This window comes from Centropristis striata, chromosome 15, assembly GCF_030273125.1.
Source record: "Centropristis striata isolate RG_2023a ecotype Rhode Island chromosome 15, C.striata_1.0, whole genome shotgun sequence".
Taxonomy (NCBI): Eukaryota; Metazoa; Chordata; class Actinopteri; order Perciformes; family Serranidae; genus Centropristis; species Centropristis striata.
This window is the reverse complement of record NC_081531.1, coordinates 12,723,508-12,795,596: the sequence shown is the minus strand read 5'-3', so window position 1 is coordinate 12,795,596 and position 72,089 is coordinate 12,723,508. Positions and strand designations below refer to the sequence as shown.

The window sequence follows — 72,089 nt, the reverse complement described above, 5'->3', positions numbered from 1 at the left end:
AGGTCCTTGTTTGTTGATTTGAATTTCCTCTGAGACTGTAACTGGAACATTAGTCAATCAGCTTCCGTGTCCAAAACATTAAAAAAAATCAATTAGCAACAAATATAGAGCCTATCCTTGTTTACACACAAACACAGATATGTAGATACACACACACACACACACACACACACACACACACGGCCCAAAAAAGAACAAATGTGCATGATGCCAAATGCACTAGATTTCAATAGAATAAAACATCAAAACAGCACGTAGTTCTAGTGGAGCTCATTAAAATAAACAAACGAAAATGCACGCACGCACGCACGCACTCACACACACGCACGCGCGCGCACACACACACACACACACACACACACACACACACACACACACAATGACAGATGGACCATGGCTTAATACAAAGACTTCCAACAATAAACTAAATGTCAGAAGCTCCTCTTCTGTGACAGGTGTATATGTGTGTTTGTGCGTCATCATTAATCTGCTAATTTTAAAATATCCTTCAATAACATTCAATCTCTACAGAATCATGTAGAGAATATAATTGGAACTGAATCCCTCAAACTGTTTAAGAACCTGTCATTAAATTACATTACACCTGCCTACTGGCTCAAGCTAAAACATTCACCTGCTTATCTCATGTGGTTGAGTTTCTTCTCACCACCTACATATACTCATAAGCTGATTAATCCTCAGAAATGATAACACATGTGTGCATGTGTATGTGTGAGAGAGAGAGAGCGTTATATACAGCGGGAGAGAGTTGAAAGATGAAAGCTGGTTTCCATCATTCAGCAGGATAGCAGGATACTAGCCCCCACCAGTAAATGGATTACCTTATCACAGACCTCTAGATGAGTGTGTGTGTGTGTGTGTGTGTGTGCACTTGTCACAGTTGTCACTTAGAGATATGACCAGAGAATTTTTTCTCACAGGTTGGTGGGTTAGTGCTCTTGTGCATCTATCCACATCCTTCACTTTCCTCTCTCACTAAATCATCCTATGTGCATCAAAACGATTAGAAATTATATATTTTGTTCTTTAAAAGTATAATATATAAAATTTCTGCATTGATATATCTAAAAATACTAGACGCATGTTCGACACTTTGTTGAGTTTTATACTTGCATTATCCCAGATGTTTCCAACAATGTTCAAACCTGGAGAAATCCATCTTTTTAATCAAGGACATGCTCTGTGTCCGTCAGCTGTCAATGACGTCTTATTCTCTTTAGCACATGCAGCATTGTTGTGATCGTCTTCCAGAAGTTGCCATAACTTGATAGTTTATCCAGTGTAAGCCACATTGTATGTAACTCTTTCTAGAACTTGGTCATCTTTTACTTTTAACTGGAAAAAGGATTTTAATGAGAGCTGCAGCCCCTCCACCGGCATGCCAAACAGCTTTAGAGAAACACAGATTTTCAACTTGAAGCTACATTATTCTGTGTTTTTTATTTCTGGTTTAAATCACAGGGTCCATTGTTTGAGATGAGGATACCGCTGAGGTTAAATCGGCTGCTTGTAAAAACCTCTTGAATGTCTAGATCTTAAGTTATCAGACAAACAAGCTGAAATCAAATCAAAATTAAATATAGCTGCTTCTCAGCTACCAGCCCCTCTGCAGGCATCCTGTGTCTGTCAAACAGGGTCAGAGAAAGGTGAAACCTGTTTTTATGTGTTTTAATCAATTGGTCCATTTGTTATGGAATGGAGGAGACTTGCAGATAATACAGCTCCTGGTAAAAGCCTCTTTCTTTAACCATGCCACCAGTGCTGTGATAACAGAATGAAAAAACAGATACAACCCAATAGCACTAAACACAAAGTACACTTGATGCTGATGGGAATGTCATTAGTTCCTAAGGTGTTTAGTCGTAAATAAAAGCCTTGGACTAATTGAAATGTTGACCTATTGAAAAGTTAAGAGATGATCAAAGTGATTATCCATCATATTGACTGTTGAAATTAACTGCCATCCATTCAATTGGTCTTTTCATCAAAACCAATAATGTAAACCTCATGGCAGCAATAGAGGAAAAGTCAGGGGATCACCAGAGTCGTTAGGATTCATCCCCTGGGGACCATGAATGTCTGTACATCATTTTACGGAAAATCATCCAATACTTTTTCCATAATCTCCAGAGATGGAAATCTCCGGTTCTGCTAATAGACTGCCTTAAAACCTAATAAAAATAATAACATGGACCTTATTCCCTGGAAATGTCTATTTGAGTTGACATCCACGTCCTATAATAGTGCCTTTCAGCGCCCTGGGAATGACCTGGATTATTTTCCATTTAAAGTTTTAATCTTAGAGCGAGTGATGCTGATGAACAAGAAGTCCTTCCTGGCCTGTCTATGTGTTTATTTAAAGTGACCTACTTGCAAATCATGAGCTCTGATATTTGCTTTTGACTTTATTGCACATGTTGTATCCAAATGCAATGTGGTGTGCTGTGGACTTCTAACTTTGGGCTGTTCCCCTATGATCAAATACTTTCCAGAAACGATCAAACATATCCTGATTTGTCTCACCTCACTACTCCGCTAACGTTAAAACAAATACTACAGATAATGTGTAACTACTGAGGCCCTGATCTCCCTGTGTGAGACATCTAATCAAAACACAGTCTCCAGAGTGTGAGCAAGTGTGGGGAGCCTATAAATAAACCAGAACCAAAACTGCCTGTCTGTCTTCAAACACAGGCCCGGGCTGGGATCGCGCAAGCGTGTCCAATCTAGAGTGCCGAGACGATGCAAACATCTTTTGAGGATGACATGTCAGTCAAACGAATAGGAAAACAATGAAGAGCGATGAGGCATGGAGCAGACCGACTGGTTGAGGTGTCATTCAGCACACAGAGGACACACACATATGCAAGACATTGTGTGTGTACACATGGAAACGTGTATTTTGCACAAATGTGTTGACACAAGTCGTTTGCATGATCACAGGCAAAGAAACGGACACAGAGATTTAAGTAGTTTTACCCTACACTTGCAGGAAATGGAGAAGGACACAGGACCGGGTAAAAAGATGTGTAGAAAGACAAGAGAGATTGACTGTGAAAGATTGTTGCCACAATGAGAGAGAGACAGTGAGGTACACAGTGACAGCAGGGATTCAATTACAGGGTATTGTTTTGACTCCCACTCCCTGGGACACAGGCAGACGTCAGTCTGACAGCAGGGCAGCAGCAGTCATGTGTCGTCCCATCCTGCGGATGTATGGATGCAGTACGTGTGTCCTATTTCACGATGGTTATCGTCCGTGGTCGAGGTGAGTCCGGCCCCAGGCTAGCCCAGCAGAAAACCGGGAAATAAATGACAGGCTCCATCTCCCAGCCAACACCTACATCAGTCATCCTTTCATTAGTACAGCTGAGAGCGCCGCAACGATAGAAAGGGACCAAGCAAAGGACAAAAAAGTGACAGGGGAGACCAAAAGAATAGACAGGAAGAAAGAATGTGATACAAATAGCAAGACAGAAGCAGATAGAGATGAAGACAGACAGACAAATATTTATGTAAAAGAGGGATGAGAAGGGGGGAGGGAAGATGAAGCCACCAACTAGCTACAGAGTTTCATTGACAATCTGAAGGGGGGAAAAGTTGACATTTCAAAGTAGACATCTGGTGGATCAATGTGTAAGAGGGAATGAGCAGACGAGGATCACAAGTGAAGAAGACAAGGAAAGAGGTGCAGAGGAGCCCAGGCGTAGTGCACAATCAAATGCAGGAAAAACAAATGACAACCATAGTGTATGCAGCTCCTCAGATCCTACAAATGACAGACAGGAAGATGGGAACACAGGGATATTAGTGTATTTAAAGCTCTGCTCATTTCCTCTGCCTCCTGATGATAATTACAGTACTTGTAAATCCATTAAATGGACCTTGGGGTGATCATTTTTTTATGTCCTTAAGTTGTTTCCTTTTCACTGCTTTCTCATCACACCTGGGTTTTATTTTAAAATTAAGATATATGACTAGTTGACTTACATTAAACACATTACCTGTGCTAAGACAAGTTCTAGTTTAGTGCCTTTGAGCAACTGATATCTGCACTTGCATGCATTCCTGCATGCATTTATCGTGTCTTGGCGAGACACATCTGCTCTTGTTGATATGCGATTAACGCAGATTCAGAATAAAACAGATTATAAACCCTGACGACATGAGATGCTGCTGTTGGATTTGTACTCATCTCCAATATGTTTCAGCTGACAACCATAAAAAGTCGACATGGTGAGAAAACTAATAAAATTTAATACATTTAAAATGAAAGAATATGTTTCCAGGGCTACACAGTGTTAGTAGTGGTTAGTGATACAGCAAGAGGGTCACAGGTTCGGATCCGGCTTGCAGCTCTTCTGTATGGAGTTTGCATGTTCTCCCCGCGTCAGCATGGGTTCTCACTGGGTCCGCACAGTTCAAAAGCATGCAGCTTAGGTTTAATTGGTGACTTAAATTGCCCATAGGAGTGAATGACAGCATATATAGTTGTCTTTCTCACTAGCCGTGTTTCCATTAAAGTCAAAACAAATTTTGAATAGAAATTTTGAAATGTCGCATTAAAGAAAATGTGAATTTAGACGTTTCCATCAACTGGTTTAGAGCGAATAAACAAAGCTGCATAAACACACTTCGCCAGAAGATGGCAGTGTAAGGTATTGCTGTAGGCTAATCTGTCGGTAAACGGTAGAAGAAGAAGAGATTGCGCAAGAGAGAAAAAATAACAAAAAAGAGGTTGCTTATCGGACAACTTGGGCCACCCACAAAAGAAAATGGAGAGAAGCCTTAAGGAATTAGATTCAATTGGGCAAATTATAATTTCATGTCAGCTTGTCTTGACTGGCTAAGCAGAAACAGCTGATCAGTCATGATAGTTAAATGTTCGGTACGTCGTTAGCTTATTCGGAAAAATCGTTTTTCCATCTCCCATTACCTACACAGTTGCTCATAAAGTTGGAACACATTTTTTTTCTTTCCATGAAATGATTGTGACAATGTGATTTATTTTTGACAGATAAAGTGTATGTCTTCTCAAAACAATCTTATTTTTTATTTTATTAAACAATCTCTTCCAAACATATCACAATGAAAATGAAACCACAAAAAAAAACTGTTATGCACATTTTTCGAGGGTTTTATGGAATTTTGATGTTTCCATCAAGTTTTTCTCATGCATATCTTTAAATTGCACATAGAAATTGGTTAATAGAAACATGACTTTATGTGGCAGCCCTGTGATAGTTTCTGTCCAGAGTGTACCTCGCACTCGCCCAATGTCAGCTGGGATCGGCTCCAGCCCCCCACGACCATAAGCTGTTAAGGAGAATGAATGAATGGATGAATATGTTTGAAGCTATTTAAAGGAAAGCCTCACAATTTTTTTAATCTCTGTCTCACAACAATAGTCAGATGCTCATTTTAAACTCTGAAACAGGCTTTGCTTTCTTTAATAATGGCTCCTTTTTATACCATTCATTAAAAGATCCCTGGTAATATGTCTCAAATGTAAGTGATGGGGACATTATCCGCAGTACATATTCTGTATAAAAAAATAGAGACTGGAGGCTCCTAGAGTTACAGTCCTTTTAGTACCAAATGTCCCGTTTGTGTTCATAGACAATATCCGGTGTCGCAATATTCCCCTGACTGTTGCCATTTATCTCTCCTAGTCTGTTCATTTACCTGCATACTAACTCTCTTGTTGTTTCAGACCCTGCCACATGTCTCCTGATCCGCAGTAACCTGTTACTGCCATTCCCCATCACCTGAATGCTCCACCCACCTGCTCACCTTTTCCCATTTCCCTCATTACCCTTGCATTACCGGTCTATTTCCACCTGTTCTTGTCTTACTTGTTTCCCACTGGTGTTCCAGCCAGTTCATCTGCCTGGTAAGTTCACCTTTTAATTGTATGCCTGTTTGAACCTGGTCTCACAGGAATATGTGAAATAGCCACGGATTCGCTTAACTCAAAATCCGTGGAATAGCCACGGAATAACTCAAATTTCCGTGAAACGGATTTCGCTACAATGCAAGTTAATGACGTTAATGTCATATCCCGTGGCTATTCCATGGATATTTTTTCCTATTGGTTTGTTCCAAGTCACGTGACTTTCAAGGTCCCGGAGGTCAGGAATTTGAGTTAAGCAAATCCGTGGCTATTTCACGGATTCCTGTTAGACCATGTTGGCCTGTTTGGTTTCCTGACCCCTGTCTGTTTTTTGACTACAGTTAGAGACCGACTTTTAGAGTTTACGTTGTACATTAGAGTTAATGGGCTGGTTGTGTCTCATACAGAAGCTAAAGGCTGCCTTGTGCCAGTATCAGAAGTTGAGGGCTGTGACAGAGTGTCCATATCTGTCGAGTTGGGAATGAGCCCGGGCTAAAACACCAGATGGGCACCAACATCAGTGACCGTATAGGGTGGCAAGCTGTCATTGTTTCTGATGCTAAACGATTGACAGATGACTAAACTGGTGACGGATAATGACAGCTACTGAAGCAAAATAACTATTCATTTAAAAAAGGCACCCATTCCCATTCCCTATTCTTGTTTTATATTCTTGCATATTTTTAAGAGCAAACTTAAGACTTATCTTTTTAATTTGGCTTTTACTTGAACCAATATTAAATATTTTTCTGCTCATGCTTACAACATGTTCTCTTTTATTTATTTATTTATTTGCTACTATTTATTAGTCTATTTTTATATTTATATATATTTTATCATGCTCTACTTTTTAATAATTTATTTATTGTTTTTATCTTTTTTTATCTAGCTTTTTTATTTTATTTTTTACTTTTTATTGTTATTATTATTTACTTTTGTCTTTTATTATATTTTATTTGATCTTATCTTACTTTATTTTTATTTACTTTATCGAATTCATTTCCAGTGGGCGGAGGGTGTTATGTTTTATGCTATGTTTTCGTATTTTCACATTTTTTATGTGAAGCACTTTGTGTTACATTACCGTTGTATGAAAAGTGCTATGCAAATAAAGTCTGATTGATTGATTGATTGATTGTTTTAAGCACCACTTTAACTAGGTGTTGCATTCATGTTTTTATTAAAATTGTGACTTTTTATACCCATAGCTAAAACCCACCAAAACTTGAAATGTACATATAAACACACATTGATATGTCTCACCTTACAAGACCACATTACCTGCTGCACTGTGCATGACAAATGTATCTGAATGGAGAGAATGTGGCACCGAAGGGTTTGCAGTCTATTTTCCACTGGAGACAACCATGCCAGAAATATGGATTTTGCCCCAGTACTGCAAGGCATTTTACACTAGCGCTTCCGTGAAATGCCCTATGCTGTAATTTATTACGAAGACACCACCTTTTCTCCCCACTTGCCATAGTAATGGCGAGCCGAGAGAGATATACACAGACAGTGTGCGAAGAATAAGAATAGAGGTGAAGAAAGGTCAAGGAATTAGATAAAGACGAGAGGAAAGGATGATAAAAAGAAAATTAATAAAGCTTAATCTTTTCTTACCACTATATAACATCTAACGTTTATATATTCATATTGGTGAGGTGACTCTTATCTTTTGGTGATGTCATTGAACTTTTAAAAGGATAAAGTCATTAATTTACAGCATTTACACTGAGAGAGGACAATTAGCATGATTGCTTAACCAGTTATTAAAATACATGTGAATCTGCTTGCTGATGATGTGCGAGCCCTGCTTGGATGTTGATAATAACAGCACAGCAAGGTCAGTCAAATGAGCACCTGCAAGGTGGGGAAGAAAATCAATAACTTCAACTAGTGCTGTTCAAAACAGCTGTCCTTGAGCATCTTTATCTGCTCTTTTCCTGCCAGAACATGATCACATCCCTGCAGCAGTTTAACCCTGATTAGCCCTTTAAAGAGAATCTAAGTTGTTATAGGTGCCCAGGCTAAAATTTGACTGCTGTGTAACAGGAAAAGCTAGATGGCAATGTATGATCTTTGTTTCCTGCAGTGTAAATCACAAAAGTGCCTCTATAGTGCGTTTTTTTCCTGTATAACTACAGCTGCTTATGCATTAATTTTTCAGTTGTTTTTGCAAACAAAATGCCACTCACCATGCATACAGTTAAAAAGCTATCCAGGATAGATGTAATGTGAGTATATCCCATAGGAACTGATTCAAAACATGAAGTCATTTAAGAGTTTGGAAGAGTGATTTTTCTGCATGCCAATTTGGTTTTTATTCAATAACAATTCCATTATCTTGATCCCATTGGGCTTCCGTGCAATGTTGAATACATACTAAGTGACTTACCTGAAATTCAAATCTTACACTTCAGGGATTATGGTTCATGTGGGGTCTTTTCTGTTTGTAACAGGATAGTAGGAATATAGAGCAGAAAATATGGGGTGAAAAAAAAGTTTGGTGACATGGCAAGTTAAGGGTACTATTCATTTTAGTAGCCAAGGTCAGAAAAATGACAAACTTTGGTACAGAAACCTGTTTGTGGATAATGGCATAATCCATCACCTTTGGTCTCTCTTTCTCTCTGATATACGGGAACATATCCTGGGAATAGTTTGGATGAAATAAGCATCCAGATGCGATCAGAATGTAAAGCTTATCACAGTTTCAGGGCCAGTTTCATCATGAGACAAATAGAGAAAATATATTGGGGATAGTCACAGAGAAATAGTGGTTGTTCAAAAGGTTTTCCAGCTCTACAGAGAACTATCACCAGTTTAATAACCTCATTATTCAGTGGAGGCTTTTTGCAGGTATGTCATATAGATCTTCACACACACACACACACACACACACACACACACACACACGCACACACACACACACACACACACACACACACACAGTGGAGTTTAAGTTTATGCAGTTGAACAATTTTGAAATATTGGAAAAGGGAAAAAATACAGATTTACAGAGAATTGAAAACATTAATTATAGCGACTACAAGTAAAATTTCATTTTGTGTTGATTTTGGCGAACACCACCGCCTTGTGTTGCAAAGATCTCGATCTGGCTAGTGTGTCAATGTGTTTTGGAAGTGAGTGAAATAAACTAAATTATTATTATTTTGTATACTTTTCTGTGTTTGTTAATTCATAGTGATGTAAAACCATATCTCTAAATGTATTTCATTCTTTTTTTGTTGTTTAATTTTTGAGAAGACAGGGACTGAGGAGAGAGAGGAGAGGGGGAGATATAGTAGAATGAGTGGATTGAAAGGAGACAAATGCAGAAAGGGAAGTAAAACTTATTAATCAAACGTGAGCAATTATATCAGGAACACAAAAGGTTCAGTGCTGCAATTGAAAGTCCTGCTCCTGCAGGGCAGAGATGGCAGCACCAGGAGCACAAACCTGCCAGTCTGTTTCATAAATCACCTCCTGGTGTGGCCTGGTCCTCAGGCTGGTTTGGCCCGCTCTTGTTCTTGCCATGATCCACATCTGGTCCCACCAAGCCCCCATTTGTAATGGAAAGGTTGGAGAGAAATGCACAGGTGCACCACCTCTGGCAAAAAGGCAGAATCAGCCTACAGGGAAAAAGATAAGTTTTATGTAACATCTGATAAAACATGGAGGAAACTTTAAATCAGACATAATTTAATCCTTATCTTGTTACATAAATTTACACACAATTGTTATTATTTTTTATGATCCACAAATGCTTTTTAATGGGGTAACAGACTCGAGCTGGTTGCACAACAAACAGGTTTGCCGTGGGTGATTGATAGTGACATCATCACTCCAATTACAGACTGCAGATGGGACAGATACCTGCAGCCTTCAGGTGGCTGTAAAGAGAGTCATCAAGGTAGATGAAAGGCTGTCAGTATAGACTGCTAGCTGTTGTGGATGACAGATGCTCAGAAGGAGTCACTCATTAATCTTTATTCTGTCTCTCTGGCATTAATGCCATAATCAGAATGAGACTATATATTTTTTTCTGTGTGATCATCAGTGGGATATCTAGACTTCTTTTGGGCCCCGGGTTTATAAAACAGCCCCAACAGCTTTCAACTCAGTCCTGTTTTGTCTTATTTTCCCCTCTCTCCTCCCTTCAATCATCTCTGTTTTCACCTTTGCATTTCCTTGCCATTATAGCCATTCTCCTTCCATCCACCAGGTGTCATCTGACTTTTCTACCTGCTCACCTGACTCACATCCTTTCTCCTGCCCTGCAATCACCTGACATTTCTGGCCTACTCTCTCACCTGTTTCCTCTTTCCCTTATCAGCCTTGCCGCATGTATACCAGCCCCCGTTTTGTTTCATGCCTTGCTTTCAACCTATGTACATCAATCTTGAAACCCTGTAATCACGGTCTGTTCCTGAACCAAACTGGAATCTGTACTGCCTGCACCTGTTCTTCGTGCGCCGGTTCCAGTTCATCCATGAACTTCTGTAACTTCTGTTTGGACTTTTCTATCCATGTCAGCAATCCAGCAAGTCCTCCAACCAATGCAACAACGTAGGTATGTAACTCAACCTGTGTGTTCACAATAAAATAAGTCTATACTGACTTTTACACCGCAAATGATTTGTTTCTGACCAAGATAAAGAAAACTTTAGACTTAGGAGTGTTAAGTTTTCTTGTTTTAAGATTTAATTTCTTATTTTAAGCATTCAACATGCTTATTTCTGGATCTAACAATCTTAATTTAAGAAATCTTGTCAATTTAAATTATTTGTCCATGCAACAGGGTTATTTCCCTCAGATTTAGTGAGTTTTTGACTTTTTAGACACACCTTTGTTGCAGTGTAGTTTGTGTGCACAGGTTTGATTGACCCATTCTTCTTTCCTCCCCACCTTTATTAATCTGTATATTAGATCACCTGAACTCCACTTTAGCATGTGTCATAATTACCATGGCCACATGAGGTTGTGGCTCACCTCAACCACTTATTTTTTACCTTCACATAGCAAATTTATGGACTCGTACTGTTTGAATAGCAGACTTTTGCCAAAATAGTAATAAAAATCCAATATTGTGTGCAGGGAACTGCAATACCTCTATGTATCCTTTGGGGAATAGATCTCATATTATTGACATGTTTTCCAAAATTGAGAATGACATTTTTGAGAAACAAATACAAAGATTTCCAGCACTAATAGCCATCTTAGAATGTAAAAAAAATCTTAACTTCACATAATGATGACATAATGTTAAAGCAGTATTTCACTTGAATGTGTATGTATAATACTAAATTCATCAGAACAATACATCCTGTTCTCTGCCAGATAAGTCAGAAGTTATACTTAAAACTGGTACTTTGTACTTTGTCTACAGTAGCTGTACATTTTCAGAGAAAGACTGTTGAAGAGACTATCAAGTGAAGTGCTCCCCTTGGTGCTGGTCATGGTTCTTAAGGAGTTTGCTATTTATTGAGGAGAAAACGGGCCAAATTATATAGAAATCAAGTAAGACTTCTGCTTCCTTTTGCCTTTACAACACAAGGCAAATGCTGTCCAGTCCAGCCCACATGCTCTGACAGTCTTCTGCTGTGCCTGTAATTGACAGAAACAATATACTCTGAATAAGACATTAATGCAAATAAAATAATCTAGTTAAGGTGATATTTGAAGGCTGCAATAATCAGAATATTGCCTCTGTCTGATTAGAGTGCTTGTCCACATAGTTTCAGAGACAGAAATCTCATCAATTAGAAAAGCCAACTGTCAAATTGTAGATTATGTTTATTTGTTTTATGAAAACAGATCTGATTTAAAGTTTTTAAAGACCTCAGGACAAATATTTCTTTCTTGGTCTGTCCTCCATCTCTTCCTGCCTTATATTCTAACTGTCTCTACCTTCATTTCTCCCACACTCCGCTGCTTCTCCCCCTCGCTACGTGTTCTGTCACTATGACTTTGTGTCATACTCTATCTGTGCTCGGTAATCATGTAGACAACCATGTGTAATTGAAGCTACTTGTGTGGGAGAGGGGTTGGTGCAATACTCAGCCTGGGCCTCAGTAAGAAAAGACCCAGAGTAGCACATAAATCGGATGTCTAAGTCAAAAGAAGGCAGCACGGTTGCGTGTTAGTGAGATGACAAAAAGAGGAGTGAGTAAGAAAGGGAGGAGAAAGAGATGCGAATGTGTGACAGGCACGTTGGGTTTAGAGAGACTAGAAGAGAGAAAGATCCTTGACTGAGGGGGGAGGAGAGCAGAAATGGAGGTCAGGGTGGAGGAGGAGGTGTGGAGAGGAGAAGAGCTGAGAGACAACATCATCCAGGATGGTGTTATATGACTGTGTTCAGCTCTGTTCTGTCAAAAGTCATCAGTGGACAGGAAAGATGATAAACACTTTAGCTGAGGCTATAGTGTGCACTATGAGTTAAAGAAAGGAGCAGGTGTCAGTTCCAACTTACATCCTCAGTTCCAAAACACAGGCACATTCAAGGTAACAGCCTGGGTATCATTAATGGTTGGTAGAAGCCAGTGTTTGGATGTTAATATTGGTGAGTTTTATAGATTTCATAGCAGTGGCCCGAACAGCAAACTGAAGCATGAAGCCAACGCAGTACCCCCTAAATCTGCAGGTTTGCCAGTTCTTTCACATTTCGACAGCCAAGGAACCGACTGTCAGACAGGAGAACTGGTCCCAGAGCGGCACCAACACTTTACTGGTCTTGAACGACGAATGTCATGAACTAGGGGCGGGATTATTGCCACCAACAAGATTTACCACTTACACTTGTTGAATTATTAAATACGCAGAGCTTCAGTAGGTTAAGATTAAGATTAATTACTTTATTCATCCCACAATGCATGCATTTAACCCATCCTTTTTTTTACACACAAGTGAACACACCATGCAAGGAGCAGTGGGTAGCACATTACTGCGCTGTGTAGGGGGGTTAGGTGCCTTGCTCGAGGGCACTTCAGTCCTTGACCTGTCAGTACTGGGATTCGACTCACTGGCGACTCTCCAGTTACAAGCCCGATTCCTAACCTCTAGGCCACAGACTGGCCATGGATGCAAAATCAAAGTGTGAATGGAGGAGACCACCGTCCATAACAATAAAGACGAGAAGCACAACTGTGTTGCACAAGTCGTGTTTCGATGTCAGTGTAGGCTAACAAAGCCAGAAGCAACATTTGTAGAGACGATGTAGTCCACCAGTCTTGTTATTATGCTTGAAGTTGGTACTATAGTTTCTGGGAGAGTGGAAATATATACAGTGAGGTAATGACATGGCTCTGTGGAAAAGCAAACTGGTTCTGGGAAGGTTCACAAGTTTAACCAGCACCAGCCGAGCACTAGAACTAGGTTTGCGTTGGTTGAAAAGGTACAATAGACCCCCATGTAAAATTGCCCAATAAATGCCCAGCAGAAAAAGAACATTTTAGTTTTGATCTGTATGTAGCTAATATCCCTTTTTGTGACAACAGCACAGGCAAATATTTATATAACTCACTCGTTTATAATTAAGTTAGGCATAAAGTTCGGCAAAATAAAGGGTGTGGCACAGGTGGTGTGTTTCAGACGCCAGGATTCCTTTAGCCCGCCTTAAATCCCCCAAGCTTCACTACTTTGTACATTTTTGGATTAGCCTGGAGTTAAGAGGACTCGGGCATTGCCAAGATGGTGATGGCTGGAGCCACACACATTGAGCTTAATTTTGGAGGCTACTATAGCTACTATATTAGGTGCACCTATTCAACTGCTCGTTGACACAAATCTAGTCAGCCAATCATGTGGCAGCAACTCAATGCATTTAAGGATGTAGACATGGTCAAAATGACCTGCTGAAGTTCAAACTGAGCATCAGAAAGGGGAAGAAAGGTGATTGAAGTGTCTCTGAGTATTTCACAAACTGCTGATCTACTGGGATTTTCACACAGAACCATCTCTGGGGTTTACAGAGAATGGTCCGAAAAAGAGAAGGTCTGAACGCACAACATGTCGAATCTTGAAGCAGATGGGCTACAGAAATAGAGAACCACACCGCCACTTTATTAGGTATACCTGGCTTGCTAATAAAGTCACCAGTAAGTGGTAGACTGAGATGTTGTAAGTTCAAGTCTGATGATTTGTTCCAAAATGGCAGGCCCCATTAGCATGTGTTACTCGTCTTTGTTTCGTATTTTTCCATTTCCAGCTATTGATGGAGCTTTGATAGGAAAAATCAACATCTTTGCACTACTGAAATACTGTACCAAGTAGCATTTACAGTATGATAGCAGTAGCATTGTTAAAATTTGAGCTATTATTTGTGATATGATTCATATTTAGTTCTTTATATTATGCTTTCAGCAGACAGGCTGTAGCTTTTTAACATTCCTTGCACTAGTTTCTTTTTGGTGCAACCTGCTTCACTTCAGCTGTTGGTTCCATTGTTGCAGGTCTCTCTGTATTATTTTATTCAGATGTTTTGTGTGTGTGTGTGTGTGTGTGTGTGTGTATTCGTGCGTGTGTGGTGACATCTCTTGTTTTAGGCTTATGTACAGGATTCAGAAGGAGATGGACAGGCTAAGTAGACAGAATGTGCAAGCAGACAACAGAGCCAACCAAGAGATGGTAAGCTGCTTTTTGTTTTGCAGAAAAAAATATTGGCTACAAGAACAGGGAAAAAGACACACACACACACACACACACACACACAGATACCAAAAGACTTAGTTAGACAGGGAGTATAAAAAGAGCAAACTGCTTGCATCACTGCTTTGTCGCTCTTCTAACCAGTGAAGCATCATGGTTCAGAGGCTTACAGCTCCAGCAGTGTTTCTCTCTCTCGGTTGCTTCTTCTCCAATGTGTCAAGGATTGAGAAAAGTCTCATGCGTATAGTTTTCTATCATTGGCATTCAGGAATCACAAAACAATTCATCTAATAAATATAAGTTTAGATAACAAATAAATCCTGCATGTTTCGATTCCGTGCACATCTGTATTTGTGTATTTTGGGTGGAGGATTATGAAGGTGAAGTAAGATTTCCAGAGGAGGATAAAAAAAACAGGCAGTGATAAGATTCAGCAGCTCCTGCTATAATAAATATGAAGTGATGCTTGTTGTTTTGTCATTTCTGTGGCGTAATCCCATTGTGCATGCTCATGTTATTATAAATGTGCAGTGATACCCCTCCAAAGGTCATCAGTGGATTATTTTGGATCCTGTAATAACAAATGGGAAGTAAATACAGCTGAAAGCATATACAGAATATATAATCTGCCTTAAACTAAGCAAATTTATCTTAAAAAATGCATACACAAAATAAAATAAAGGATACATTTACTCGCAATGCACAAGCTGCATTTTATTGATCTTTAATATTTTTTCTTAAAATGAAAAGGATAAACCAGAACTGTGTGAATTGATCTTTGCCAGCGAACGTGAAAAGCGATCTCCGAAGAGGGTCCTGCAGAGAGAGCCCTATCAGTTCTCCCTATGATGAATAATGGAAATCTATGACAGGTTCAAGTGTTACGTTAGACTGAATACACAGAGCACAGAGCCCCAGCCACAGGCTGTCATCTTCACAATGATTAGACCAATTATAATGCTGAATGAGAAAGGGGAAAAGAGAGATTGGGGGGGGAAAAACAGTGAAGGTAAAAAAGAAATGTGACACCTCAGGGAATTTATTTTCAAAAATTTTACAATAACAAACCTAATGAAGACTTGTTGTGGTAACTAATGTATAGCATCTGGATGTGCAAAAAGCATGAAGAGTTTATTTTCCAAGTTAATTTCATGACATTCAATCAAGCGGCAACCTCTGGGCCTAAACAGTGAGGCCATATAACGAAGCTCTATACACCTGCATTCCTTTCTAATGGCCAGCAGGGGGCAGCTCCACTGGTTCCAAAAATAAGTCCATTTTTATGAGACTCCATTGGAAAATTATCCTTTTCTGTTCTCAATCGTAACATTATTTCAGGCCCAGATCCGTTCTGTGTATGTACTGCTTGCAAAAAAAAAGGAGTTTATTTTGAAAAGCCACTATGCATGTAGCTAGCAGTAAGTTACACACTGTCCCTGACGCAATCAAAACTGCCACAAAAGGATGCCACATTGGTTTTTATTGCACATGTGGGCATTTAAGAATTGTTTTACTGTGGACCTGAAAGACAGTCTAAGTTACAGTGCTACAACCTGATTTTGTTGCAAATTAGTAAGAACTTATGAACGTTTATGTTCTGTACACACACACATTTAGTGAATACATTTTAAAACATTCTCTTTAAAATGATAGGACTCACATCAAAGTTAAAACATGAAGCTCCTAATGTGCTGATCAAACAAGCTAAATTAAATTCTGTGGGAGTAAATTAGTAAAAACATGAAGAATGAGGGCTCTGTGCAAGCCATTTCAACACATGGCTGTGGGTTTTCTCACCAGCTGCCATGATAGAAAGTTTAGTTGGAGTCAGACATAAAATCCATCACGACAAAAATACATTACATCAAGTTCTTGGAACTTATGGTATGTAGAAATATAGATATTTCCTCTGGCATTCAGTCTATGCCTTTGGTGATTGCTGGACATCCATTCTAATACGCAGCTTTCTGTGGGCTGCCATTGTGTTTATATTGGCTAAAGGATTGGCTGTTTACTTGATTTCACTCCAGAGTAAACTCCCTCTTCTCGAGTGACATCTGCCACTGACGTGTTTACTCTTTGCAGCCTAGCCAGACCCTCTCGAATCGAGGACCTCCTCTAAAAGCCAAGAGAAACCATTAGATGGAGAGCATTAGGCTGCCTCGATTTCCTTTGCCTCTTTGGTTGTTTTTGGAAACAAACCGGGGAAAAAAGAACACACCAACATTCAATTAAGACAAATTCTGAAAAAAAATCAGCCACACCTCTCCTTACTTGACCTTGCTGGGTCATTTCCTCCTCCTGCAAACATGTCAGGACCAGGTTGCTGTATGGATTTGAATTGTTAGCTGTATATCAGTCTAAAATGGCCAATCTGTTGGTTTTATTGTGTTCATAAATGGATGTGTAGTGCATCCTCAAGAGCATCCCAATTAGGTCTGTTATTTTCACAAATAGTCCAGTTTCTATTGATCTTAAAACTGTTTTTTAACTGCTATTAACCGTGATATTTATTTAGAATGTAGTACACTGGGTCTTGCAAGGAATGGCCTCTTCACTGATGCTTTAATCAAACAGTATTTCAAATATTTAAATAGATTTTTGGCTCTGTCTCAATGTGCTGCCTGATTAAATTTGAACTATCTAAGTAGTTTAAGGGTTATGTCACATTTACATTGCTTCTAAAAATGGTCTAAATTGCCCTACAGAAATAGTGTGACACTTTAATACCCAGGTTCAGCGATGATGGATTATGTGTTTGTCTCTGACATCCTTTGTTATGCTAATAAGACAGGTTGGCCCGACTCAAGTCTGCCTGATACATTGTGACACGACAACTGCACAGCAGTTTGGAATAGAGAGATAAAAATAATACCTGTCAATATGGAAAAAAATGGAAATCTGTCATTTGGAACAGGTCCCTGCTTTAACATGGTGGGGGTGTATCAGGCTGGACGTTCAGAGAGCTCAGCTCTATGGAACCCATTGGTACTGAGTGCACCTTTTTCTCTCTGTTCACAACTGATTTGTGCGTAGGGTCCTCGCCACTGAGCTTCTCCCCTTTTCAGGCTGTTCAAAATCAGTTTTGTTACATATGCATGAGTTTAGCTGCTATAGTTGCACATCAGCCACTACAATGGACCCACCATGCTAAACACTGCCACCCATTGGCAAACCACTGTAAGTGCAATGCAAATCTTTCAAAACCAAGATGGCCGACGACAGTCAGTGACCCTGAGCAGTTTATGAATATCTTGCCAATCTTTCTATAGTCAGAGACCCTTACAGATATAATCTGCAATTCATCATCTGTCCACTAAATCAGACAAATATTGCATCGACGAAACCAGTAAACTTCTTTTAAAAAAAACAAAAAAAAACTTTATTGACACGTTGCTGTGGATACACATTGTTCTGCTTCTCTTCTGATGACTGCTCGCCTTGTTAGTGACCTGTCAAAGGTAGCCATGCACCAAATCATACGATTTTCTTCTAAATGGGGCCATTATTTACACTATTATCATCATATTGTCTTGAAAAAGTTTTTTTAATAGCGATTGAGACCATAGTGTTGTCCTAAAAAAAAAATTCTCATTTTGTATTGAAATGAATGGACCCAAATGCTTTTGCAGCCGCCGTCAGCGCCCCCTGTTGTAATTTTCTGTAGAATACAGCTTAAGGCACTTCCTGGTTTGCCTCACTGCTCAGACCCAGAGGTTGCCGCCTGGGAATATCTTGCCAGTCTTTCTATAGTCAGACACCCTTGCAGATATCATCTGAAATTTATCATTTGTCCACTAAGTTGGGCAAATATTGCATCTTTGCCATATTTAAATTCATACTTTAACTGCATATTTGTTGTTCTTTACCAGTATTTTTTGGCTGTAAATCATTATCAATGATTTGTAGTACAAGAATGTAACTTGCTGTTTTTGTAATAAAAGCAATAATTTGAACAATGCAGTTTGGTGAGTGTTGCCCACGTGCCATTTCCAGCTTTCGAGTGGGGAAGGAAGCATGTTCCATGCACATACCAGCTACAGTTACCCAACTGTTCCTTTAGTTTGCTGTTAAAACATTCCCAAATGAGCCTTTGAGGTGTTTCAGTCATGCATGGCTCTAATGCACTGAGCAGGGCGCACTAAACTGCAATCTTTTGTGAGCGCCCCCCAGGGTTCATGAAAATAGCACCCTTAATCCTGCTAAACTCTTTATCTCAACTTCTGTTCTTAACTTGTTTTTTGAAAAAAAGGAAGCATTTGACTGCAGAGTTGTTTGTTAGCACCACTGTAGGCTACTTCTACAAAGCATCGTTGGAGTACCTGCTGATTTCTGCTCTGATCCCCTGCAGCTGCTCTCATTTTGTCTGGCATTGCAATTGGTAGAAACAGTCATGCATCATTTTTTGAGAGGTTTTTTTTTCTGAAGGTGAAATTGAAGTCGGCCTGAGTGGGAGGTCGCAGGTGGAGGCCTGTGCAGCATCCCAGCTGCTGCATGTGTTTTTAAGGTTTCATGAGAGCTGAACACCACCACCACCACCACCTCAACTACCATCATACAGCTAATTAAATGAGATTGAAAAGCAGTCCCAGTGAAATATTAAATATTAACTTGACTGTGACTTGCTACATCTATCATTTGATAGACACTGTAATTAAGATAATGAAGTTTAAATGCATTAGTAGTTCTATTTAAAACATTGCCGCTGTGAAAAAGATTTTTTTAAATGACAGTCTCATTCAGTGTTGAAGTTTCTGCTTTGTCATCATTTAAAGGCCCTTTGTAAACTTGGACAAGTTGTGCTGTATGAGTTAAAAATGACAGTTAACAAGTGGAACGGACCAATTACTTGGACACTAATACTCAAAGTAATTATGAGAATTGCAAAAGGGTAAGTAAGGTGATATTAATTGAACCATAAAGTCTGCGTAGGCTGGCTGCATGGGACTAGACTATGTTATGGGAGATAGTTTCTACTATTATGTTTTTGAAAATATGAACATGAACCCAACCAATTAATATTTAATCTACTGATCATTTTTTGTACCTAACCAAACCTTAACCATAAACCATAAATAGTTTATTTTTCAACAGTGATGTCCAGTGGTTTTGGGGTCCTCAGATTAAAAAAATGTTTGGATTTGATGGATTTTTCTAAAGTGCGTGGACTGTGCTCCCCTAAAATGCTGCCCATCAGGGGTGTGTTTTCATCACAAAACAATATTGGAACTATTGATTGCAACTATACAATATTTGGCGATATCACAAAGTCTGCCGCGAAAACAAACCCCCCGAAAAACGATTTTGCCATTTCATTTCTCAGCTCTTCCAGATATTAAAATAAAAAACAATTATGGAAGTAAATCTGTGTCCTCGGAGTGAGCGTAGATTTTCAGTTTGAGAGCATAATTTGTCTTTCTCATGCTCAGATTTGTTCTCCTCATGCTCACATTTTGCGCTCGCACTCAGATTTCTGCTGCTTTCTTTCAAAATGTGTGCGTGCACTTAAAAATCACATGGTTGTGCTCACATTTCTTCTTCTTGGACACAAACATTTTGCTCGCACTCAAATATGTCCTGTGCTCGCTCAGATCTAAAGTCTACGCGCTCAGATCTCAATTCTGCGCTCTCAAAACTTTTGTGCTCGCACCCAGAACATACACGTCCTCTCAGGTTGAGGTGTCTGCTCAGACTGAACGTGCTGAACGTACTAAAATTGCTGAGTTTACTTATGATCATAGGCCCTTCACAAGATTGGTTCTATCTGTGTGCTCAGTTTACTTTTCAAAACAAAACAGGGAGATTTTTAAAATAAAAGTGTAGAATAAAAACGGAGATATGCATTGATCGCAGCTGTATCGATCACCGATTAATAAATCGATACATCCCTACTACTCATTTGTCGTTTGTACAGCACATTATTACAACCCATATTTACATTTTTAGTTAGAAGCGCCCTCTAATGGAAATAGTTATTATAAAAGACACCAAGGCGGAAGTGATGTTGTGGAATATAAAATCAACAGGGCAAGAAAGGAAACAAAGTATAAAGAATATAAAGGTCCACTTGGGGATTGCAGGAGCAGTATTAGTGAATTACTTGTTGAATATCCCCTAATGCAACTCATATTTATAAATAAAGAGAAAAAAAAACTTGTCCTTCAGAATAAGTGACTTTAGTTCTGCTACCTCATTGTTTAACTCTTATTTAGCCTCATATGTCATTTTCTATGAACAGTGTATAAACTTGTGTCCTGTCCTTGAAGAACATATGGATAATCATATTCCATGTGGTTATAGCTGTCACAGAGGTAATAAAACTATATTGAGAAAGACAGTCGTGAATTAGATGAAGCACAGCTCTAATAAATTGTCTGAGCTGCTGGTTTTTTCTCTTTTTCTGTCTGTAACCTTTGGGGAGGAAGTGACATTAGTGTCTTCAGATATGATTTAAGACAAATATGGTCTTTCACATTCATCTGTTGCTTCATCGCTCCTCTCTTATCTCTCCTTGGTCCCCTCTCATAGGCCCATCCATCTCTTATTCCAGCCTTTCACTTTCTACCTCCTTCCATCTCTGTCTCCCCTCCTCCTCTTCCTCCCATATTCCTCCTCCCTCCTGCTTGAGTGCAGAGTCAGAAAGTGTAATCTGAGTTTGGTGCTGAAATTGCCCAAAAAAAGGAGGTGTAGAATAGTAACTGTTTCCACAAGCAAAACAAGTGATCATCACCTCCTCGCTGAAGTTTGCTGACCTGAGGGGACAGTCCATCATTAGCAGCTTCTTGTATGACACGCTGAGTAATTCCACCTTTCCCTAAAAATCTGGCTCCCATGAGCCATCAGGATAATGACTGCTGTGGAGAAATTTGAGCCATTGTTTCTGACTGATCTGTTCAGTTGTTGCCTGAGAATAAGTGCTGCTGATATGAGAGTCAGTCAATACTATTTACCCTCTGGAGGGAAAATATTGCAGACACAATAGGTGTCTTTTCAAAGTAAGAGTTTCACCTTCCTGTTTTTTTTTTAAATACTAGTGCAGTGCCAGTAGGAAGTATGTATTCATACATTACATGCCACACTACGTCTGCAACTCCATAAAACACTTTTCATAAGGTACGCACACTATCCAGCACATACACATTGAACATTAATATTTGCTGGAAACTATTTGAATATTATTGGAAAATCGAACCTTGTAGCGCACTTTAAAACTCTGAAAGATAGGTAGGCTAAATAGACTTAGAGATGAGATGAGTCAGGCGTGGAAATCCAGAGTGAATTGTGTTACTGACCAGGTGTAGGCCTATCACACAATGGGGCGGAGCTCCCCTAAAAGGCGTCCGATCGGAAACAGTGCAATGCCGCAACACGTCCTACGTAAATAATGATATTTTGAGAAATAAATTAAAAAATGTTCAAAATCAAGGATGCACACCTTTTGTGCCTTGCGCAAGCCACATACAAGATCTTAGGTCACTCTGACAAACGGTCAGCTAGATATGCCCTAGACACACACACACACACACACACACACACAGACGCTTCATGCTTTTATAGATAGATGGATAGATACAAGACAAAGTTGGGAGGGAGAGTACAACAGAGAGTTTATTAGAAAAATAAGTGACAACGATGCCTGCTCCCTCCAGGCTTCCACTTTCAAAGTGTAACACACACGGATCCTTTGGGTGCTCTTGGACCCTAGGGGGGAAATAATCAACACGTGCATGCTCTACTACTTTAATGAACAACCAGTGATGCCTGGGTATGGTAGGACGTGGTACAGTAGCTGCGGAGGGTTTGAGGCATAAACAACTGGGAGCACAAGCAGAAGTAGATTAAAAAGATTTAGAGCGGAGAACCCTGCACTAATCACGCTCATACTTGCTTCATGGATAGAGCATAAGATAGAGTTCGATTCTAATTTACTCATCCACAACAGTTAGCACATAGAGATTTCACCGAACCACCTGGGGGAATATATTTCCATTTGGGTTTGAATGTGTGGCTCAATGAGGCCTGCCCTGGTGCATTCTGAAGCGGTGCACTCCAAACTATTATTTCTCTGTTTCGATCTGTACCATCAGAGCACTGAAAATGGATTAGATGAAGATCTATAGCTAGCAGAGAGCATGCACTGTACCTGCAATGAAGCTCATATTGTATTTAGGGAGGATAATGGGGATGATAGAATATACATGAACTGTTAATGTGGAGACACAGAGAGACAGATTTATAGTGGCAATCATTTAAAATGAAAGCAGCGAGAATCCTGGCACATTAAACGATTCCTTCACCGCGTTGCACCCAAAACAATTTCTCGCTTGAGTGACCATACTTTGCTTGTTCTGCAATCTGATTAAGCCGACGCTCGGTCAGGGAAGAGACAAGAGAGGGTCTCTCTCTCTCTCTCTCTTTTTAAACCATCCGTTCACTCTCGACTAAATAACAGTCATCTGTAAGGATAATTGTAAGATTGATCTCGACATGCACGGGGCTAATGGCATCCATTTGTTAGATCAGTGTTTGTTCTATAAAATGGCCTCTTTAAAGATGCAGAAAAAGTTGCCACTGTCATCAGCAGTTTCAAAATGGAGATAATAACACTTGTAAACAGAATAAGTCAAATGCTGTATGTATGCATTTATGGATACATATTCACACAGAGGTCTAAGGCATGATGCCAGGATGTAACCAGACATTGACTCAGGAGAAAGTGATGCAGACTTCAGTACTGGCACTCACAAATGTGATTGAAATCTTAAATTAGTCTCTGAACTGGTGATAAAATGATGCATAAAGGGATGCTGACAGCATGGATCATATCACATTAGGCTTAATATGAGTCAGACAGGCCAGTTATAGAAATGACAAAGAGTCATAATAGAGATGTGAGTGATTCTTCTATATGATGAGACCATTGAATAAAAAAAATATCAAAGGCTTATGATTAGACTGTTCATTTGGAGTATAGATAACTAGCGCTGAATATGGAAAAAATAATATAACTTATGATTTATTTATTTATTTCCTATTGCGTTTCAGTATGCAAAAGTTTCTTGTGTTCTGTGATATTCACTTTACCAAAGCAATAGATTCTTCTGTAGTATGCGCAACACACCACTGGATACAGTCAACATACAAACTGCTCTTTAATATAGGCAGGCTTATTTGTTATGATGAAATGAGATGAATTGATGGATAAATAACATCATTACAACAACAAATAACAACATTTAATGTGGTTATTTAATTGTAAAAAACCTTCAAGCATAGTAGAATACAGGTGCATCTCAATAAATTAGAATATCATAGAAAAGTTTGTCAGTAATTCAATTCAAAAAGTGAAAATAACACATTATATAGATCCATTACACACAGAATGAAACATTTCTTGTCTTAATGTATTTAATGTATTCTAATTATAATGATTATGGCTTACATTTAATGAATACCTAAAATTCAATGTTTCAAAAAAACTTACAAATTACAATTACAAAAGACCAATTTAAAAAAGTATGTTGAATATGGAAATGTTGGCTTCTGAAAAGTATGTCCATCTATATGCACTCAATACTTGGTTGGGCCTAATTGACTTGAACTACTGGAAGACTTTTCCATGATATTGTAATGTATTGAGATGCACCTGTATTATAACTTGGAACTTCAAGCCTGGTAAACATGCAGTATAACCACCATGACCTGAACAAAAGGAACAAGACAGCACACTGACTATGACCCCAGTTAAAGATTTCAAGTGTTACTAAATGTACAGTAGTCACAGTAAAACACTTGGGCACACCTTTTCCTGTAGATTAATATAAACAAAATATCAAAACTATGATGAAACACATATTGAATTATGTAGTAAAACCATATGTTATGTCTGTAATGGTAAATGGTAAATGGACCTGCACTTATATAGCGCTTTTCTACTCGATTTGCGACCACTCAAAGCGATTTACACTACAGACTGCGCTCATTCACCCGTTCACACACACACATTCATACTGGTGGCAGAGGTTACCCTAAACGGTACCACCTGCCACCATTGGGAATTAATTCACACACCGATGAACGCAGCATCGGGAGCAATTTGGGGTTCAGTATCTTGCTCAAGGATACTTCGGCATGTAGTTTGCGACGGTCAGGGATCGAACCACCAACCCTTCGGTTGGGGGGCAACCCACTCTACCAACTGAGCCAAAAATGTGCCTGTCTTTAATATGAATCTCCAACTTTTGGCTGGTACTGCATAAATGTAATATTTAAAGCTTGCAGGTGGTATTTTATCTACTCTTCATGCATTCTCATCATAGACTGTAGGGCAGCTTGTGTGCACATGGCCATGTCTCAAGTTGGTTAGATTGTATTGCATATAAATTGCAGCTTTTCTAACTAAAAAATTGCATTCTATTGCATTGCGATGTCACTTTGAACGCCGTTGATCAGTCCTATAGTTAACCAATCTGACTCACTATTTGGTTCCTGTGGGACATTTTTGCAAAACTCTGGTTTTCCTGCAGTGCAAATGTCATGAATTGGTGAGAACAGTGAGTTACTCCTGATTCCACCAGGTGTTTAACATAAAGTCAGTGGTTAAATATTTAGGCACACTGTCAAAAGAAAAGACTTCATGAGGTTTGTTATCTTTGGTGGTTTTGTCCTATAATACTCTATTATTGACCTAAAATGTGGACAGGAGATGTCTTTATCCTTTGGCTTTATTAAATAAATGTAATTGGCTCACGCTTCGGTATATAAATAAGTAATTTTTTAAGGTAAATTAAAGGCTTCCAGTCTCAAGATTTTTATAAACCATGATTCTTCAAGATTCCTATAACGCATGGTAACCATCCCTATTAGTTAAATTATGTAGTGGGTAATTTAAAGTTAGATACTGAAATAAGGATACCTAATTTACCAAATAATTAAAGCCATTATACTCGACAAGAAAACAATTAGCACATGGTGATTGAGCTAAACCACTAATTGTATGACTCATCAGTTCAAGCTCTTACACTGTAGGATTAGGGGGAGTTTAACTGTATATTTTCAAGAATTTCCATAATTTGAAATGGCTCCTGTGTATTAAATTGCATTTTTTCAATCTCTTTCCAACTTGGCCACGATATTTTTATGCAAGTATTCTTTTTTCATCAGTACAAGGCTGTAATGAGTCATATTGAACATAAAATATTTTTGAGAGTATCTTATCCAGAAATGGGTATATTTACAAGATATTGTAAGTTCTACATACATTTTGGTTTGTTTCACCTCAGTTTAATCTCCAGACTGAAGTCACTTTCTGTTATTTTTCTGTCGGTGCTGTTTAAAGGACTTGCATTTGTGATATAAGTCTGTTTGTCTTTGAATCTTCTTAGATTCTAGACGAGGTCCCTGAGCATTGGCTGGCAGAGAAATCTTCTCAGGTGTGTGAAAATCTCATTTTATATGGCTTACCTGAGATCTATGCTGTAACAGATACTTCTGTAGATTAGACTTTCAAAGTGACTGAGTCAGACTCCACTGAGTCATGAAGTAAGACTCTATAAAACATGGAAGTTTTGTGCTCAAGTAAGAACTATACTCACCCTGCACAGACACATCCAGTAGGCACAGAAACACCAACCAGTTCTTCTTCCTAACTTGGTCAAGACCCCTCGACATCACTTTTTGGTAACGGGTAGTCCTATGCGTCAAACAATGATGCTCCACTATGGTTCTAAAGTTAACAACCATTGATCAGCCCATGAAATGTGACACACAGGAGAAGTTTTGTGGGAGATAATAACACGTGTAAGCCTCACGGCTTTCTCCCACAAAAGTTTTTTTAAACCAAAACCATGATCTTTATTCTAAAGTTAACCAGCGATTTGTTGCCTTCCTGATGTGCTTCAATGTTGCACATGGGAGAAGTTAGCCAGAAATCTTTTTCTGACGGAAATCTTGTTAGGTTTAGGCAACAAAACGACTTGGTTAAGTTTAAAAAAGATCCTTGTTTTGGTTAAAATAGTAACCTGACAATGCTGTCAAAAAAATGACAAAACTTTTTTAGAAGCTGACATTGTTGTTTTGTAGCTGAACCTCTCCATGTCGTGATGCACGTCACAGTCAGTAACTCTGCACACGGATTGGCTGAACCGCTGCTTGTATGGACACAAGGACATGACTCGCAGTCTGACGAGATGGATTTGCACAATATATATCATCCTGTGATTCTTGCATGATCTCCTTTTTGGCAGAAAGCCCTAAAAGTCTGTCTCCTGTCTGGCACCCTATGGATTCACTCTCATTAGGTTTAGGCACTAAAACAGGAAAAAGATCATGGTTTGAATTAAATACCTTATGCTACTGAACATAAGAACATAAAGACACTGGCAACTGACTTGTAAAGTGAGTTTTCATTAATATAACAGGCCATTTAATGTGACAGCTTTCTGGATTTACTAGTTGGTGGCGTAGGCCCCTTCTAACCCACATGTACTACAAGGCTGAAAACCAGTGATAACGGACATTCAATGATCTGATAACAACCTCATCAGGTGACACATGGTTTAGTTTAAAAATTCATGGTTTGGGTTTTAAAGTCCTATGTTTGAGGTTAATGAAATTGACAACTTACAGTAAGTAAAGTACTCAATATATAGACAAAACAAAGAAGCACTAAAAGCGAGATGATTTCTAACTAAGAAATCATAGATATCTTTTGAAAAAGGGAAAGGTTTTCAGTTTGACAGCAAGAAACATCAAATGTCATGTTTACTTTCTAACACTGATGCACTCGGCTCCAGTCCAATGACAGGCAGTCCTACAACTATCTAACAACTCCCACACACACACACACACACACACACACACAGCCTCACACTCTCTTTCTTTCCCTTACACGCACAAACACAGAGTGCTCCACACGGGCTCCAACTACCTTCTATTCTGGTGATCATAATTATTTGATGACTGAGCTTCTGGTTTCTCAACCACCCTTTTGTACACACGATCTAGCTTTGAATAATTTAGCACGGGGAGCTAGAAAGGTGGTCCCTTAAAACAGCAGGTGCATTCAAACTCAGGAGGCAGGGCAGTCGCAGAGAGCTTCAGCTAATCGAGTCATCCTCCTACTCCTCACACACAGCACTTCAGTCGGGCTTCTATCAAGCTCTATATCAGTCCATTCTTTCATCCGTCCGACAGTACATTCTTTTATCACACCAGGCACCCCGGTGTCCATCTGATGTCAATTCGCCCCAGGTAAGGAGCTTCTTGGATGGACTGACGGTCTCTCGGCGTCCTCTCCTCAATCAGCCACCATGGAGGAACTCCAGAGAAAACTGAATCAGCGCTATGAAGGCACCAAGCCCAGAAAGGTAAGTTTTTTTTATACAACCACTTTCTTTTGAATTAACTGGTTTCAAAGTACAATAATGTGCTGAGTAAAAGACATATTGAGGTCATTACCAAGCTTTCTGTTTAAATGATTTTTTTAATGTAGTTGCTGTAATATCAGTTGCATATTGCTTAAAATGATAGCACAGTTAAAGCTGAAGCAGGATCTTCGCTTGTATGTTGACATGATGCAAATATATATATATACATGCACCTTTCTCAACTCATAAATCTTCTTTTGCATGCTAGGAAGCTTTAAGCTTTGCAAATTACTCACTAAACAGTACTTAACATGCCTGTGCATCATTTCATCATGTAAAACCAAGGTTAGGTTCAAGCTGGCGTCGTCCTACAGCGGTCGGGTGCTGAAGCACGTGTACGAGGACGGTCAGGAGCTTGACAGTCCAGAGGAGAAATACCCACACAGCTTCGTCCACCGCAAGATCCCCCCCAGCCACCTGGAGGTGGAGCAGCTGTGTGGGTTTGAGGATGCTCATGTGGACCAACCCAGTGGGTTTTTATTATGTAACATACTATCACTGTGGTTTACTTCATATGCATCACTGTATAGAGGTTTGTTTGTGTGGGCTGTAAGCCTGTAAGGGAGACCACAAGACATGTGCATTACATTTGTAAGAGTGGTTACCATGAAACCATGTTGGCTTATTTCTGCCTTCAGAGTGATGATCGCCTGTACAGTGTTTTTTTTTTTTTTGATGCACAGTAAAACTGCCAGTATGCTTACAAACATCTCTATTACTAAATATTAGAGCAATCTTTGTAGTGATGATGTGAAACATCTCAGCTACACAATTATGGGCTCAATAGCCCACCTATATGTGCACTGATCATATTGTAATCCGCAATCAATGCCATGTTTTATAGGCAAAGAACAACGTGCTGTGTGGAAACTTGTTTCTCTCACCCAGTTGTATAAGAAAGATATTTTTATTAGTTGATAGAGTTAAAAATTTTGTACCCACTTTGGACATTATCACACTATTGAATAGGTGTTCATCAGCGGTTATCACACCTTACGTTGTAAGGACTCATTCCCAACCTTCATTTGCAATCGGTGTCACTCCTGATCCTGGACATTATGTCCTCCTTTACTCACAACGACCTTCTCAATCTAATAGGTGGAGGAGGCGCTTTCTTCCCCATACTTATGGGAATGATAACCGCTGATACAGCCTGATCTCACAAAATTCAGCTTTTTTTTTTTTTTTTTTTTTACAATCGTGCACCGTACATGTATACTGATGTGTGTGCTCTTTTAAGAATGTTCTGTTGTTTCACGAAGTTACGTAAAATGGAATTCGGTGTTAAGACGTAATGTGTGAAAAGTTGTGGTCATTTCACGTAATTTTGTGAGATCAGGTTGGCTGATATGGCCCACTAGAGTCCTTTTTTGGCAGTTAACATACAAGAAATTATAGCAGCAACCAACAGAGAAGGTCAATCAAATAATAATAAATACAACCAAATATGCAACCAAGAGCTGAAACGTTTTCAAAATACCTATAGCTAGCTAAAAACTTTTTTGATTTAACCATGTCAAATGAATATTTTAGCAACTCATGTCTTACGAGAGAGCACATGTCAACTGTTGGCAAGCTTTGTGTTGAAAAAAATTAAGTCGCAGCCACTTAGCTTAGATTAGCTTAGCTTCAAGACTGAAAACAAGGGGTCCGACCTGTAAAGAAGGTCGCAAAAGCCTTCCAGCAGCATTTCTAATGAGATTGCACCTAAGTAGAAGGATTTGGTGAGGCTATGCTAACACAGCTAGCCTGGGTTGTCAAAGTAAGTTAGGTAGAAACTGCTTGTTGTTTACCAAGACCATCAAAAATTCCATTAAGAACATGAAATGCATGCTGTTTGTGGATGAAACCTGAACTAGAGTCTCAAATCTCTTACAAATTCTCAATTTACCCTGACAACTTGTTTTGTTCTCTATACAGGTGTCTATCCTCCAACAGGGCTCATTGCCCAGAGAATTAACGTGTACAGAGGAATGGGAAGCTACAAGCCTGCTGCAGGCCAGACTGAGGAAGCAGAGGGTGATGCCAAAGTAAGCAATGCTGCTTATTCTGATTTAGCTAAATTCTGATATTAACACAACCCAGTCTGGCATTTTACAGTATGTTCCTGCAAATCATAGATATATTGAATCAAAGGGTTTTGAACCACAGTTAAATCTTTACATTTCTGAAATGCTTTTCATTTCCTCCTGTGGTGGTCATAAAGCTTTAGGGAGAAAAAAAACAAACATAGCCTAACAATGCACTTGGTCACAGTTTAAACATGCATTAAAGTTGTCAATTCAAACAAAAACTAATATTACGTTTAGACACCAATAGTTCCTATATAGATAGGTTTCCGGAAAAAAATCTGTGTTTGGTTTTAAAAACTTCTTTTATTTGTAATTACTGGTCACAGAACAAATCTGTAAGCTAATTATCGCCTTGCATTTGTATGCCTTTGCCAACTAGCCAAGTTGCAGTTTACATCTGTCCAGACTTAAGGCTAATACATACTCTGCAACAACAGAGAAATTTGTTCTTGCAGCCCTGGGAGGGATAAGAAATGTCTCTGTTCTTGACACATCATCTTGGCAGAACTTTGTTCCTGTGTGGTGTCCAAGAAGTATTGTTTGATTGGTCAGAAATTTGAATTAGAAATTTGAGACGTGTGCTGCAATGGGCCCTATGACGACTTCCCAGGGGTTCCGCAGTGAAGAGTTTCTCGTGAAGTATGAAATATCCGGGCCAGAAAGAACTTTTTTCTTGTTTTGCCACCTCGAGAAAAAAAAAAAAAATTCTGTTCTTATGGAGTATGTAAAGGGCTTTATATATGCAGCCTCACGGAAGCCAATGCTTCAAATATGGATGTTGTTGCAAGGAAGCTACAAATTCTAGAAACTGGATGCTTCACATACATTTTCAACCCAACAACAAGATTAGTGTCACCAATTCAGTATCTGACCAAATGTCTCCCTTCTGTTCCTGAGTTCTCATGTTGAATAATGGCCAGAAGTGTTTTTGCAGAACATTATTATGCCAAAATGAAGTTGATCTTTTGGATATAAAATGTCATCACTTCATCATTTTATCCTGTTAGACATGCAGCCCTGATTCCGAAGAAGTTGGGACGCTGTGAGAAACAGTATGCAATGATTTGCAAATCCTTTACCACATGCAGTTGAATACCTCCAAAACCAAATTAGACATTTGTGCTAAATTTAAAGACATTCCCTGAAAGTATTCCTGATATATTGTGTACGTAGGTACTTAATTTACAGCTAAACTGAAAACTTGGGAAAATTAACTTAAAATTGACTTTAGTTTTCACATGGTATCAGAACACCAGTCTCCTGGGTGAAAGTCTGCTGACCTCTAACCTCCTTCCATAGATATTGTAAATGTTTCCAAAATTGTGTCATATTGAAATATCTGCAGATGCAGAAACGTGCAATGCCAACATGTTTTTTCTGGTGACTGGCAAAATCAGTTTAGATGAAATTTCTCACTCATAGGCCTATTGTGAGTTTTGTCTGTCTGAATGTTCAATGCTGAGACCTTTCTTAATTAACTTAATTCATTCTCCAGTAAAGGTTACATGAGAAAATATTACGATTTTGCTAAATGTTGATTAAAATGTTCATCATGGCGAGTTACAACACCAGTTAACACCTTAAAAAGTATTAATTATTTTTCTTGCCACCCTTTGAAGGGTACGTTACTAATTTTGGAGCATCATAATTATGCAACGTCTCTTTGGATATACTTATATAACAGGAATTATATTAAGAAAGTATGGCAGATACTTGGAAGTATTTATTTGTTAAACCCACAGAGCATTGCAAGCCTACATGTGCTGAAAAGCAAACAGGCGTGCCAAAACAAACCCATACACAATTACCAGACAATGCAAAGTAATTTAATAATGTATTCATACATCTTTAGAACAGAACAAGCAATCAAGACTTAAAATAGAGAATGAGAAAAATCCTTTGGTGATTAAAGCGCCAACTGCATGCTGTTCCGTGAAAATTGTACAACAATTAAAGTGGAACAACAACCGCTACAAAATAGTTCATCTGAAAGGAAAAAGCCACTGTTAGTGAGCTGCTGTGGCAGTGGCTTCATTAGTGCAGCAGGCTGAGAGGGAGGTCAGCCACAACGCCTGCTGGCTTAGTGTCAGTTTCATTCTTTTATCCTCTAAACAAAGGCACGCTTGGCCCTGGTGACCAAGGCCAGTATTTATCACATTTATCAGCTGAAAACAGCAATTTGGATTTAGTTTATCCGTTTAGGGCATTATTGAAAGGATGGCACGGTGGTCCTAGAGGAGCACCCCGACTGTACAATGCCTAATGAGTTCCTTATATGACTTCAGTGCTTTCTCTGCCTGTTTTATGATAAGGGAGATTCACTGTGGTAGGGGACTCTTTATCTGATTTTCATTTCTGAATGCTTGGAAAAAAAATTCAATCAGATCATTTCAGAAAAAGAGCCAAAGTCAGAAATGTCAGAGATTAGCAAAGTAATCACGGAGTCATTGGCAATCAGCAATGCAGCCATGCTGATATGGATCCCAAAACAGAATACTGACTCTCTAATTTTCCCATATACTTATTTTTGATTTACCTTCCCCACAGACATCAAAGCACTTCCACAGCTTTGAAACTCTTCCAGTTAAATCATCAGTGCAAAAGATAAACAAACTTTATTAAACAAGGCACACGCCTAAAAGCTACGACTAATTCCATGGAAATTGTATGTTGGCAACAAAAAATTCTAATTCATTCTTAATTATGGTGAAATTTTGGATTGATTTACAAACTATGGTGCCATATTTCTAATTGTAATTGCATGCTTCTCACTGGCTTCTTCTCCATGGCAATGGCAGGTGTTATGATTCTTTAAGATGTCCATGATGCCAAAAATTATTGCTGCCATTGTATAAAACTATGGACTAATCACACTGTCCAGGAGACTTTTGTGTTTCTATGTTCAAATAACAAAAAGATTTTCATTAAAATTTTCTGTTTAATCACTATCACTGAATCTTGTAACACAAGCGTGAACACGTTGTCGGGCAAAATCACAAGTGGCGAACAGTTAGTGAGGTGATTGGCTCACCAGATAGGGTGGGCGGAGCCAACAATACAGACACTCTCTTTAACTAATTAATGTGTGAAGCAGCAGGAAAATTAAAAAAATTTAATTGTTTAAATCAATCATATAGCACTTTGGAGTCTCCAAGGATCATCACACAGAAACTGGCATGGAGTTTCAAGGGTTAATCAATAAACTGTCAATGGATTAATCACTAGAAATATAGCCATTTAATGGCAGCCCTAATGTAGTTGAGTAAAATGTAATAAATTAATGGATAAATAAACACTTTAAAGCATCAAAGGTTCCTATATTTTCCTAGTATGAAAGATCAAGGCCTTCTTTCCTGACTACACATAATCACACAGGAGAAAATCTGTGAAAAAAGAGGAAGTACTGTCATTTTCATTTCTCCACCATCAGAAGCCAGAACACAGCTGCAAAGCATGTTGTGTTTTTGCCAAAAAAAAGGGTGCAACTCTTGAGCTGAGAACCTCTTCTCACTCACACGTAAAGCCCAAAGCTAAATGTGTGCACACTCTCACAGTGGCAGGAATGTCAGAAATATCTAACACGAGCAGAGGCTAATTAAAATGCTTAATCTCAGGACGCACCAGCTGCTGTTCATTTTAACCGATGTAGGATTATCTGACACGTTCTGTTCCCACCAGTCCTCGGTGTTGGACTTTGGCAAGATAATCATCTACACCAGCAATCTGCGCATCATCAGAGCACCACCGAGGAAGAACGAAGCGATGCGGCACCACACAGTGCCTCCGATGGACTCGGAGGGATATCCAAAGGCCAGGGAGAGGGGGAGCAGGAGGAGGCCGAAAGCTTTTTGCACACAGGACGCAGAGAAGGAGGAGGAGGAGGAGGAGGAGAAACAGATCAGCGACACAGAGACCAAGGTAATGATCCTTGGCCAAATTATTCTCAGTGGTGTGGTAGGGTTTTTATCACCCTCGTATTCTCTGCCTCACCATCCTCTCCTCCCTCTATCTCTGCATATGTCTTCAGCCATCTTTTATTCACTTTATCTCTGCTTTCAAGAGCATAACAGCAGGATTGTCTGTGCACCAATATTGTTGTAATTTGAAACAGTTCACAGAGGGGTGCTTATTCTCGTCCCACAACCTCCTCTCTTTCCTTGTAACTGCCACCTTATATGTGCCCCTTTTCTTTTTCTTTCCCCGATGCCCCCCTCCCGCTGCAACAACCACCACCTCATTGTCCTGGTGTTATCTGTCAACTGTGAACACATAGTGATGAGTCCACACTTTTCCTCTGCCCTTGCAGCATTTGCCTGCCACTTGCCAGCCCTGCAAGGATACCCAGCTCGCTATTATCCCCTCCCTCCTCACCTCCTTGGCTGATTACTGTTCTTTTCCCCTCACTCCCTCCATTCTTTTCTCACCTCTCTCGTTATTTTCTCATTTTCTCCGCCACTAGGAGAAAAAAAAGTTCATTCTCAGCTCTTTTTTTTCATTATTTGGCAATCTCTCTCTTCTTTGTTACTTTCTTTTCTTCATCATCTTTACCTTTGTTGCCTAAATCCCCAGGTTGTTAATGTTTCACTGTCTTCGTTTCTTCATTTCTAACACATGCTCACATTTAGACGTACGCTGAACTGTTTACCCGATCCAGACTTAGATTTCACTCTTGCTACGACAGCTGATCATCACAGTAGCCTTATACCTTATGTAGGTTTTGTTTATTTGTGTGATTTTGTTTTCTTGTTTTAATTGATATAGCAATATATTATCAATCAATTATTAATACCATGGAGGCAGTGGTGGAATGGTACTTTACATTTACTCCAAATATTGTATTTAAGTATGATATTGAGGTACTTTGAGTATTTCCACATATGTAATGGTATACTTGTACTTCACTACATTTTGAGGAAAATATTGTAATTTTTACTCCACTACATTTAGCTGACAGCTTTAATGACTTTTCAGGTCGAGATTTAACGTGAAAAAATAGCATCAATTTAAATTATAGGTTTATAAATTAAACCTCATTACAGGATATTAAGTAGTTAAATGAGCTCTATTTAGACAACAGTAAAATGCTGCTTAAATGCATCAATAATAACAACCATATAATATATTTGGAATATATAAAACTATCTAAGTCCATTTTGTATAATGATTACTTTTACTTTTGATACTTTAAGTACATTTTGATGCTGATACTTTTGTACTTTTGCTTAAAAAGAATGCAGGACTTTTATTATAGTGGTGTAATTTCACAGTGTGGTATTAGTACTTTTACTTAAGTAATTGATCCAAATACTTTTTCCATCACTGCATGGAGGTCATGTTTTCAGTGCAGTGTGATGGCTTGGTTGTGTGTTTGTCTTTTGGCATAATTATTATAAAACTCTAACATTGTGAGATAGGGTAATTGTGGATCATGTGGTGTCACAATAATCAGGACAAATTTGTTTCCTGATCATATTTAATGGCTCACCTGATCTGTTTCCTTTACTCTTTGTTGTCACACAAATACTGGAAACAGCTGTTACCTTGGCAGAGATCTGCACTCTCCAAGTGCCGTTGTAGTTTTTATATTTTGTCTGCATTTATCGTTTATACCACAACGCCTGATAAGAGAACTCTCCCTCGATGTGAAATTAATGAAATGGTTTATCCATTCTCAATTTTTCTTACTTCAAGCCAATTTTCTATTTTACTTTTTGAGAGTAAAGTAGTTGATAGGATCATAGCAATACTTTTCTGTGTGATGCTTTTTAGATAAATAGAGAATCCTACTTAGCACTCTGGCATGCATAACAGTCTATCTCTGTGTTTTAGTTTACTTTGGGACTTTCCTAAAGAAACATCTCAACAACATCCTACATCCAACAAACTTTCACCAAAAACAATATTCTACTGATTACCAACATCCACTGGGTTGTAAAGCTTCACATCTTCTGTTAGTATCCATATTTATTAATATATATTTATTACTCTGAGTCAGCACATACCAAACTTTCTGTACAGTGCATCCATATTTTATATATTTATATTTTTCTTATTATTAGACTGCCTTATTCTATAATGTTGTATATATAATGTCTGTATTTTGAGCTGATACCCTTGAATATTTTTATATTTTATATTTATTCTCCTTATTTAAGTTTCTTTGTTGACCACAAGAGAGCCCTCCAAAAAAGTCCCATGTGTTTGGACTGTGGTCTGTTCAGAAGTGGCAAATAAAAACCTTGAACCTTGAACCATCCAGCGTGTCGTAGATAATCTACAGGCAGCTGCTCGGTATTGTAAATTTAGTTGTAATGACCAGCTGGCTGTATGAACAACTGGCTGGATGTACATTATCCCACAACACATCTACTTAAAAGGTGTTTTAATTATAAGTAATACTGGAAAAATCCTCCAGGTCGTTAAGGTTTTTTAGTGTATGCCAGCAGGCTGGCCAGTTAAACTAAATAGCGGTGTTAATGTTTGCTGCTTATGAACTGACTAAAGGTGTTAATCAGATGTAAAACAGCTGCATTGTAACAATTAGTAATATATTTTAATGTAAAATGGTGGTTTAAGGATTATTGATGCATTTGACACATTTAAACACACAACAATTGTGTCTCTCTCTATACATTCTCACTCCTCCCGACCTCTTCCTCCCTTTCTTACCCTTTACCTAACCTTATAGTTCCTCTCTTTCACCTCCTCTTCTCCTCTCTAATGTGTTTCTTCTGTCTCCAGGAGGCCGACAGCTGCCAGCATTGTGGCGGCTCGGGCTGCGCTCCCTGCTCTCTGTGTCACGGTAGCAAGCTGTCCATGCTGGCGAACCGCTTCAATGAGTCCATCAGTGATCTGCGTTGCCAAGCCTGCTACCCCCATGGTCTGGAGAAGTGCCAGTCCTGCTCCAGCAAATAGCACTGTTTGGCTGACACCCATGTCTGGCAGAGAAAGGGAGTGAGTGAGTGAATGAGAGTGTGTAGCTGTGAGTGAGTGCATGCCCGATGTGCAATGGGTCTGTCACAATTGTCTCAGCGGCAATATTGCTCTAATCCAAAGTGTTCTTGGTGGGGTGTTTCGAAGCACTACTAGGAAACATAAGCCATCATTGGAAAGGGGAATTATGAATTGTGCAGCGGGCACAAAATCATAAAATACAATTACTGTGTGCAGTGAACATGGCTTGCGATAACACAAACACATAATCACTTTTTTGTTGTCACATTATTTTGCATCTGCACCCTTCTTCCTGATAAAACCGGGTTCCACGACAGAGTTATCAGTTTAATTAAAATGATGCAAACATTTTGCTTTTATTTTTATCTACTGGGAAGGCTGCCCTGTTCCTATCTCCTGTCTCTATTCACCAGAGAGAATGAAACCTTTTATGTTCAAACATGCTGTGTTGTATGAGGGTATGTTTTCCATTTTTCCCACCCGAAAAACACAGGGTAAGAGATAAAGAACTTGAGATGGAAATGGAATAAGGTTCTAAGTCAGAATTATAGAGTCAAAGTAGACTGTGGCATGAAAGGTCACATCATGAATTATATTTGCACTACATACAACAATGGTGAAATGCACTTCTGCCTAAGTGGACATATGCTCATTTTCAGGTTCATACATATTTTGGATTTCTACAAAAACATTTTCAAAAAACACATTATTTTCTTCTCTGCTGGTTACAAAAAGAGGTCAATTTCTATGTAAGTCGATGGGAAAATTACCCTACTTTCAATTTTTAGTTTCAAGTCTTTTTCAATAGAGCATGATGATTATTTGGTAAATTATGGTCCCATTTTGAGTAAAATAGAACATAAACCAGGGTTTTTGGCTTTGGTTGATTAAAAATGTCTTGGTTAGTGTTTGGTGGTGGGATTAAAAAAACTGAAAGGAGATGGCTGTTCCCCTTGCTAACCAAGTTAGCTAGATAGCACTAGTGTCATTCCAGCACCCGAACTGTTCTGTCCATGCACTGCTTGAAAAAAATAAAAATTAAAAAAATAGGGCGTCAGCCAATATACCAACCTCAAGGCTTCATAACTGGAGTCCTTCAACTAATGATTCACTATTTTTTTTTTTTTGATCTATGGTTTTAGCACCTGTAACTCTCCACCACTCTGCTCTGATTAGCTTGAAAAAAAATGTTGCATCTGGTTAGCTTGGTAGGCACTTCAGATACCTAAATGTACTGTATGTTCACAGGCACTGAAAAAGTGAGTTTTCATAATATGTCCAAAGTATTCTCATCCCAACTTGATGATACGTGATACCAAAATACTTGATTCCAATGCTTTGTCACAGTCTTTAGTCTGACAACAGACACAAGGCACCGTTTTGGATTGGTTTTGGACATTTTAGGGATGGTGTTTCTGCTAGCTACAACAGACCATAGGCTGTATAAAATAGCATCAGACGCAGAGGATTGGGACAAAGTGTCAGTATCTGAGGAGTTGGGACTGAGACCGGGCTGAAATGCCCCTTTTTGGAAGGTGACAGGATGACACAGAAGCAGTGTTTAGCATTTTTTTAATTTAAGCTGCTATTATTGGTGAGAAAAGAAGTGGCAAACCTTTTAAAACCACATTTCAAATAAAAAAAATGTTTTGAGGAGTCACTGTAAGACAAGGTGAGGTACAGATGAGCTGAAAACGAGAATTGTTAAATAAATGATAATAGTATGCCAGCTCAGGAGGATGAATAAAAATGGCAATTATGATTTATTTATTTTTTAATTAATAAATCTCATTCTCAGGATACTGCCATTCAAAATAGTTTCAAAGCTTTATCCACACAGTTTTGGTATATGAATGAAATAAAACACCCAATTAATTTTCAATGCCTCTTTTTATTGTGTCCAACACTTTCTGTCTGGAAGTTGGGGCTTTATTAACTCTGTGATTCACTTTGTCCGTCTTTGTCTGTCTCCCTGTCAGCAGGAGTATGAAAAAAACTACTGGCTCTATTTTTGTGAAACTTGGTGTAGGGGTGTAGGCCGCGACAAAGCAGAACCCAGTGAATTTTGCAGTGAGTCCAAATCATGATGCAGATACAGAAATTAATTTTCACTTTGGTTAAAACTGTGGACAGTTGTGGTGCATTCCTGTGCTGTCAGAGTAATAGAAATTGGAGTTTCCCCATCATATTTCATTGCTTACTTGATACGTCTCTTTTGCTCTTGCTGGAAACGGCTATCCTTTTTGTGCTCTGAGCAATAAAATACACCCACTTTTCTTTGTAGCATCGATGCTGTTCCCACATTACGAATAAAAGCTCATGAACACACCAAAGTCAGAAGAATGACTTGGAAATGGGCCATGTGAATGCACCACTGGTCTTGGTGAAGGTCTGTGCTCTCAAAGTGCCCTTCTAGTTGATTTTGATTAGATTAATAGCACAGGATTATCATATCCTCAGCCACCCCTGGCTGATATTTTTTATGATTAAAATGTAGCAAATGGAGTGTATAAATATAGTAAAGGTCATGGGGATATCACCTTATGTTTTCTTGCAGTGTGCACGAGTAAATGATTCATTCTTTTGCCTCTTCACTGAGCCTCAGATCAGTCAGGACTGTCACAATCACGTCAAACATGTTTGATATGTATGGCTGTAATCTACACAAATCTAAATGTAGTCGGAGCAGCATCATAATTCTAACGGCAACGTCTGTGACTGTTATGTGTGAAAATCATTCCTTAAAAGCCTCGAGTTTTCACAGTGGGTTGGGAATGTTTGTTTGTGTGTTCCCAGCATGAAAACGAAATGAAACATAACAATAAAAACAAATGCAACACGCTGCATAATTCTTAGTCATTACATCTTAGTCATTACAACTGCAATCAAGCACGATGTTTTGTGTCGTGCCATTTTGGGATGATTTAACAGAAAAAAAAAGCCACAAAATTAAATAATATCGCCTGGATAGCTTTACAGTCTTCAGCTGAGTGATCACCTTCATGCAATTATGCATTTCGTCTGTGGCGACATCAGCATCTCCCAAGATTACAAGCCAACATAAATTATCACCGTAAGGTTTAAACATTAGACAGTGATGTTGACAACATCATCTTTTCATTTGACTTCCGTTTGCAGGTTGAAGAAAACAACACTATAACAAAGTTCTTCTTATATGCATCCCTGCTCCGTAATCAGATATAAACGGCACTGAGCCAGAGAATATTTTTGCAGGGGCTGCTGAAGTGGCATTTTTTACCACTATCCTTATGCTGCAAGGCAGAGATGATCAATCAAAATCAGTGTTAGCAGTTGAAAGCACTGACCACATCCCCTACGGTGTCAGCGGCCCATAGTCACACCAGAACTAGCACCCCAAGACCATTACAGCCCACTATCCCTGCCCTTATACCTATCTTTGTGCTGGCATTTCCATTATTTTGTCTTATTATGTTCGATAGCCTCACACTCAGTTACAGAGCAGACTGTGTGGCTTATCAGCAGCCTGGCCAAAAGCTCCATCAGCAATCAAATGCCTGCTATTTCTGGGATGAGAGGAAGAACCTGCATCTCCCTCTTTTTCATCTCTCTCTCCCTCTCTCTCTCTCTCTCGCTCTCTCGCCTGCTAGAGAAAAAAAAAACAGCCACCCATACTGTTTCAACTGAGCTTTTGCCATTTGAGCTCCCATTTTCACTAAGTATACCACAAGGGAGCCAAGTGAGGGAAAAGTGGGTCACAAAACCGTTCTTGGCCTCCTCTTTCCCACAGGATCTTTGGTGATAAGAGAGCAGGTAAAAATGCATCAGTACTTATACTATGTACATCGGGATTATTCAGTGGAGAATGAAGATCACACACTAAGTAATTCCTATTCTGATTCTATATTTAGGCCAGGAGTAGAGGTTCATTGTTTTATCAGCTTTATTAGAATAAACAGGCAAGGTTTCAACACATCAGGGAAATGGACAGAGTGCAAGGAGGCACATAACTGGTGACATAATACTTATGTCATGGTCAACTAACTGAAGTCTTTCCATAAGAGAAACTGTGGCAGTTGTCAGCCATAGTTCACAGATTTATCGCAGTGGGGTTATATGAGGTGCTTATTCTTAGTCAGTATATTATCTGCAGTAGCTGGCAGTCAGCACGTTGGAGAAGCAAGAAGGGACGACCGACACAGGAGCAAAACAATGTATTTGAACCAGTTAAAAAAAAATCATTATCAGTTCAAATGTGAACCATATTTTGAATATTATCACCACTTTACCCTGCTTCTCAATGAACCTGTTTTGCAGGCTTGCAGGTTTTGCACAACTGGAACTGAAGCTGTTCTCTGCTCTCGTCCAAACCATCAGACTCCAATGACATAAGCTATAATTTTCCCACAAAGAACACAGGAGTTGCTGGTCTACTGCTTCCGAGATCAAATTGTTTGTTTGTGTTGTTGTGTGACTTTGGTGAATCCAAACTAACCTTTTAACACCAAAGTCTAACAATAACACATACTAACTAACTGATCTGGGCAGATGTACACAGGCAGCTCCCATGTTCTGTGAGGTCAAATTACTGTTTAACCTCAATAGAGTCTCGTGGCTTTGATGAGAACATAAGGCACGTTTACATTAGGTACTTTTCCCTCTAGTGAGCCGCTATGGGAGTGGCTTGGAAGACAGGATCCGCTCAACTTCACCCGTTAGCCGCCGCCGCCTCAACCGTATCCAATCAGCGTCGACTAGTTAGCGGCTCAGAAAGTACCTACAAGAGGCAGGTACTTTCTGAGCCGCTAACTAGTTGACGCTGATTGGATACGGTTGAGGCGGCGGCTTTGAGCATATGTGATTCATTTACAGACTGGACACTGAGGGGTTAACATCTCCTGCTCTGACTGCAGCTGGGAGAAACTGCTGTGGGAGGACTGGGCCGCTTGTGAGTGCTGTGGGACGGCGCCACTTGTTAAGAAGAGTAGGAACGAGTCTCCAAAAGTCTCCAATAACACCAGAAAAAGTCACAGATTTGTCACTAGTCACTTTTTTGAAAAAGATTCGCTAAATGGGTCTGAATAGTCGCTAAGTATATCAACAAAGTCGCTAAGTTGGCACAGTTCTGAAACACTCAGCCACTTTCCAAAAAGTACTCAGAAAGTACTCAGTGGAAACACGCCTATTGATTCAGGCTTCAGTTCCCCCTGGTAAACTCGAACAGGGCTATCTGACAGCAGGGTAAACCAGTGAAAATACTCCCTATCATAGCATTCACAGCTTCCATGCTCGTACTTCTGTCTGCTTGCCTCCAAACTGATGGCGTGCCAACCTATTGTAGGTAATACACTGCCTATTGATAAATACATCAAATAACCACACTTGAATAAATAAAAACTATCCCTTTAAATGCACATATTACACAAGGAGATAGTATAAACCGGCAACATTGCACAAGATTTAAAAATCCTAAATTGACAAGATGACCAGCCACATCACAAATTTGCATAATATTTCAACAGATCAACATATCTACAATCTAATTAATGATGAAGAACCCAAAAGAGTAGAATTTTAATGAGGGAGATTTACAAGAAAGGCTTAATATCAAAATCCTCACTAATACCATCTGGAGGGCTTCTGCTTTAAGAAACTGTTTCATAATCCACACCTCTCTTTGGGGTCATGACCTCAGTGAACTTACAAAATGAAAATGGCTTCCTGACCAAACATTGCCTGTTCTGTCTAACAAAGTTTAGGAGTTAAAAAAACGATGTGTTGCTGCACTGGTGAACTCAGGAAGGGTTGGGGGGCAAGAGGGGCACCCAACTGGTGCTCTAATATTAGCAAAAATGTGGTGAAAATGCCCTCTTGGAAGCCCGTGTGGGAGATAAAACATGATAAAGTTTCCTCCAAGGTGCCCTGTTAGTGGACAAAACATGGTAAAATGCCCTCCAGGGTGCCCTTTCAGTGGTGTTGGTGCCACACCACATGCATTTATTATTTTCAACCTTGTCGTACAATTTTCTTGTATTTATCCTTTAATAAAACATCTGGAAAGGGTGCTCAGTAAAGCATATCAATAATCTTGACTTGACTGAATAGAAAGTTTTATTGTATGTCTAATAGTAACATAAAGCTTTTAGCCGATCTACAGTTTTACAGTTCTTCAAAGTAATACAGCAAATATTTTGCAGGCTTTTGTTTACGTGACTATAGCGGGTGGACACACACTGCCCACACATGTGTAGAGCCATTGTATCTGCTATTCATGTGATATATTGTGAAACATTACATAAAATTGTCATTTATTTGAGATCTCCATTATCAAATAATGGCCTGTTTAATCACAGCAGCAAGCAAACAATGGCTTATGAATAAAGAGGGAGAGACTTTCCCCCCGTGGCAGCACCATCATTTATGATGCTTTATAGATATATCTGAGATCTCTTATAGCCCATTTGTAATATACGATGCAGGAAGCAGACTGGGAGCGGACTGGGTACATTAATCATAAACTCTCATACAGGAATATTTTGCACAGTGTGGGAAAGTGAGCCACATTTAATCTGCGACCGCGTCTGTTTTACTCTCTCCCTCTCCATCACTTTGCTTTTGTTTCTCCGCACACGTTATTATAATGGATGAATCTCTCTGGTGTAACTCACCAGCAGCCCACCTTATTGAGCTTATAACTTGCCATTAATACACAGTTAATTCTGGGCTAAAGGCCTTTTACTCAGCCAAGTGAGTCAACAACAGCAACAAGATATAAATATAACAATTTGACTGGATTGCCAACAGTCCTCAGATGCATTATAACCTGTCTGTTCTTCTTAGGTTGGAGCAGCAGGGTGGTAGAGTGATTAGAGAGACTGTCGCTCAGCGGATGGATCAGGCCTTCAACACTGTGATCTTTGACCCTGATGAGGCATCCGCAATTAGCTGACATCTGACCTCTTCATGGGAACAGGAGGGATGATCAATGATTGACCCAAGTGTAATTAAGAATCCATGCAAAGGTTAAAGGTTATGATTAATACAGATATTTATTCAGTCAGGAGGTCAGTTACGTGATCATTTTTCTAGTGATCTTTAATTTAGTTTTTTGTTTGCTTCATTATCATTTTGTCTCACATTTCATACATTATCACAGTGTGTGAAGAAGCATTCTGACTGTAAGGTGGATTAAAGGATCAAGTTGAATACATGGAATTTATTTAGGTGGCACATGTAAAATGAAAATGTCCATACATTTCAATTCCTTGTATATAATCTGATGTAAACATGCTTTTGTGTTTTATATTTAAATTCCTCACTGTCCATCGGAAAATGTGTGTCATCATTCCAACTTTAGTGTGTTCATGAGCTTTAAGTTGTGATGTGGAAACAACATTGATGCTACAGAGAAGATGTGATGTATTTTATTGCCCAGACTGTTCATACAACATGTTGTTGACTTGAGGGGGGTAGTCATGTGAATTTTTCAAGCCATGAATGCATTTTTCTTATTATTCCTACACCACATGAAAGCAGCAAAAATCTTGCAATGTTAACAAAAGTGAAAAATAACTTGTATATGCTCTGATTCAAATCAACTTCAAATTCAATGGGTTCTTCCTGAGCTGATGCTACATTCATCCACCAAGTTCCATGAAAATTGTGACTATGTTTCCAGAACTGAAAAGATAACCTCTTTTGCCAATGGCACATTTCCGTTGCCCCCCAATTACATTTGAAAATATGCATTTTTACAGTTATACAAAGATAATGTTGATGATCACCCAAATGTCACTAGAACAGAGAAAGCACTTCCTTAATGTAAGAGGATACGTGAGTTCTGTCTTGATGTTCTCTTCCTCTGGTGTATTGGGTTTTCTACCTTGAGGTATATTTGTACTTGATGCATTATGGATGCTAGGGCCAGACCTTGTACTGGCACTTGAGATTACACTATCAAATATCAATGTGTTTGTATAACATTGAGACTTTGACAGCTTGTGTCCTGATGTAATGCAGCCAATGCCAAACACCTAGACAGTCACTCAAGGGCGCAAGTAACAAACAATTTTGTATCTACTTTGCATTAGAGCATGGGACCTAATAATATACAGATCATTTATTGTTCCTGAGACAGATTAAAAAACCTGAAACATTAAAACTGATTTAAAAAAATCTAAAACTAAAAATGTCAACACTGGTTCTAGTGGGACGGGGAGAGCAGAGAAGTTGAACCTGGAGCAGACTAAAGAGGACTTAGCGTTGCACGAGGCTCACAGAGTAACGTTCAGACAGGTGAGTGCAAACTCAGAGGAGGACTTGTGTCTGCTTGGTGATGTTTTATATTGCTGTAGGAAGTGTCTGGCTATTTAAATTCTGTAGCTTAAACCCTTGAAGTCCAGGAGATTTTGGTTCAAATTTGTCAATTTCCTATGCATTCGTTTCTGTCTCTGTGTAGCATCTTTCAGTCTGTCCTTACATCACATGCATGGCTCCTTTTTCTCGACACAAACTTGGCTGTCAGTCAGATTTTTCATTTTATTTTAATTAACAAAGTGCAAAGCAAATGTACCACTTTTTTTTTTTTTTTTACCATTTATACACACAAAAATAGCCGAAAGAATAATAAATAATAAAACTGCAAAAACAGTCTGTTTGCATATAAATTAAAAATAGTAATAGTTTTCATTGTAAAAAGAAATTTGACATTTTAAAAATGGTCTAGAAACATAAATGGCACACTGTGAAAGCTCCTATGATTGCACTTTCAACTGGCTTTCTCAGCTTGTCTACATATCATAAAGTTATTACTGTAAATAAAACGTGTATTTTCAATAAATAGATGGACCCCAGAGGGTTAATAATGCTTCTTGCAACGTCGTGGTGTCCATGTGTTATTTATTCTCGGTCATTGTTTAATTGTGTGAGTTTTGTCCTCTCCCGTCTGATAAATTGTGGGTCTACAGTGAATACAGCGGCTGTATAATTTTTAATCAGTTGTATTCACAAGCTACAAGGTGTCCTCTATAGAAAAGCACTATGGTCTGGACATAAGGGTTCTGTGTTATAGTGTAGAGTTTAGCCTTGGTCGATATATTAATGTATTTTGTTGGAATAAATGTGAACTTCTCTTCAAAAGGTCTTTCATATAACAGTCAAATTCATTTTTTTAATAACCCTCCCTCTAATGCCTTTCCCAAGCCCTATAGTTTTTTTTTCTTACATTTTACTTTTATCTAAATATATTTTCCCTGAGTAATTTTACCCATAGGCTATATGAGTAAAACTAACTAAAAAAAAAAACCCCCACCATACTTTTGCGTATAATAGCTTACTGTTCTGCTTATCGCAGTGTGCTGGGGCGAGTCAACAGGAGTCTATATGGAAACAGCCGGAATACTAAGAGTATTCTTTGTCTGTGAGACACTGAAACTGTGACAGATCTTTCAAATTACATCCCTGAATTCCACCTTCCAAGTTTGAAGAAACTTCTAATGAATCTATCCATTCCCACATTGCACACCTGCTCATGCTGAGAGAGGGAAAGCGAGAGAGCCAATATGTTAAAGAACAAATTAAAGTCTCCCCATTGCTTTTCAAGCACACTCACAGATAGCTCTTTTACTGCCTCAAATTCCCATCCTGGAGGTTTGACTGGCAAATGATGTGTTCATGTGCATCGGGGGAGGAAAAGATATCCAATACTTCCATGAGACGCAGGCAATGAATGTTATGTCTTTGGAGATGATTTATAAACTATTGGTTTATCACGGTGATGTCTAAAATAGTAAAATATTCTTCTTTACGAGCATGAGTTATGCATGCTGCAAAGCTATTGAGTAGTGTCTATTTGATTGATGGCAAAAAAGGCATAATATGTTTTACCTGAAAGCCTTCTGCCCCCTTTTTTAGAGGGGTAGGGGTGTGGGGTGGGGGGGTGTTAGGGGGGAGATAGCAGGTCAATAGTACATGCCATATTATATAGAGATGCAACTCATAAATCTGTAATAAAAAGAGGTAAGTTAATTAATTAAAATGAATTGTTAAAGTGTATAAGGAACATTATGATGGACACACTGTATATGAAGTATATGATTAGATTAGTTGGACAGATTTGATGCCAAATGTACACATTTTATCACTCAAATTGATAAAACCACATAAAGACCCAGAGGAACACCATTAAAAAATCCATGCTCCATTTGGCAACAAAAACTTTAGATATTTGTAGATTTTTGCAAGATTTGCATTTTTTCCACAATAGAATAGCCATTACTTTTGTCCAGGGAACAATACATTCTGTGGTTGCTCTAGGTCTTCACTAGAGCAGAATTTTTCTGCTGTGGTCTCCACCAAATAGTTTATTGTCAGACTGTAACACTAATTTGCCTGTCAGTAACAGTTAAAATCAAGTAAAATTGACTATATTTTACAGTAAAGTCTCAGAGTTTAAGCATATTTGGATGATCGGGATAGTACTGTGAATTTTAATTATTTTGGCCAGGACAATTTACCATTTCTCACCATGATCATTTTTTTTTTTAATGAAAACAAAAATAAATGCAATCACAATATTTTAGAGAGATGCAACAGTCACATAAAAAAACTAAACAGTCTAGTTTAAATATTGATCAGGCTGCCTGAAAAAAATGTTACATAACCATGTAAGGGTAATTTGGTAATCTGCATATGTTTTTTACTTAATCTCTCTCAAGTGGATTTTAAATACAACCACATGTTACATTATGCAGCTAACCCACTAAAAGGATTTTCTTTTTTTTTCTAAATGGAAAATTCAGTCCAGAAACTCCAAACTGTATCTACTGAAAGCATGAAGCAGATCCTCAAGGCTGCTGCCCAGAACATCAACATATTCTTCTATTAGCATTTGCATATGTTACCAGCTAATTTCACAGCTATTATGTGATATAAAATATTCTAGACGCTGCTTGTTTTGGTGGTGCGAGGGCAAAGAGAGGAAAAGAGCAACTCAAAAATGCAGCGTCCTAAATCCAAAGAGCGAGTTTAATTGTTTAAGTTCAAAAGTCAGAGAGCAAAGCAAACACAGGCCAAAATATTTTGCTACACACTGCAGCAAATGCTAAAATTACATCACACAAATCGATCTCCAAGCTAAAACACCTCCCAAGTGCATGGTGGAAATTAAAAACTTGCAATTCAAAGTTTACCCAGGAAGAATTCATTTCTCTCTCAGTATGTAAACAAAGCTTCTGGTGAAAAGAGTGTAATGGCATTGAAATGCACAGTGCTCCATTTTGTTCCTCTTTATTCCCTTCTGTTTATAAACTACCAAGTGTGGCTCACTCACAAATAATTGAGAAACTTAAAAATCAAATTTACCAATTATAACTCAGAGGTCTCCTGATGCATGCATTCCTCTGGACACCTGCTCTCATAATGACTTGTAGATTAAAATCTTGTAAAAAACCTCTGTGTTATCTCCGCCTTACAGAAAGAAAACATGGCATATTTGTTATTCTTGCAGAGAATCATATCAGAGAGGAAGGAGACCATTAATCCCATGAATGGTTACAGACTTTTATTGGTGCATTAGGCTCTGCTCCTAAAGGAGCTCCCCAGTGAATCTAAGCAGCAGTGTATGATTCAGCAGGGAGCACCCAAACCCACACAGGGCCATAAGGACCAGAAAACATTGAGATATGGGACATACAAAAGGCACAAGGTGAGAGATATAATCGCTAAGTGTAGCAATGACGACTGGAGGAGATGCAGTGTTGGAGGGAGAAATCATTCAGTCCAGTCAGTGTGCAGCAGGTAGCAGCAGAGCATTATCAGCAGAGCCGAGTGGCGGTCAGATAATAAAGCCTGGCGTCTTCAGTGAATGTGATTGGTGTTGGAGGTGTGCGTGACTACAGTGCGGAGCTACTGCGATGCTTCATTGGTAATCATCTTGGTAACTTCCTCACTGAGTGGATTTTTATGTTTGTTTTATTAACTCTCTGCTGATTATACGAGCTCCCACCACCATCTGTCTCACACAATGTAAATATGAAGGCTATTATTCCTTAGCTGATCTCACTGATGACTGATTTTTTTTATCTTTGTCTTTTACCGCCACTATATTTCTGCCAGTTTTTTTTTTAGTTGTACTTTCTCTGCTTTTTTCTCTCTGTCCATTACACATTTTCTTCTCTTCCTATGTTGTCATTTACAATGCACAGTTGTGTCTTAGATAGATTTTATAATAATAAACAAATGACAGTTATAATCAAACAAGAAAATGATTGATGAACTAACTGAAAAGAATGCAAACTAACCAACCCTGAACTATGTTGTTTTCCACTACAGTAAAACTATAGCACTTTTATATTGTTGTATAACATCTGGTTTGTTCACATATTTAATTCTTTATTTTTTTCTTCTAAAAATCTAAATTTGGCCCATATTGATTGTCTTTTTCAGGATGAAAACTAAAAATGTTTATGTGACATATCACCATAACTGCACAGCTTATTGAGGGATATTTTATTATGTCTTTTGGCATTTCTTCTCTTCGTGACTCTGCCCTACTCGCCCTTTACTTCCAAAACACAAAGCTAGAGCCTCAATGCCACAGCGGTATGGTGAGAGTGACTAAAGCTCCCTGCTGTTTCCTGCAGACAATCTATTTATATAATAATAATGTGCTCTACGTGCTCATATGCAGGAGCATTTTTCACTGAGGGAAAGTCAAGATTGCAGGAAAAGGTACAATGCACTTGAATGATATTTCCTGCTAGTATGAAAAATATAATACTAGCAGGTAATATCTATTTGAACCCCATGTTACATAGAAAGTCTGAGCATCAGACACAATAGGCTGGAAAACCTGTTCCCTCCTTTGTTATTCAAGCTACTTCATAGAAACAGCAGGCCGAGAGGGTCAGTATAATTAGGGCTCAGTTTTACAATCAATTTAATGAGCATGTGTGAAATTAGAGATGATGATCATGATAGGTCAGACAAAGACAGTGGTCAGCCCATTCATTTATATGTTCCTGTTCATTTCTTCTGTCCAAAACTATATCCCTCCCTATCCTTATTAACCCTGCCGTTTCCTATCAAATTGTGTGTTAATTTAGAAATCTGACGAAAACTGAGACCAAATATGACTGAAAGACAGGACTATGGAAGTAAATCTGTGTCATTGGAGTTTGAAATAAAAAAGATGTTGAATTTCTAGCACTGAATATTTATGCATTGAAATTATGTATCTGAATGTTTTTCAACATTTAAAATTAAACCGCAAAAAATTCAACCGCAAAAAAAAACCCTTTTTTTGTCCTGATCTTGAATCTGGAATCGATTGCTCCTCCTTGGGTCCCCGGATGTTGCAGTTGAATTTTTTGAGGTTGAATTTTTTGCGGTTTCATTTTTTGAGGTTTAATTTTTAACGTTGAAAAACATTCAGATACATAATTTCAATGCAATTTCCGTGCTAGAAATTCAGTGTCTTTTTTATTTAAAACTCAGATGACACAGATTTACTTCCATACAGGACCACAAACTGAGTCCATTGCAAATCCAGCTTCCCTGTGGACTCCTTGTGAAAATGTGTTTCTTCCTCCAACCTACATTCATACAACCCAAGACAATGTGAGAACAAATGCTGTCTGCCCGCCCACAGTAAACTCAAGATTACAACAGTGAAACAGGGAATAATGAGGAATAATGTAAGGTCCTAAATCACTTCGACTTGTGTCAATTTCCAATAAGGAAAATGGTAAAAATGTACCCCATAAAACACTTCCCTAATCACAGCCTCATTGTCTTACCGTGAGGCAGTCAGTTAACCAGGCTATCAGTTGCCACCGGCTGCCAGTGCCACACAGTAATCACCATAATCCCACCACACCAGCCATGGTGGCCAAGCTGCTCGAAAAGGTGCTCATCTTTGAAGAGCTGGAGTTCCAATCAGCAAAGGAGATGGGGTGAGGCATCAATTTACACCCCTTTGGGCTGCTCTCCAACCCATCTTGGATTGAGTCAGACTGATGGAAACGGAGAGAGAGAGAGAGAGAGAGATGCTGCGATGGTAGAGGCAGCTGCGGCAGTAGATTGCATTATGAGAGAAAGGCTGATTGATACAGAGGGATGGTTAATTTGGATGACAATGGCAGATATAAGAATAGTTTTTGAGAGCTGTGGGCACAAGTATGCAGTGTGAATGAGTGTGTGGGTCTGTGTGATTCAGGATGCGATCATTTCACAGCTATTGAAATGTTTTGTCCTGTGGTTTTTACATCAGCTCTCTTATTGCTCATAATAATGTTTTTATAACAATTTAGCAGTATGTATTTTTTTTATATGGAACCTAAGGGAGTGCAGGGGGAAATCAACATGCTTAACACAGTTTTATATTGTTTTGCTCCCCCGAGATTTCTCTGATGATATACTAACTTCCCCCATGCAAACAGATAGCCTTTTTGACAAGCTGGTGATATGATCCAACAGTTCCAGCAGCTGTTGGCAGGCATATTTAACCCCACCTGCAGTCTGTTTGTTGACAGTCTGGGGTGTTGTGTCTAAAACTAATCATCTTTGACTGTGAACAATGAGGCTAAGATAGAAAGTCCTCACAGTGCCCTACTAGGGCAGAGACAAACCGAAGAAGCAGACGAGAGCTCGATTTCACTTAAATTCCTTCCAGTCTTTAACTTTAGAAAACTTATCTCTGTGTGCCTGCCAGTTCTTTTGATCCCTTGGCCCGCTTCTTTCTCTGCTGGCTCCTTTAGTGCCACCTCTAAGTGATTTATTTGCTGCTAATTTGTTGGCTTGTTACAAGCACATGGAGGCGGCGAGTCCTCTGTCGCCTTCTGGTTTGGCCTCACATTCAGTAAAAGTGAAGGAGGGAGATAACTGACAGGAAGTGCAGCATTAAAGGCTGATGGTGACCAGCTGTGGAAATTAATTTTCCAATTGCACCTCCTGTGATATTTGGTGCTATTGTCACCATGTGCTGATGTCCCTGAGAACACTATCTTTTGGAAGGCACTAGATTTTGACCTTTCATTTCTTAAGGAAAAACACTCAAACTTTGATGCCAGATGTCTCACTGCAAGTACTCTTTTTGTGTGTGTTTGGTATAGCTACTTTTACTCTGCTCTGTATTTTTTTCTCTCCTGTCAATTGGTCCAATTGAGTTGAAGTGAGGAGAGTTTTCAAGCTGTTCTCGGTTGCCAACTTTATAGCCTGCAGACTGTTTTAGAGGACATCCTTGATGGAATAAAGTGAATTCGAAAGCAGAAGTGACAGTGACTTGTTTACACTGAAGAACCACTAGTTATCCCTGCGACTGCTGACTTCATTATCTGTCTAACAACTCCTTTGGGAGGTAATGGAGGAGGCTGTGAATCATGGTGTGTGTTGTAGGAGAGAGCTCTCCTGTACTCACGAGGACCAAAGCATCTTTCATGGACAGAAGGGAAGGGAAATTCCTCCAGAGTGAGGACACAAACTTCTTAAAGTGACTTTACATAATTACATTTTGTTCAGATGGACAAGTCTAGACTTTTCTTTGGAGTCTTTATCCCTTCATCCCATGTTGTGCATATATAAAACCTGGGTCAAAATGCTGACGCACTTCACATTTGGTTGGTGCATCAATAAAAACAAAATGTGACAAAGGGCAATGAAAAAAGACTTATGTCTACTGAAGCTTAAGCTGCACTCGAGAGACTAGGACTACTTGCAGACAAAAGCATCGGATCTGTGTGGAACAATAACGCAGTATAATAAAAACCCATTATCTCCATATTTCCATCATGTTTTTTTTCATTATTTTTTTTTACATATTTTTCACTACTTGATGTTAGACTGATGCTTGTTTAATTATCTCGTTGCACCCTCTCGCTCTTGGGAATTAGCCCTTCTTATCTGTTTAGTTGATGGGTTATTTCATCATCACACAGTCCCACACAGGCATTTTTGTCCTCTAAGTATCTTTTCAGTGTTGTTCAGGCTCTGAGGGCTTAAGCTGGGTTTGGACAAATACAGCCATCTTTTTCTGTGGATTTCAGGCGTGTGTGAGTTTCATCAAATGTAGCACACTTGGATGGATAAACTGGGCCTGTAAAGTGCATGAACTGTTTATTTTTCCCAGCATTCTTTAAAGTATTAAGACACCAGAATAACCATATTTCCTCATTAGCAGCTCTGTCAACTACGACGACAGTAACATCTCCTCAAGACCCCTAATACCCCTTTTCCACTAACCTGAACCTAGTTCTTTTACTGGGCTGGTGCCTGTCAGGGTGGGAATTTCACAACGGCCACGACGGCCATGGCCGTCGTTGCCCCACACTCTGGCCTTGATGCCCTGTGAAAAAATGTTCAATTTACGGCCAAGGTGGCCTTTGCGCCCCTGTCTAAGTTCCAGTAAACAATGCTAACCCGACCCACTCCCTGTCCTTCCAGACTTGTGCATCAACACATGGCTAATTTGAATATTCAAATGAGCCATGTGTTGATGTGCAGCACAGGTAAGCTAGCGGGACAAGCTGTTTTGATATGTTGTGACTGAAGTATGTGGTAGTATTTGACAGAACTTAACATTTACGTTTTTATAGAAAGTACTATTGATAGGTAATTACCATTGTATTTGCCTATTTAAAGTCGACTAGTTAAGTTACATTTTTGCGTCATGAAAACTAGCGATAGCTAGCTAGTTGGGATAGCGCTAACGTCTTCCCTACCTCAGGGACAAGGGGTCGACATTTAGCTGATGTAAATTTCACCTCAGCAGGTTCCTTTTTTATGGCAGGGAGGAGGCATTTCTCTTTCCTTACTCTTAGATGAACCCAGGCAGGAGATTCATTTTGCCATCTTTTCAAAATATATGCATTTGCCGTATTTTCAAAACAGGTTCATTTGTCATTTTCCAAAAAGGTCCTTTCTAATATATTTAATATATTGTGCATTAATGTTTCTTGGTGAAAGAGAATGTTAAGGTATTAATCTGAAAGGTAAACCCAGCGTAATTTAACCAAACAGCCTTTATGCCCTGTCATGTGGCCTTTGTGCCCTTAAAATATGTGTGAACAGGAAGGCCAAATGGCCTTGCCCCTAAAATGATGAAATTCCAAGCCTGGTGCCTGTGCTGGTTCGCAGTTGGTTCAACTTGCGAACCTTCTCAGAACCTGTTTGCTTTTCCACAGGCTCGAGAGCTACGTCATTATATGACTGTATATGTCTGCATACGTCTCTGCGACTATAATAACGACAGACTGCATCGTCTCTTTACAAATGTTGCTCCTGGCTTTGCGAGCCTACGTTGGCATCCTAACACGACATGTACAACACATTTGTTCTGCTTGTCTTGAATGCTTTGGAAGGCGATTATGTTCTAAACACTGAACATAAGCTGTTTATGTTAGTTTGTTGTAAGCTAACATTTACCGGCTAACGCTCACCCTTTAACGCTAGCCTGAAACTGCTAGACGATATCAATCACATTGCAGGTAAACAAATAAAATTAAGTAAATGATACACGTTTTAGGTAGTCTTGTTGGTCACGATAATCTAGCTCCTGACGTAAGTGGTTCATGGTTCAAGACAAGCAAAGAGTTGGTGGTGGTCTGGAACCAGTTTTCCTGGCTGAGAGCCAGAGTTACTGGTTCAAGATTGGGCACTGGCTCCGAACCGGCCCTGGGACTGCCTTGGTCGAAAAGGGCTATAAGATCCCAAGGCTGCCTTTACCTTCCTCCTGACTCACTTACAACAATATAGCTTTAGTTTTAAGCCTAAATAACTTTCCATTACAGAAAAATGTTTGGACACTGTGTACTCAATTTGTATTCAAGTTTTTTTTCAAAGACAATATATCTAATCCTCAAACTGTGAAACTTTAGTTTGTAAATGTATACACTCATTCTGATTTTTAAGCCTTTTTTATTTATGTTTTATGGAGTTTTACAACTTTTTTTTGGAATCTTTGATATATAATATAAAGTTAATGCACTTTCTGCTTTGTTGTATGCGCATCCTAACACTAACAGTGGTTAGGATGGTCAACTTTGGTTTAAGGTTCATTTGGAGTTTTAAGTGTGAAATTGTGCATTATAAAAATTATGCATAGCTCAAGGCTCTGTGTATGATGCGATTGGGGAAATGAAGTTGCCAAGTTAGTAATCTGGTTTTTATACTTCAAAGAGCAGAGACGGGGAGGGACATGGAGAGGGGGGAAGACAGACAGATGCAGGGAGAGAGAGATACGGCAGGGATGCAGTGTTGTCAGTGTTCGGAGGTTGGAAGTGGACTTCTCGTCTGGAGATGTGGACTCGCTTTGGGCGCTGTGCTGACTCCGTTTTCTCCTTTTTACAAGTTGACTCCAGCTAGCAGAGAACTTGTAAGGTGAAGTAACAGCAGGAGAAGCTTGAAAGAGTGGAGGAGTTAGTGCTGAGAACAGGACCGTTGTGGGATTAAACTAGAGAGCCAGCTGGTCACTGACTCTACAAAACTATAGCAATTTATTATTAATGCACATATTCAACTAGCTGGCTGAGGGAGATTTCTTCTGCCTTAAATTAGCTCCCGTGGAATGGCTGAGTAAGCATGTGGTATTGTGATGAAACGAGACTTCTGCATGTCAAGTTTTTGTATGTTTGTGTTCTGGAGAAAAAAAAGAGTGACACAAAGGGCATATATCAATGGCCCTGAGCTACAGCTTGTACAACACAAAGTTTCATAGGTGAGAGGATGTGGAGGCACTGGAACATTACCTTATACTGACCATTTAGAGTGTTCAGTTCTGAAACCAAGGCCGAAAATCGGCGACATAACATCCATGGATCTCTTCATGCAGTGTTTGTGCTTCAGGGACATGTACAGACATTTCTAGACACAAATGCAACCATTACCGGCTTTAAATGGTTAGGGCAGGTGGTCTGTGCATTCTACAAAGGGAAAATAACGTACATTTACCCTAACCCAGGGGTCGGCAACCTTTACTAACAAAAGAGCCATTGTTGGCCAAATAAGAGAAAAATTGTCAAAATTGAGCTGCAAACCTTATTATGAATGAAAATAAAGTAGCCAACTAAGTCTAAATTAGTCTAGAAACATGAAAAGGAGCATTTATAAATATGATTTTGGAGTTTGTAATCGAAAGTTAGCCTAGCTAGGGAAACTCAAAACTAGACTTGAAGTTGGCAAAATGTAAAGGTTAAGGTTTTAAGATTTTCGTAAGCTATGATGCACATTTTAGTTGACTTGTATGTTTAAAAATAATGCTTTATTGCCGCATATAAGCTTCACATTTTTACAATTGAAGATACTAATTGCTTTGGGCCCACACCAATGGTAAATGAACATAAAAATGTAGATATATATAGTTTTTTTTTCACAGCAACAGGGAGCCACTGTAGATGGCCTGGAGAGCCACACATGGCTCTGGAGCCGCAGGTTGCCTACCCCTGCCCTAACCCTGTCTAGAGCTGTTTTTTACCAAGTGTGAAGGTGCAGACAATCAAAGGGGGAAACAACCCAGATATTCACAAACATACCAGGAAAAGGAAAATAAAATGTTTATTTTTGCTCTGAGCTGGGGTTAATCATCTTCTGCCAAGCTCACTAAGAGCGGCCCCTTTAGCAACTTTAAAGGTAGAGAAGGAAATGAAAGCCCGGGATAGCGTGTAGGGGGCAGAAGCCCCTTTCAGACTGTGTTTCTACAAAAGTCCTGCTAAAGTTCCGTCATTTCGCCTTCGGACATTCAAACTGATTGGGACAAAGTGGGAGGAGACATTACTGGCGTGTAACAGAGCAGCAGCAGTACGTGTACAATAAGCAACGGCAGTAATGAGTGCATTCAAAACAATAATGGCGGAATAACTGCCCATTGTGCTGTTTCTCCCTAGAGAGCAAAGTTGTTCTGTATTTTGCATTTTCAAGTGAGAGGCGAAACATCACTTAGACGTAAATATCGCAGCTTGACACTGCAGTCTGTAAGGGGCTAGTGTTGGTTCCAACTTACTGGCTGAATGTGTTTCTCAAAGTGACTATTTGCTGTTAATAGTAAGATCGACAACTTTGTGCGGGGCAGAACTGACCTAACGGTCTTTCATCTGCACTTCTGACAGGGATGCGCTCTCTGTGCCACAGTGCTCGCCAACAGACCTGGATAAATGAATTCATTTGTAGCGAGGCTTGTAATCAGGGGTTTGACCTTGGAGCAGCGTGCATCACTGGACTCAGTGCATCTCTATCTGGGCTTGCTTGGGGCGATTTCAACAGTTAAGTTGTTGTTCCCTTTGGGGTACAGAAAAGTCCTGTATTAGATGGAGGCAGTGTGCCTTGTTGTGCACATGAATCTCTGCTGTCAGCAGTGAAACCAAGCTGTGGTTCTGTGCCTCTCTTTCTGAAATCTGCCTTTTATGTAAGATTGAAGCAGGGGGGTTTCCTAAAAATAGAACTTTTTGTCAGCAGTGATAAAAGCAAAGTCGTCCATTAGGGGACTGGAACACGACGCTCCTGCATCATGATTGGCATTTTACAACCAACCTCTGTTCTTCAGAAACCTACAAATGCAAGAATAGATGGAAGAATATGTTTAACATTCGACAGGCTTACACTATGGGTGATTTATTTTAAAGGTCTGGTCTGGAAGGTCATCAGAGTGCAGAGTCCAATAATAGTCAAGAGAAAACGAGAGATGTGAAGGGATTTATTTCCTGTGTGAGTGTGGGAGTTGAGCATGCTTGTCGGATGTGTATATACATGAGCGTATTGGGCAAATTTCCCAATTTCAAGTGAGGTAATCTATATTCCATCAGCAGTGAGGGCCCTTAGGTCCCTAGTTATCAGACTTTTATGGGCCCTGAGCAACAGAACGATACCAATATATAATGCCCCCCCCGTGCCCTGTTACTCAGAGGGAGAGACCGAAATCTCAGAAGAAATGTCTGTCTTTACTTTATGGCTGGATGTGAAATTTATATGTCTCAGCGGGTTGTATCTTTTCCAGTTTAATGACCTCATAAGAACGGAGGATTCCCGTCATAAGCTTTTGTCATGCATGGAGCCTGTTTGTCTTTGCTTAAATGACTGTTTCTCCTTATTTAAACAAGACAGACACAGATTGATTTTCCTTTTAACCTTCGTATGATGAATAAAGATTGGTACTGTTCTCTTTGACACATGCAATCAATTGTGCTACTGATTTTTCTGTGGGGAAGCTGAATAGATATACAGCACAAATGATTTCCAGATCTGGTGGTGGGAGGAAGCTGTAGATGGCTAGATGCGATGTTCATTCCATTCATAAACCCTTTTCCTATTTGGGACCAAATCAAATTGTAAAAGTAGCTCGATAAATAAAACGGTCCTCTTGAATTCAATGCATTTGAATGAATGAATGAATGAATGCTTTATTTCGGTTACAAAAAACAACAAAAAAGACAACAAAATAAAATCATGTTTTTACAAAAGAATCCATCAGACAGCAACCGAAAAAGGAACAGGCTGAAGCCCCAAGGCTTATTTTTGCCTCTCCTGTACCATCTACATGTATATATTATATACATTACATTAACTGAGTAATTCACATTGTTACAAAACACATGATAGCTTAGACTGAAAAATCAAATTCAATCAAATTTCATTGTAACCCTTGATAATTTTAGATTTTAAAGTCTTCTTGAAAACTAACATAGATTTACACATCTTTATTTCATCATTTAGTCCATTCCATAATTTTACACCCAAAACTGACACACATCTATATTTGAGATTAGTTCTGACTTTCTGAGTTTCAAACATTAATAACCCCCTTAAGTTATAAATCCCCTGCCTTAATTTAAACATTTTTTGAATACAAACAGGAATTGACATGTTTACCACTCGAAACATAATTTCTAATGTTTTTGAATATACAATGTCCTGAAATTTTAACGTGTGTGATCTTATAAAAAGCTGATTTGTAGAATCACGGTATCCAACTTCATTTATTATCCTGATAGCTCTTTTCTGCAGTTTAATTATTGGATCTAGGTTTGTTTTATATGCATTTCCCCAAATTTCAACACAGTATGTCATTTCCCTGTTTCTCTGCATCCTTCCACTCTATATCCTTTAATTTGCACCCTTATTTCCAGCAATGAACATGTGGGCCAGTTTCTGCAGAGATGCAAGAGACTCTAATTTGCCAGTAGGCCTTGGTTGAACAGATTTCTATTTCTATTTCCTGTCTCTTCTCTTTTATGCAGGCCTCCACATGAAGCAAGTGACAGTGCAGAGGATCGGGACACCGCTGCATCCCGGGAACACAGGTGATTAACGAGTGTTTGTGGAATCGTGCTGAGAATATAGTTAGGGTGTGTTCATGTGTGTGACTATTTGCAGAGGAAGTGTCTATACCCGTGATGTGTGCACATGCTTAAGTGCTTATGGATGTGTTGAAAACACGGCTGTTGGCTGTAATAGAATGCATAAGTCTGAATTAATGGCAGCTGTTTGTAGTAGTCAGTGGATGGTATGGTGCTTAGATGGAGGAGGAGATTAAGGCAACGGCATACTGGCTCCTCTTCAAGGTTCTCTTACAGTGGCTGTATCTTAATTAGATCCTGAATGAAATCATTAAGTGTATTAATTATGGCTATATTTTCACAAGATAATGAAGAATGGCATTTTATTTAAAAAAAAAGAGAAAATTTGATTTTGACACTTTTAATTGTGTTTTTTTTGTTCAGTTCACCTTTAAAGAGAATGAGAAGAAAACATTTGTTAAGATTTCTTATACCAAAAATGATTGTTATCATCAATATTCAGAAACAGTATCTATGTATTTTAACATAACTTGACATGCAAATTGACACCAACTCACCAATATGCATAGTGTAATTAACAAGGATATGTGAATACACCTTTGAGGGTGTGCTGGATCTTCAAGTTTAAGTCACTAACACCTGCTGTGCAATGACCACTAGCACGGCACCCACCTGTCTGAAGTCCTATAGTCATTGTGACACAAGAAGTTCAAACTCTTCTTCTGTGTGGGTTGCCAAATGCAATACGGTCAGTAGAAATCCTTTTTCTATTTACTTATTTTTGTATTCATTTTGAAGTAATGCATTAGAAAAGATGAGTGGAAAAAGGAAAATTAAATAACTCAAAACTCAATTGTGCAAGTTTGCAGTAAGTGCTCTTTGCCTGTGCGAAACAAAGGATAAATAGGTTATGGAAACGTCTTGCAGAGTAGTTTCTTTTAACATTAATTTAACTCACCTGACAGATCAGATGTTTCTACCTCTGGCGTCTTCATGGTTAATGTCAATTTGTCCTCATCAGCATGAAACATGGGCAATACTTGCTGACAATTAAAACTTCCAATAGAACCAAATTCCTCAAGACCTCTCTCCGTTTCTCTATCGTAGATGGGTTAGATAATTTGGGCAACTTGTTTTGGTACTAACCCTTACTACTTCTACTCAATTAACACTGGACAATTAACACTGTTTATGTCTTTGTAATAATAATAATAAAAAATAATAATTTGAAATAATAATTTAAAGGCATACCAGTTTTCCGAGAATCTACTTGCCATAGAAGCTCTTTGTATCCTATTTCAGAGCAGGACGGAAAGAGAAGGATGGAGAAAAAAATAGAGAAGCACTTAATGTATTTATTGTCCATATTCTGGTTTTATTTATTTTATTATTTATTTTTCAGTTTGTTTATAAACACTTCATCTGAGAGCATAGGAATCAGTTTATTGGAGACCCATGTTTCCCTGAGTAAACTCTCCACCCAAAACGTTAATTGAAATTCAACGTGCACATTTTATTTTATGATATTTAGAGTGTCTCAAACGATAAAGAACGACCTCCTTGCTGTATACTCTATACATCCTCTGGGAGGAATTACAGTCGCACTCTGACTGTTCATGGAGTCCTGCCATGATGAAACTGCTAGAACAGGAAAATGTCAAATAAAAATAAAATATTGCTTCAGGACTCTATATAGTCCACTGCATGCTGCTTACGTCTGTAAAAAAAGAAGTACTTCTATAAGTTTGGGTAGCAAGTTTAGGGCACCTTGGTTTTTCAAATCAATTCCTCAACTTTTTATATAAAAGTATGTGTATTACAGTATATAGCATGCTGCACTCTGGAGTCTTATAGCTGGATCTGTGGTCAGCGGACTCCCTTCTCCCTTATTCTGTTAAGTTTCCTGTAGATAAAACCACAATCGATCAACTACCCATACTGCCACTCTGGCACATCCCTCCCCGTCTTTTGACCTGTACTGCTCTAGCACACTGGAGACTCCACTCTACTGTGGCCTGTCTTTGTCTCTCCCTCACTCCCAGCTTCGCTCCATCTCTCTCTCTTTCTCATTTCTCCCCACAAACTCTTTAATGCATCATTTATTTGTTCCATTACCCACCAGACAGCAAAGCAGAGCTGCTGGTTATTGTAAGAACAGGCTCCAGAGATCAGCTCAGAGCAGAGCGCCATGTTCTCTAATGCTTGCAAATTCACATCAAGCACAGCAGATTACACGATTAGCTGTAAGATTTACTCAATAACGCGGAATGTTGTGATTGCAGAAGTTGCTGGATGAAGAACTTTACCTGCTAAAGTCGTGCTGCGAGCTGAATGCAAAGCGATGACAAATAAATTGACTGCTGCACACGCTGTGACTGATAGTCGCTGTTCTGACTGACTGATGGATGCTTTGACAGCTCAGCTCACATTCATTTTGGACTCTGCATTGACATGTCTTCCTATAAACATGAATGTATGTAAATGTATACATCTACATGCATAAGCATGAGTTAGTGTCCTGTTGTTTATCCAGGAGCATGCAGTGCTGCTTCCACATATTAGAGAAGCCCCTGAGATTTGTGGGGGAAACAAAAGGAAACTAAAGATGAGTCCTTGCCAAGACTGTAGACATTCTTCAGAAAATTATTCAACATTATTCAAGTAGGTACCACAATTGGAAGCATTTTTCATTATGGGGGAGGTTTCCCGTCAATATACTGTAGCCGAAGGTCTCTCATTTGGGTACGAGAAGAGACCCAGCTCAGCATTATCTGAGGAGAAAGCCTCAAGATGATAGTGATTTTTCCTGTTTGTTTGTTTTTCTCAATTTAACTAATGTGTACAGCTTCAGCAAACAAAAATCAAGTCCATAATATGTGTATTGCTCATATTTCATTCTGTTATTGCACAAAGAAGTATCTTCTGATGTGAATTGCCCAAGTCTGGGGATTAAAAATGAAGGCCACAGCAGTTCCTTGAATGGCCATTGGAGGCTGGCTCCAAAATTGAGTCAATTCCCCTAAACCCCTATGTTAAAATATCCAACTTTACAGCAGAAATCAGCATGTTTACAGCCTGGTACAAAAACCATTTTGGTTTCTATAGCAATCGTTTACTGTACTAAATCACATTATTGCTTAAAGTTATGCATAATAAAGGACGTAATTCCTTTAAAAACAGTTGAAAATGGTTATGCTTTAGCAACCAAGCTTCATTCAGCCCTCCTCAGCTCACTAAGCTTCTACTCTTTGCCCATTTGAGGGTAAACCAGGAGTTAGGTAGAGTAAGGTATTGCTAAGGTGATGAGTGGAATGAAAAATGTAAACACGGAAATAAACAAAGCAACACTGAGACGAGCACAAACTGAGTATGTTTGATTATCTCAGTTGTAATCTGCTCTGGTGTAATGACCAAACTCATTTTGAGAGAAATGCTCAGAACAAGCTCCTGTTGAGACTCCGGGTCGTCAACAATGTGTTGATCCATTATTTCCACAGACAACTTGCTGCGATCAGACACCTTTATAGGAGAGAGAAGGCGAGCCTTGATGTGCTCCGAAGGTAAGTATTACATTATTTTGAGCAATATGTTGATAATTCTGCAATGTCAAATTAGCTTTAGCTCAGTGAATTTCATCTTTATACTATTATCTATGTACATCTCACAAATGCCTGCTCAGGTAGCCCACAGTCCCCTGTGTTTTGGTTCATTTCCTTTTAAATGGGTTGGATTCTGGTCGGATCACGTTCACAGTGCAATCGAACCACACTAGGATCCGTTTGTAAACGGACCGAGACCCTCTCTGCAAGTGTTCTTGGACTGGTTGTTTTGTATGTATTTGTATGTTTGTATGTATGAGTATGATTGTAGTGTTCACAAGCGACCAAACGAACCGTAACAAGGATTTAACTGCACCAGAGTTCGATTAAAACGGACTAAACTTTGGGTTGTGAAAGCGCCCATAAGAGGACTTTCAGGCATATCTTCTCCTCTAGAGAGTTTGTTTAAAGTGAGCTAATTGTAAAATGATTTAGTATTGGTGGTAATATTGATTGTGAATTAATTTCTTCTAGCGACTGATCTAATTTTTGGTTGTTTGGCATGTTCATTATGTGCCTTGCTGTTGATTTACAAGCTGTGAAATATGGATTCTCATGTTTGAGTGATATGAGTATTATGGGCTGAATTGATTAACTCTCTGGGGATGGTGGTCCTTCATGTATATGTAATTTTCCGCCACTTCAGCTGAAAGAATGCATAATTACTTTTTTTTCTTAAGACTTGACAGAGACTTGAACCCTAATCAGTTTTAATTTCTTAGCACTTCTCTGCAGCTGACACATTTCTATACAAAAATGATAATGCACTGTTAATTTTAAGTTTTTTTTTTTCAAGTATTTCCACTGCTATAATGAAAGGCTGGGAAAGCAGAATGCTGATATTCCAAATGATGATTTCTCTGTAGCTGCTCTTCATAATGGCACTAAATGATTGGAGGCACTTTTCCGTACAAAAAGCCGCTTAACATTTAAGAATAATCATAACTTGGAGCAAGAGCAATCTTAAAAGTGTGACAGGGTTGAGAATGCCAAATATCTTTCTTGCTCTCTCTCATAATTCTGAGTCAGCAGTGCTTTCTATTCCCTGTCATATGTGTGTGCGTCACTGAGTTACACTGGGTGAAGGGCTGGATAGGACCCGCGCAAATCCCCTACGTGGGTACACACACACACACACACACACACAGACACACACACACAGACACACACACACACACACACACACACACACACACACACACAGACACACAGACACACACACACACACACACACACACACACACATACAAAGATTTGCAGACGCACACATCCACTGGCTAAACAGAGAGAGTTTGTGTGCAAGCATTCTGCCATTGCAGACTACGCTCATTTTTAGTGCTCCTACAAATTAATTTTCCTTCTCACCCCTGGAATGTGAACACAGTGCGCTATAACAGACCTCACACCTTGTTTACGTTGAGGTTGTTTGTCAGTGTTTGCTTGCACTTTGGCATTATGTCCTTGCACTCTTGTGCTTTTCCAAATAAACCACTTCTCAATTCCATACAGGGTTTTATAATGTGATATGTGTGTGTGCGTTCAGGATTTGCAAACACAGAAAGATGGAAAATAAGAGTAAAGGTCTCAGCTCATCTCTTTGACCCTCTAGGTTGATCTTCTTGTAATAAGCCCCACCATTTTTTTTACCCAATTAGGAAGAACACTCAGTGATTGAAAGTGTGTCCCGGTAATATCGAAGGTTCCATTTGTAAGAACGGATGGGTGTGCATTTAATTGATAAATGATTAATAATGAGACAGGTGGTAAATTATTTAGCTTCCTCTACTTAGTGAGAGAGTATGCATGCCAGTTCTACTTTTAATTGTATTATACATCATTCAGACTTGGCAGGGTTGGAACACTGTAGACTGCACCTACTTCTTTGGAAACAAAAATGGAAAACAAACCAAATAACATTATTTCAACTTTTGGAGCTAAAGATAGTCAGTGATGATAGAAAAATGTAGGACTCCCCTGAATGCAGATGAGTCAGAACATCCTTGAAAATTTGAGCGAGAGTCGAGCCATCATTTTTATTTATTCATTTTTTTATTCAGTCAGTGGGCACCAGGCAACAATATATTTTATATTATTTCATTTCATTCTATCATTATGAAAGGTTGATAACAAAAAAAATCACACCCACAAAGCCACATTTGATATTTAACTATTTTAATGTCATAGAAATCATCACTGGAAGTCTTGCCGATGGATTTTGTCATTACTCGATTGTCTATAAGAAAAATGAAAGGAACAAATAGTCTTTGTATTGGACAGCTTGTTCCGATTAGAATAGAAAAATTCACATTCTAGTATAGAGAAACTTTCAGCACAGCCAGTCTGTGCAGTTTGATGAGAGTTTAAATATGGCACTCTGTTATGTTCACACACCAGCCATTCGCTGAACTTAAATAGGGAGTATACATTCAGATCAAGTCCATCTTTTCAAGATTTACATCTCTAATGCATGAAACTGACAAGTAATAAACTCATTTACAAGCAAAATCTAAAACTAAACCCGTCTCACCATGAGTGTTTACTATTCAGAGACAGACTTCAGCGTTTGATGAGTTGATGCCACTTAGTATCCAGGAAGAAGCCAACAAAGTTTTCATCAACTTTAAGTGATGCTTAATGGACAAGTGGTAAAGAAGCTCTGAGCTGATGTGAAATTAGGCTGTGATGTATCAGAGAAGAAGTGAGGATGAGAGCTGTCGAAGAGTCAAAGAGCGATCAAACTTTTATCCGGCACAGTTCGAATGGTGGACCGAAAGACTCACACCAGTATGGATGAGGGGAGTGAAGGAGGAGAAGTGAGGAGAGAAAAAGAGATAAAATATGCAGTAGATGGGATGTGGTGCAGAGAGAGGGCGAGAGGCACATTAGCTCATGAAACAGGATGAACAGAATTTCATGCTCCTGTGCTCCAAATGTCATGGTGTTAGAGCTTTGTATTTCCCTAAAAATATCAAGATTGCTAGAAAAAGATCATATTCTCCCACACCAAGAGAACATCCATAAAAACTAGCAATTAGAACTTTTAAATTCACACTTTGCCACGGATAGGAAAACACAGTAACCCCCTCCTACCAAATCCTGTTTGTAATTTATCCAATTTAAACTTTTTGCATCACATTTAATTCAAAGACTAAAAGACTAGGAATAATAGAATTCTATTCCTATATCACCAAAATATCTGCATTTCAGCGAGAGAAAGGCTTAATGAGACACTTTTGGATCCAAAAAGGAACAAAACAGAACGTTTAAAACGTGCAGTTATAATAATTAGATAGATCTTTGTTACATCAGGCTGTCTGAATTGCTGTTGGGGCTAATTTGCCCTGTGTGTTTGGCTCGTGTGTGGGGGGGTTTCAGTGGGGGCTCGGCTGCCACGTGCCAGTAAACGATCAGCTTCGATGTAGACGGTTCATTAAAGAACACCTAGAGTGAAAGTCTCACTTGCCCATACCTCAGCAAGGGGTAATTTGCAGGAGATGAGTCTACCATTCTCCATGTCAACAGGAAGCTAATTGTTGTTTGTTTGGTTTCTTTTTTTTTTTTTTTTTCCAGGGGGATGTGAATTCTTCTTTCCAGCAGGGCCTTGGTGGTGGCGTGATTGGGGAGGGAGGGGGGCGAAAAAGGATGCACAAACAACCAGACACAGAGAGCGAGAGAGAGGGGAGAAGGGGGTGGGGGGCAAGCAAGATTGCGAGATAGTCATTATTGCCTACACTAATGAGAAATTAATTACACCACAGCTGGCTGCGCAGACTGTATTAGTGGAGGCTGAACGTAGGGGGCAGCATGCGGCATCAGTACGGCTTGGAGGCTTTTGGGGATTTGCGGCAGACAAGATGGACCAAAATCAGTAACCGTGGAAAAGAATCAACAGCTAAGGGCAAAAAAGATTTAAGTTTGTGATACTCTAAAGCCTTTCAGAAGACGGTGTGAAATCAAAGACAAACCTCAGGTAACAGAAATATGTAAAGTAGACAAATCTGAATTGAGAGAACCTCAATGTTAAAACAGGTTTTATGCTGCAAACTCCCCTGGCCTAACAGCGTTGGCCTCTTATCATCACAGCTGTGCTAAAGTGCAGTAATGCATATAGATGTGCATGCCTTGACATTTAATATGTATGCACATTCTGAGATCGCAAATATGTCTGCAAAGCTAATACAAACTGCCAATTCTTCTGCATACAGAGGGCTCATTATCCAGAATGGTTCAGCTGTGAGCTTGACATTTCAGGTTTTTCCATACGTTTCCATGTCCATTCAGATTTGTGGGATGCGATGGTACTTTGTTTCCTGTTTGAGAGTTGTGTGAGGACAGTGTGGTCACACACAGTCAGAGGACCTGTGCATATAAAGGTTGTGACACACAGGAGAGAGGTTCAGCACACACACACAGGCACACACACACACTTCCTGTAACTGACACCAGCGCCCGATAAGGCTGTCTGATCATGACTTTGTCTGTGGAATAACATTTTTGGGTAACCTCCAAGATTTGAAATGAATGCAGAGCCAGTAACAAGCTTATAAAGATTAACTCTGCATTGCGGAAAAAAGAATGCAGATGAAAGACTTAATAGAAACATCCGCATGCCCTGAAATTTGAATGTAAATAGACAAGTTCTAAACAAGCTCTAAAGACAACAACATTAAAATCCTAAAAACTTCACTCTTTGTACAATACAACCATAATATAGTGTAAAAAATGGGTGGAAACATGTCTTTAATTGCCAGTAAGGACTGTACTATAAACTCAAAACACTTAAAAGTACTGACTTTTTGTGCACTGCTTCAACAAAAAAGGTTCAAACTGCACAATATGTAGTGGGTTGTTTAGGCGATTCAACAGTTGGTCCTTTCTTGCAGGCAGAATCGATAATGGTGGGAGTTATTTATTTGTTGTTCTGTCACAAAACATTAACTAAGTAATTGATCAAAAGCATAGCTCCATTGTGAAGCTGTACCTCAGAATTATAAATATTCAATGATTTGTGATGTCTTTATTTGCTGCTTGTGCTGAAAACATATTTCGATATATTAACAAACAACATTGTGTCCCATGTGAAATGCAAGTACATGACTTTTTACATAACTTCCGTTTAAAAAAACAAACAAAAAACGTATGTTTATTACGTTACTTCATTGTTTACGTAACTTCCGTGGCTCATAATTTGTGAATCCTGTTTTTTACTTACATTTTAACGTAACTTACGTGGCTCACGTCATCCTCGTAATTACTTAACTGACGGCATTCAGCACGTCAGTGGTTTTGTGGTCTACATTCACAGAAACTGCAGCCATTTTTACAACTGCGAACCGTACGTGTATGTATAATGACGTGTGTGCTATTTTTAGAACTCCCCACAGTACTGTGAGCTGTGAAGCGCTCATGTGTTGTTACTAGTGGGATTGACAAATGGTATATTCTGTTGTTTAGGTTGGAGATCTTGTTGGCTAGACAATAATCGTAATAGTGTGAGAGAGAAGTTGGCATTGGGTTAGGGTTGAGTTTATTGTTGACTTTGTGCATGATAGAAATGGGTGACTGAGATAGTGGTATTACATATAATAAGGCTGGAATCAAACCCAGTATGTTACCGCACACACTGTAACCACTTGGTGACGCAAGAAAAATCATTTATTTATATTGATTATAGTGTCAAAAAAATATACTTCGTAGTGTAGTCCTTGCAGTTAGAAAACTGAGCATGGCACTTCAGCCACGGTATATAAGAGCATGAGATAGCTGACAACAATGCATCTATATGTGCCTGATTGCACAGATGCATCTGTGTGTGCAATTATGTGCCTGCTGAGGGTCAGTCAGTTATGAAGGGCCCCGGTAGACTTGATATTCAATTACATGATGGAGTATTTGTGAGGCGAGACCGATGGTGCTGTAAAACCGATGCATGCTCTGAAGGTACGCGCCATGGTTAATTTAGCTTTCGTAATGAGACGGCCGAGAGGAGGAGAACACTGTCAGGGCAGTGCAATATAGCAGAGGGATGCTGCAGATGTGACTGAAACCTGTGGAAAACGCAGTAAGACCGAAGAAAGAGGTTTCAAGCTTTGCTGTATACTCTATAAACCTGTTTGTGGGATTAAAAATGCTTGAGCAGAAAATGTAATTGCAGAGAATTAAAAACAATAAGATGAAAAGCATGCAGAGAAGAGGGAAAGAGAGGTGAGGGTGAGGTAGACAAATGAGAGGAAAAGGCTGCTAGTGCTGCGACAAGTGCTCTTATGCCCTTTTATTAAAGGAGGGAGGAACAGATCAGTCCCTATGTATGCAGGCAATTTGTAAAACACACACACACACACACACACAGCCTCTAAACTAGCAATATTGATCGCAATAAGCCATTCCAGCTCACTCTGGTAATTATGTGTTTTTGGCTGTCATTGCTTTCTGAAGCAGAGAGCAGGAGGGAAGCCAGTTCAATCGCATATTTACATCTCAATTCAGACTTTGCTCATTATTTTGGTAAAAAAGAAAGATCTAGCTAATGTTCTATTAACACAAATGGTCAAAGTTCTAATTAAAAGACTGTTTTCTGAGGTCCTGTCCTCCAAAAGTCTTTTAATACCATCCTAAAGGTAAGCTTATTATTTTGGGGAAATCATTTAAAGCAATGAATTAAGGCAATATTCCTGGCAAAATTTACATATATTAGAGAAAGTCTGCACTTCACCTTGCAGCTATGGGTAGACTGAATGTCCATAATACTAGAAAGTGGCCAGAAACTGGCAGGATAGGCTGGTAGACTTTCTGCAGGCACTGCAATCCTCCTCTGAATGTCAGAGATTTGGAAAGCAGCCATTTATTCTCTGCCAAAATGAGGACTGTCGTCTCTCTGAGAGAAAGAGAAACAAAGTCTTGTTGTTCCCGATGGCACTCATCAGTCTGAATATAACAGTGACTTGTTTCATATGGGTAATTCTTCCATGCTGTGACACACTCTACACCACTGCTGGCTTCGAGGCAGCAGGCGAGCTACCTATCTGCACAACAACAATGGCCCAATTACCTGATTATCTGAGACACACATGCTGATGCACACATACAGTACACTAACAGATGTATATTAAACATGCATATCTAAATGCACACAATTACTTACACACAGATGCGCAGGTTATTGTTGCTTACTATATCCTTTTTCCCCCATTTGACTGCAAAGCCTTGATGCGAGAGAATACATACACAGACTGCACCTCTTAAACATTTTCTGGATGCTGTAAGGTGTGGTAAGCAGTTTATTTTTGTCATCATTGGGAAAAAACAAAACAAATTAACCTTTCAGCTTATTGTAATTCATATGGCCTGAGAGAAAACTAGACTTCCTCTGGGCTCAAAATCAGTCCTATGATGGGAGGCTTTGGCCAAACAAAGGTAATTTTATAGAGAGAGAATCCTCCCCTTGGCACTTTAGAAATACAGAGTATGTGCAGACACATCCCTTTGGTGAAAGCTTTTCAGCCTAAGGAAACTATGTGGTAAGAGAGACTTTATTGTCATCAATCTATGTACAGTACAGTACATAGAGGAACCAAATTGTGTTAAAAATGTAGTTCAGGTCATAGTCCAGGGAGCTGACATTTGCTGTGAAACACTGAGGTAGATAGTTCCAGAAATCTAACTATTATGAATATAGGCACCAGTGTAAGATAATTGCAAAAATAGTTCAGCCTAGCGCAAATACCAGAGCTTCATGTTTCCTCTTACACCACCACTGGTGTCACCACTGTCAAATTGCAGCAACTGGATCGGAGACTCAGCACGGAGAGAGGACCGCAGAGTACTTCCACCTTTTTCCTGTCCCTCCTGCCGACCCACTCCTCCTTCCTGCCTCTTTTCTCCTCTCTCTCATGTATGTATCTCGGACACTGTCGTCCAGAATCTCAACGCTGATAGGCTGTCCCGACACAGCGTCACGCGAATATTTCGCCAAAGTTGAATTTATTGAACTCACGCGAATTCGCGTTGTTTCATTCGCGCCGCGAAATTCGCGTCAATCGCGGCATTCGTGTCGCGCGAAACCCGCGATTCGCGCCGCCGGCAAAAATTCGCGTCTATTCGCGTGTTTGCATTGACTTTGTATGTAATCTTGTCGCGCGAAATATTCGCTACGCGTCCGGTCTGAACGCACCGTTAGATTTAAAGTGATATCTTTGTCCCAATAGGATTTCCATTTTTCAATTTTTTAGCTGCCCAGAATGATTATTAGTATTATATGAGAACCTAATTGAGGAATTGTTGACCCACGGCAATGTGAATGCTGAAGGGGAAAGAATGCAGATGTTGCATGATGGTTTTGTATCACAAAGGCTTATAGGGAGAGTGCACATGGGAGATTGGGTTGGGCAACATCTACAGAACTGGAAAGTGCAGATGTCCACAGTAAAACATCATGATGGATGATGATATCCTCTACACAGATTTTCCAAACCAATTGAATCACATGGCTCATATCATACAGGCTGTCATTTTATCAATTGTGACTCTTTTCACCCGAAATGAGTGCATTCCACAGAAGCTTATTGGTAAAAGTTATACTAGTATTGATTTTTAATTAGTTGAAACAAATTATCTTTTACTTTGGGTATTTTCGATTTTATATTTTAATATCTGTACAACCTTTTAAATCCTGTAGTTGGGAATTCCATATTTTAACACCGACAACCAAAACACACATTTGTTTCAAGGTAGTCCGAGCAAGTTGGCGCTTAAAATCAAATCTTCTTCTATGATTTTCATCTTCTGAAGTAAACACAAATAGCTTTTGCAGGTTTTCTGGTAAAACTCTGTTTCTGGCTTTGAACATAATTAGCAGTGTCTGGAGTTCTATTATCTCTAAGTTTCAATGACCCTGATTTAATAAATAAACTATTGGTATGTTCCCTGAAGTTGACTTTGTGGATGATTCGGATTGCTCTTTTCTGCAATAAGAACAAATGCATTATATTGCTCACATATGTATTACCCCATACTTCTGCACAATAATTCAAGTAAGTGAACAATACAGCATTCTCATTGTTTTGCAATCTAAAATATACTTGACTTTGTTCAAAATGAAAATATTCTTTGACAGTTTTTTTTTTAACATATGATACATGCGATTTCCATGTCAAATTGTCATCCAATATAATACCCAAAAACTTAAACTCTGATACCTTCTCAGTTTTAACACTTCC

At 39.1% G+C, this 72,089-nt stretch overlaps 1 protein-coding gene across 1 annotated transcript; it reads left to right on the top strand.

Annotated features, from left to right (window-relative positions):
* Positions 1–27,858: 27,858 nt before the first annotated feature.
* LOC131986131 (glutaredoxin domain-containing cysteine-rich protein 2) lies at positions 27,859–39,843 on the top strand. The gene is made up of 5 exons (XM_059350938.1): positions 27,859–27,930; positions 28,276–28,459; positions 29,911–30,020; positions 33,741–33,980; positions 36,804–39,843. Exons 1-5 carry the CDS (start codon positions 27,874–27,876, stop codon positions 36,975–36,977), a joined length of 765 nt encoding a protein of 254 aa, XP_059206921.1. The 5' UTR covers positions 27,859–27,873; the 3' UTR covers positions 36,978–39,843.
* Positions 39,844–72,089: the final 32,246 nt, after the last annotated feature.

Excerpts from the sequence above, each read along its gene's own strand:
- LOC131986131 (XM_059350938.1), top strand. The coding sequence starts at position 27,874 with ATGGAGGAACTCCAGAGAAAACTGAATCAGCGCTATGAAGGCACCAAG. Across the intron at positions 27,931-28,275 it reads AAGGCACCAAGCCCAGAAAG|GTTAGGTTCAAGCTGGCGTC; the intron begins GTAAGTTTTTTT and ends TGTAAAACCAAG. Across the intron at positions 30,021-33,740 it reads AAGCAGAGGGTGATGCCAAA|TCCTCGGTGTTGGACTTTGG; the intron begins GTAAGCAATGCT and ends TGTTCCCACCAG.